We start from the raw sequence: 71,537 nt of genomic DNA, 5'->3' as shown, positions 1-71,537 counted from the left end.
CTCTTGGATTCCAACTATGGTTGTTATTTAAAGAAAAAGAAAATGTGTTATTAACATTGTGGTTAGGGTCCAGAACTGTAAAAGCACCAACAGCAATAACAGAATCAGTTTTAAATAATTTTTACCAAAAAAAACCCCCAAAAACACTTCATCACCTTTAACAAGTGTTTCTGTTTTATATAAATGGCAGATTATGAAGTTTTGACTGGACATCAGTAGTTAGTTGGTGGAAAAGTAAAGACAGTAAAGTAAAGGTACAGACCTCTGGGACTTTGGAGTGGAATATCGAATGTCCACAGCTCCATCTCTTCTCACCAGACAGACGGATGAACCTCCCAACAGGTGACCAGGTAAGAAAAAATTAGCTCGATAAACGACAATGACAAGTGAAGAAAAATTTGATGTGTGCATGAAAACATTAAAAGGCTGCAGAACACAAATGAAACCCCTCCAGATTTAAAGGTTGCTTTACAAAATATGTGAGAAGGTATCACTGGCTTGTCTAAGCAGGACTGAAGTCCTCTGCTCCACATTCTGCCTTTTCTAGAAAAAACAACTATCTAATGAGTGACCAGAAAACTTTAATTAGGCTGAGTTACATCAGAGCATCAGAATTAAAAATGTAACACACAAGAACACAAAGAATACCAAAGGGACTTGTTTTAGGTACCTTTGTGGGTTTAAATGCAAAAAGCACAGAAACATAATTATCCCTGTAGCCATGGTAACAAAAACCTGCTTCAAAACACTTGCTTAACCTTCTCATTATACAAACTGTTGCTTTAAGTGTGTGTGTGTTTATTCTCAATTTGTAGGGCAATGACTTTTTACATTTTTTCTTCACCTCAGCTCAAGGCTGAAATGGCCCCCTGTACTAGATTGCCAGAGCAATCAAAGCTGACCAAAAGTCTAATTCCATGGGTTCAACGACCTCCAGAGCTGCTCTAGTTGGCCTGCCAGTGTCTGTCCCACAGGCTAAACAAGGCTGTTAAGACTCCCCACCTGAGATTACCAACATGACAGGCATTAACAACCTTACAGCCACAGCTCTGTCCACACTAACACCCCCCCCCCCCCCAAAAAAAAACAAACAACAAAAACAAAACAAACAAACAAAAAAACAAATATTTAAATGAACAAAAAAGGGAACAACTCCCTTTTAACATGAAGAAACCTCTGGCAGAACCAGGCTCAGGGAGGGAACCCATCCGTCCATTCTTCTCTGCTTATCTCGGAGGCTAGAGGGGCTCGAGCCTTTCCCAGCTGTCATAGGGTGAGAGGACTATGGCAGAGGTGGGACAGACAGCTATATGCACTAACATTCACAGTTCATACTTATTGGCAATTTAGAATCATCAAGTAACCTCACATGTCTTTGGACTGTGGGAGGAAGTCAGAGTACCTGGAGAGAACCCACGCAAACACAATTATGCTAACACCACACAGAAAGGCCCTGGCCAGTTAGTGGATCTTAGGACTTAGGACATTCTTGCAGCGAGGAAACAGTGCTTGCCACCGAGCTGTCGTTCTATACTTAAAAAAAAAAAGTAGGAAAGCTATGGTTACAAGGTTTGATTTAAAAAATTTCTTTACACTTTTGTTAACAACAACAATGTTGATATTTGTAAATTAAAACATTTACATTTATTTATTTATTTGAGTCCAAGCAACTAACCATTTTTGCTGGATTATGTCACATCATTTTAACAGGAATTAATTTAGCAACTGTTAAGTTGTTGAATTTCATACAAATCGTAAATGATTTGATTACATATACCATAGAAACATCAAATTATTTTGTTCAAATTATAAGTAAGACTCATGTAAATGCAATAACCAGCCAATTTCACTTTTTTGAGTGCAGTAGCTTCAAAAAGTTACAAATGCCGCCTCTGCCAAATGCTTTCAGTCACCCTGACGATACATTATGCTAGACCTGTAAATCTAGGCTATGCTAGGCTGGCATCTTATCTTAATGACCTTGTAGTACCATATCACTTCACTCTCACACTGCAGGCCAACTTGTTGTAAAGAGTATTTAAAAGTAGAATGGGAGGCACAGCCTTCAGTTTTCAGGCCCCTCTTCTGTGGAACCAGCTTCCAGTTTGGATTCGAGAGACAGACACAATCTCTACTTTCAAGATTAGGCTTAGAGGTTTGGGGTCTTCACAAACCCCTGTTCTCTGCTGGCCATCGGGGCGGGGGGGCTGGGAGGTGTTGGCTGTCCGATTGGGATCTGGGATGTGGGGCCTCCCTGCTGCTGCGGAGCCTGGGGCGGTCCGCTTGCCTCTACCCCGTGGGAAAGGGTAACATCTCCTCGGCCTAGTTGCCGCTTCCCCCTCCAGGGGTGAGGGTACCTGGACCCGGGGTATAGAGTTTGTTTGGGGTGTGTGATTGTGTGTACAGTGTCCATGTATGTCTATCCCTACGTTGAGTGAGTGCTGAGTGTAAAGTGTAAAAGTAAGTGTAAAGTGAGCTTGTTAGTCCCCATAGGGAAATAGTTCCTCTGCATTTAACCCATTCACCCAGTGAAGCAGTGGGCAGCCACCAGTGCAGCGCCCGGGGAGCAGTGTGAAGGGACGGTACCTTGCTCAGGGGTACCTCAGGGTAGCCGTTCAGTGGAGTCGAACCCCCGACCTTCCGATCATGGGGCCACCACTCTACCTACTGAGCTATCCCTGCCCCCAGTGTTTGTATATGTGTGCATGAGGGTGGGAATGCATGTGTGTGTCTGTGTGTGCCTGTTTGTCTGTGTCTATATGTCAGGTCGGGTCTTAGACTCCACCTCTCTGGGAACTCCCAGGCCCTCCAAGGCCTATCTCCCCTCACCACACTCTCTGCCGGTGACTGATGCCCTCAGGGGTCGGTGCATTGGTGGTTCTTGGTGTCCGGGGCTGGGCGCTCAGGTATGTACCGGCTCACTCCCGGTGGCTACTTGGCGCCTGTTGCTCGGTCAGGCCTCCTCCGGGGTGCAGGGGGCCCTCGGGCCTCCGGCCTCTGGGCCTGCGGCTCGGTTCACTCTGGCACAGCTGGCTGCCGGCAGAGCCGGCGGGCACGCCAGTGCAGCCCCCTCTGGCTTCTGCTCGGTGGCTACTGGGTGACGCCTCGTCTGGGGATCCTCAGCCAGGAGGGTGGCCAGGAGGGTGGCACGGATGCCCCTCCGGTGGTCCTCCTTGGGCTCTTGCACTCTGGGGCCTCTGGATGTCTGGGGCCTGGATCTCCTCCATGCCTGCTTCATGCCCTGGGGGACGGGGCTATGGCTCGCTACATCCTCTTGCAGACCATTACATGTGGAAACCATTTGAATACAAGCGCGCTGATCCACACAGGTGTGCACACGGGTGTTCACTGCTCGTAGACTTAAATTACACCTTTCTTGGCTGCTACTTCAAAGCACATTGTGCGCTGTCTGTCCTGCGTGCTGCACAACAACATTGAATATTTAGTATTTACTGCTGTTTACACTTAGCTAGATTAATGCGATGGTGTTGTGTTTAGTATGTTGCTTTGTTTTTTTTTTGCTTGTTTTCTCTTCTTCTTCTCTCAACAGGTGATCCAGGAGATTTTTTTTCCTTTCTCACTGTCCCTCTCCCCTTCTGTTTTTCTTTTCCTTCCTCTTTCTTTCTCCCTTTCCTGTCCCTCACTCATGTCTGTCCCGTCTGTAACATCTGAAAATAAAATATAATAAATAATAAAAACAAAGGTCGATCAAATGGACCAATACGGCAACGCCACGATGATCCATTTGGCAAAATAAATCCATTGGGTCTCCTTGTTGGTCTTCAGACAACAATTCTGATGGCTAAAGAACCAAATGTATGGAAGCCCGTTTCCGCCACTAAATAAAAACAAAACAGCTAGTATCCATAACTCGAAATTTCGAGTTATTTTCTCAAAATTTCGACTTAATAACTCAAAATTTAAAGTTACTTTTCTCAGTTAGCTCTGCCAATCAAAAATATATGTGAATGAGGTCGCTTTCTTGTTACCCGGAAGCATATGGTGCAGAGGAACGCGCACTCAAAAACGGATCGCAACAAATTGGCGCTTTCGCGAGTACGTTTGCTGATAGTAACACCGTGTGATTCAGCTAATAACACAGGGATTTCATCATTTGTGAAGCCAGGCTGAAAACACTCAGCAATCTGTGCATTCACGACTGGATGTAATACCGGTAGCTTAGCAGAAAAATCTCCTTCATGTTTTATCCTCAGTTAATTTGACACAAAGGCATCTGCTGTTATGCTTTCACCTCTGATGAAGTCTCACAAGTGTCAGCTTTGTTTTCATAGATAGATATAAAAATATGGATTTGTACTGATAAATGAAGATAATTATAATCTTTCTGACTGTCTGAGTCAAAACGGGATCAAATCGAATCAAATCACCAGGTTGGGGCCTTGATAACCCTCTTGTCATGTTTACGCTGTGTGGCATAAAAACACAGTAGTCCAAATCCAAGAAGTTCAGGGGACTGACCTGGAGGTCAGCAGCACTGGTGTTCAACACACAGTTCAGGAGGCAAACCAAGGAGCCAACGGCTGTGACAGAGATGGAGCAGTTCTGGGGACTGACCTCATGAAAAGCGGCAGCGGCAACACAATTCAGGAGGCCGCTCATGGAAGCGAAGATCCTTGGTCAACAGATCTAGAGGGCAATGGTGGTGATGAAGGCTTTGGAACCAGAAGAGGGAGATGAAGGAATCAAAGGGCTTTGGTAGGCTTGGATGGTAACTGTCGTCGGTGCGGCTTGGCGGATGGATGTAGACGTGCAGGTTGCGCTGGAAGTGGATGTGACTGAACGCTCTTGGGTGGCTTGGCAGATGGCCGGTGTGCAGTACCAGACAAGGCAGGACAAGATGAGGCAGGCCAGATGCCGTGTAGCAGTTGCAGGTGGTTGAGCAGGTAGTTGCGGGATGGACTCTGCAGAGCGTCTGACGGGAACAGGTGGCTGAGCCTCCAGCAGGAACAGACGGTTGTGTGGGAGCTCTCCCGATTCTCCAGCAGAGACAGACAGCCTGGAGTGACCCTGACCTCAGTTCTGACAACATCCAAAATGGAATTATCATCTTCCACAATGCAGGGAGACTTACATCTTTATATCTTTATTCTTTTTCTGGCAGTCTGTTGCAGATTTTCTGCGGTGCTTGGGATCACTACTGTGTTTGGGACCCAGTTTGATCCAAGCTTGAGCTGTGGTAAAGATCGCCTCACATTTGACTCTAGAAATGTTTGGTATACAGAAAAGTTCATGATGAACTCGCCAATCACAAGGTGCCCGGGTCCTGTTGTTAGGAGGTGGTGGGTAGGTGTATAGTTGTTTTTGGGTTTTGTTTCCCTTTTTGGCATAGGTAGGCGAGGCGGGGCTTGATGGCATTCCGGCACACCTGCGGCGCATTGGACGTCATCAGTGAGCGCTTTTATGGAGCTGAGTCACGGACGTCTGGTGTTGGAGTATTGTCGCTGTCACAAGTGGTAATGTGTTGGTGCCAGCTGAATCTGTTGATCCCACGCTATTGAGCTGCATGTTTTTTAGGATCCATCTTCTGCCTGCTTCTCCTTTGTTCTAGCCTGTCCCGCTGCCTGCTCGCCTGCCTAGTTTTCTTTGTGTTGGCTTCTTTGGATCCGTGACGGAGAGTTACTTCATACCAGTCTGTGACCACCGCTACAGCTGTAGTTCTGTGTTTCAAGTAAGCTCTCCAACTCTCCCCGTCCACTTTAGTTTAACTCTCGGCTATTGACGTTACTCGGTAAACTTTGTTTGTCCCTCGTTTTCAGGTAGCTCCGGTGCATCATCTGCCCACCCGCATACCTCGGCTCCGTCTCATCTCTTCAGCTCTGCTCTCCTTGCACATTTTTACCTGTCACTGTATATAGCCCCTTCCCTTGTAAATATTTCCCCATCATTGTATATAAATCTGCATCACTACTATCTTGTGCCCGTATGTGTTTCTGCCACTAAATCCATCCGTATAAGTTCTAACACCTGTGGCTGCAAAGCAAGTGCAAACGATTGATCATCCCTCCACTACCATGCTGACAGTTGGTGTGAGGCATTTGTGCTGATATGTAGGATTTGGTTTTACTTAAACAAGGCAAATAAATCCAATTCGCTATGTGTACTAAATACAAAAAATATTTATACTATGTGAAAAAGTATTCACAGTAAATTGTAAAGAAACGACTTTTCCCCCCTAGATAATTTATACACTTACACTGTATTCCCAGTAAAAAAATATGTGAAATACAAGGAAGGAAAAAAGCCGCAACTACAGGATGGGCCATTTATATGGATACACCGTAATAACATGGGAATGGTTGGTGATATTAGTTACGTTGAAACCAAGCACACCATTGTTTTTCTTGTGACATTACCAATAAGTTTGATGTGTCACATGGCCCTCTTCCCATTTAAAAATCAAAAGTTGTATCCAAGATGGTCGACTTCTAAATGGCCACCATGGTCACCGCCCATCTTGAGGAGTTTGCCCCCTCACATATACTAATGTGCCACAAACAGGACTTTAATATCACCAACCATTCCCATTTTATTACGGTGTATCCATATAAATGGCCCACCCTTTACTGTTGTGTTTGGTAAGAAAACATACTATCACCAGGCTCAAAACTCTATTATAAATTGCATTGAAAATGTGGACTGTCATGGCTTTAATTGGAGAAGCAGATTTTTGTATGTCAGCCACTCATATAACAGAAGCCTTCATTATTAACAAACAGTGCTAAAAGGCTATCATTGAAAATGATAAAGACAACAGGAAACATGTAAAAGCAGGTGGAGGCTGTAGCTTAGGTCAAATTTTTACAAGTCATCTTATTCTCATCTGTACTTTTAATATCAGTAATGTATTGTAATAACACCATGTCAGTGACACTGGGTTTTTGTTACACACTTTAATACTCTCTAGGTCTAGGTTTGCTCAATGTTATTTTCTTTTTTTTTTTCCAATAAATTAACTAAATATTTGACAAAAATCATGTTGAAAAAAAAGGAACCACAAGGGTTTGCCTTTGAAAATAGTGTTGCATTTCTACAGTGCTGGTAATAAATTATTCTTAATTATCTTGTGTCATCCTGCACGATTACTAATGCATGTGCAAATAAAACTTATTTTAATGGCCCAGTTTTCTTCTGTAGTAACTTTGCAAATAATTTTTGCATCTCTTTGGACTGTACACCATAAATAATGGGGTTGAGGCTTCCAGGGATGATGTGAAACAAAATGGAACAAAGTTTTCTGTAATCTGAGTACTGTGGAAAGCGATGCAACATAATGACAATCATTCCGCTCAACAGCATAATCAAGTAAACAACCAGGTGGGTGCTGCAGGTCTTCAATGCTTTACTGTTCAAAGACTTGTTCTTACTGGTTAGACAGACAATTGTTATACTAGCATATGTGAGAACAATGCTGCCTATAGAACCTGTAAACAGGACCACAGTGAAGGTGAGCCCATAGACATTATTAATGAACACATTTTCACAGGAAAGCTTAAAAAGAGAGGCATTGTCACAGTAAGGGTTTGTAATCAAAGTCCTGCATCGACTCAGTCGTACAGTCAGTCCAAGCAGAATCCCGACCAAAACAAAGGCCACTCCCCAGGCAAAAACCGTCAGCTTGATCACCATTTTGTTGGTCATTATGGAAGCATATCGCAGAGGATTACAAATGGCCACATATCTGTCAAAGGCCATAATCATGAGCACAGTGTGACTCGTGGTACCAAACATATGTGTGGTAAAAGCTTGCACCACACATTCATAATAACTGATAAAGCGTTCAGATGGAGGCTTCAATATGTCTATCAACAATCGAGGTACCATGATAGAGTTTCCAAGAATATCATTAAAAGGCAGGTTGCAAAAAAGCATATACATAGGCTGGTGAAGGTTCTTGTCCATGAAAACTAAAACAACAATCCCTCCATTTGCTACTATTATAAACAGGTAGAAGAACAGCAGGAGAAGAAACAAAGCATATGTGGACTCTACTGAAATATTCAACCCTTCCAGCTGGAGTGTGAGGATGTTGTAGGTAGTGATGGGCAGATGAAGCTTCATGAAGCACTGAAGCTTTTCATCCAATTGGTTCACCCCAGCACAAAGCTTCTTGAAGCTTCATTTGCTCTAGCAGGACACCTACTGGACGTAAAAATAATAGCTGGCATGAATTTGAAGAGTGTGGCATTTTGCACACAGCCTGTAAATGTCAACAACAAAAGGAGTGTGTAAAACATGTATATTGTAGTGATGGCAGTATACTGTGTATATTTATAGTGGCAGTATGGGAAATGATTATTTGGAAATGCTTGAAATGGAAATGATCATTTACTGTGAGGTGAGGTGTGGTTGGGGTGTGGACAGTAGTTGTGCTTTTGTAACGTTGAGGTATGGACAGCTACACACTCCTGCCTGTTCACATTTTATTCTGTAAAAACTAAATTTTCACTGCTTTTATGACCTTTTTAGTGGGGAGAACATAGCTGGGATTTAATGATTTAACAAATCTTTTGAATCCTTTGTCCTCCACAATGCTAAATGGCTGGGAGTCCTCGATCACCATGGTAACCAGGTCTTCATCTATTTGAGATTGTTCTCCTGAGGAAAGACAATAAAGACAAAGCACAAATATAAATATCACACACGTAACTTATAACAGTTGTATAATATTGTTATATCATTTAGTAACATCACTGCATCCTATATTATCATTGCATTTGATGGCTCACCTGGTCTTGCTCCACAATCGGTGTTCCTCTTATTCTCATGCAAAGCTCTGTAGTGCCTAAGCATGGATGAGGTGTTGTTGTTATAGCCCAGCTCCCTGACACATAGCAAACACTCTCATAAACCTCCAAACGGTCTCCAAACTCTCTCTAACCGCAACTCTCCATCAAACACCCACATTTTGAATAAAGTCTGAGGGGTTTATATCTCTGTTGTATCTCGCGGCAAAGTTCGAACCACTTCATGAACCAGTCACGGTGTAGTTCTCCATCATCATGAAAGAACAAAATGGTAAGTAAGCCAATCAAGTTTGTGGTAGGAAAAACGTGTTTTGATTTCAGTTTTAAATGAGAGGTATCTACTCTGTCTTTTGTCTATTGTCTGCGCTTTCTTGTTCCTGGTAGTTCACAACTGGCAATGCCTACACAGAATGCGCTCTGCTGCAGTGTTATATGGGCATTATCTCAACCATGCAAACACTTAGCTTAAGCAATGTATGATGTCATACAATGAAGACAACAACAACTGTCAACAATCTGGGGAATAAAATTTGTGGGCAATGAAGTAATGTTTGTCTGCTCAAGCTTCACTTCTCACTGGTAGCACTTAGGCTACGTTCACACTGCAGGCAAAAGCGCATCAAATCCATTTTTTTTACCCTCTGTGACACATATCCCATCATGGTATGACAGTGTGAACGGCACAAATCCGATATTTTCAAATCTGACCTGGGTCACTTTCGTATGTGGTGCTGAATCGATACATATCTGTTTTAGAAAGCGACTGCTGTTTGATGGTCACGTCGCATTAAATCCGTCTTTTACGTCACTGACAGAAGACAGACGCCAATTATCAGCGCCGGAGAAGACATCGCGAACGCTTCCTGTCCATCCAGTGTAGATGTCAGTGAAACTGTTGGGAAGACAACGTTGGAGAAACGTGAACATTTTATTTGTTCTGTATAATCTGCAGATTCTGACATATGATATATAATATGTCACTTTAAACTGTTCAAATAACCCTGAAAATTGTCTTTAATATAATGGCAAAACCTTCTTTAACTTAACTTTTGATACAAATTTTTTTTTTATCTCTTTGGATTGCATACCATAAATGATGGGATTGAGGCTTCCAGGGATGATGTGATACAGGACAGCCACAATTTTTCTGCTCCCTGAGTACTCAGGAAAGCGATGCAGAGTGATTATGGACATACCACTGAACAAAAAAATCAGATATACAACCAGGTGAGTGCTGCAGGTCTTCAAGGCTTTATTGTTCAAGGACTTGTTCTTAGTGGTTAGACACACCACAGTAATCTTAGTATAGGTAAGAACCATGCTACCGATAGAACCTGTGAACAAAAGCACAGTGAAAGTGAAGCCATAGACATTGTTAATGAACACATCCTCACAGGACAGGTTAAACAGTGCAGCATTGTCACAATAGGGGCTTTTGATCAGAGTTCTGCATCGGCCCGGTCTCAAGGTCAGACCAAGCAGAATCCCAACCAAAACAAAGGCCACCCCCCAGGCAGAAACTGTCAGCTTCATCAACATCTTATTTGTCATTACTGCAGCATAACGCAGAGGATTACAGATGGCTACATATCCGTCAAAGGCCATTATCATAAGCACTGTGTGAGCTGTGGTACTAAACATTTGTGTGGTGAAAGCTTGGACCACACATTCATAATAACTGATGAGGCGCTCAGACGGAGGCCTCAACATGTCTACAAGCAAACGAGGGATCATGATAGAGTTTCCAAATAAATCATTAATGGACAGATTACAAAAAAGGATATACATGGGCTGGTGAAGACTCTTGTCAACAAAAACCAAAACAGCAATGCCCACATTTGCAACAATTAGAAACAAGTAGGAGAAAAAAGAAAAAGAAACATAGCATATGTGGCTTCCTGTGGGACATTTAAACCCTCCAGCTGTATTGTGAAGATGTTGTTTGTATTTTGCATGGACCTGAAAGAACAAGACAATTTCAAAGGCATTTCAAAAGCAATCCAGTAACTATCTAAAACATTAAATAAAGCTTTCACGCATGACATTCCCACATCTGTAAACAAGAGCTTATATCACAAAAAAAGACAGAGATCAGATACTTGTTAGTCCTGACAATCCTCAACTCCTGAAGTTGAAGTGTTGGACTGTTGTACATATAGTTCTCCATCTTGTCTGAAGTAAAAGCAGAAGGAGGGAAAAAGATTAACTAAAATTGAAATGTAATAAATTAAACATCAAATATTAGCAGTGAGGCAAACTTTTTTCAAAAGTCACACATTGTAAAATATTAATCTAGTATCCACCAGCAAATGGAGGACAAACACTATGATAAATATTTGTTCAAGGGAGAAAAATAAACTGAAAAGGACCCACAGAATAATGTTTTCTGAATGATCATACAAGATAATTTGTTATCATCTGAAGGCAAGAAGCAAACTGTTAATGATCACTTGAAATGCATCAGTTCATGTGCTTCTTGTTTCTCTGCACAGCTTTATCTTGTGCAGTGGTTGGACATGGGTGTCCACTGGGAAACTTTAATCCACCTCAGGATTAATGGTAAATAGTCATCAACACTCTATAAAAAAAATTAGGGGGAGAAAGCATATTTCATATACTTTGTATTGAAAAAACAAGATGGTGCCAGTGTGCACAGCAGGCCGTCCTCGTCTCTGTTTCCGATCTTTCTTTTTTGATTGTTGTGTATTATTCGTCCTTCTTTTGGTAATATTCCTCTCTGATGTCAATGCCCATGCTGGAACTTAAGAGATGCTACTTTGCTTCATATATACCCGTCCACTGGTGCACTGCCTCTACCTTCCCTGCCTAAGAGGCACTATAGAAAGCGAAGCAAACTGTTAGGATGCCTGGGTCGTTGACCCAGGACTTTTGAGTTTATTATATTATTTGATTTATTAATACTTTATTTATCCAGGTAAAAAAAAATCTCATTGAGATTAAAAATCTTATTTCCAAGAGAGACCTGGCATCATGGCAACAAAAGTCACATACCACATAGGTATATAACATTTAAAACAAATACAATATCCCATACCAACATGTGTAAAATATACAATAACAGATCAAATTAAGAGTACATTAAAAACAATCACACTGAGTAAAAGAGCTGTTCTCTTGTTCCTTTAAGACAGACTTAAACTCTCCCAAGGTAACCAATTCTGATAATTTCAGTTCCTTCTGCAGATTATTCCAGGAAGCAGGGGCAGCGTATTTAAAAGCCCTTTTCCCCAATTCTGTTCTGATTTTTGGGACAATCAATTGTATGATTTTGTTCGAATGAAGGCTGTATTGGTTGTGGTTTTTACACATATAAACACATAAATAAGATGGAATCAGCCCAAGGAGAGATTTATAGATAAAGATCAACCAATGGGAGAGTCTGCGAATATGCAAAGATGGACATTTAGCAGCAGCATACAAAGAACAATGATGTACATGATTTCCATAGCCAGTAATAAAATGTAAAGCACAATGGTACACAGTATCCAACCTCTTTAGGTAGTGGGCAGGTGCATTCATAAAAAGCAGGTCACCATAATCCAATAAAATAAAACAATTCCCCAACAGCTCGTATCAGAACAAATGACCAGACCAGACATCCTCCAGCTTCTGTCACCTGAGGGGCACCAGACAGGGATGCCCACTCTCCCCTTCACTTTTTGCAATTTTTATCGAACCTCTAGCAGCAGCATTTAGACAGGCTACAACAATTAAGGGCATAAAATGTAAGAGCATAGAACATAAAATCAGTCTCTATGCGGATGATGTGTTGCTTTTTCTGCAAAACACACAAACCAACCTCTCTGAGGTAATTACTCTAATAAACTGGTTTTCAAGAGTTTCAGATTATTCAATTAACTGGCCAAAATCTACAGTTCTCCCCATTAACTGCTCCTTCCATAATTCTTCCTCTGCCCCACTGCAATCTGGAAATATTAAATATTTAGGTATTAATGTTTCTCCTAAGCTTTCAGACTTAACTAAATTAAACCACATCCCACTTCTAAAGAAAGTAGAAGGCGATCTGACTAGATGGAAATCTTTACCCATATCACTCATGGGAAGGGTCGCCACTATAAAAATGATGATCTTGCCAAAAATGAATTACTTATTTTTGATGATCCCTAACAAACCATCACAAGATTGGTTCAGATCTCTGGATTCATATATTTCCAAATTCCTTTGGAAAGATAAACCCCCGCGTATCAGCTTAAAAACGCTACAAAGAACCAAGGATAGAGGAGGATTAGATCTGCCTAATTTTCACCAATACTTCTTAGCCAACAGGCTTCAGTTCATCTCAGAATGGTCAAAACATACCTTCTTAGATGAGCCCTGGCTAGATGTTGAACAGGCACTATGCAAGGATCTAGAGATTTCAAACCTACCATTTATTAGCTCAAACATCAAAAGACATGAATGCTTTAAAAGTATCAACATCAGCTTCTCTCTGACAGCATGGTGGGAGTCTTCATTAATCCCATGTAAACGTACACCTATCTGGAATAACCCTGACATATTACAAAACAATAATATGATTAATTTTCCAGAATGGAGTTGTAAAGGAATTAAATACTTAGAACATATATTAGAGGGAACAGAATTTATTCCATTTGACAGACTAGTTGCACAATATGGGATCAACAAGATAAGATTTTTAGAATATCAACAAATTAAATCCATAGTAAAAAAGAAATTTAACCTCAGTCAAGTTGAATTACAAACACCACCAAGTGCGGCACATTTCCTTACTCTTAAATCCCCCAAATTATTATCTAAAATATACAGAACACTTTCTAAATTAGATGAATCAATATCCCTTCCTATTGCAAAGTGGGAAGCAGATTTATCAGTCAGCTTAAACCAAAACTTCTGGTCTCAGGTTTGCTTAAAAACCTTTAAATTGATTAAAAATCCCAGTCTGCAATTAATACAATACAAAATACTACATAGAGTGCACTATACAGGTCATCGGATGTTCAAGATGGGCTTTACATCTTCCAACAACTGCTCACACTGTCAAGGCAATACACCAGACAGGCGACTAGAGGATCATCAGGGGGTCCTTTTGTCCCTCTGTGGGGGGTCACTCCCACTAGGTTTATATCTGGGACTCTCCACCATTTGACCTTAGAACTGAAGAAGCTTCTCGGATGAGAGGTGAAACGTCTTCAAGCAACTTAAAGAAGTCCAGACGCTTTTCTTTGCAAGCTCCTTTGAATACACCAGACAATTATATCCACGCTCTTTGGTTCTGTCCACCAGTTCAGAAGTTTTGGCGCGAGATATGTGAAGACTTCTCAAAGTGTCTGAAATGTAACATTCCAACTTCCCCCTTAGTGTGTTTGTTGGGCAGCTTAGATAATGTCACTTCAGAAAAGAATATCGCCCATATGATCTTCACTGCCCTATGCATAGCCAAGAAAACAGTCCTCATGAAGTGGAAAAATAAAAACAATCTTAATTCTAACCAATATAGAAATTATCTATTAGATTACATTAGTCTTGATACAGCCTCTGCCACCACATCAGATCAATTGCTCTGGGCTCCTTTGATCAGCTCCATCACCTAGTGGGGGTGGGGGGTCATAGTTTGGTCCCGCCTTCACTGTTGTGACTGGTGTGGGGGTAGGGACAGGCTTAGGGCGTCGGGGGGGTTCCCCGGAGGCATCTTCCTTGGGGGGCTCAACCCGGGGTAGCGGTCATGTCCGGGTGGGGGCTCTTTTGGCTCTTGGGTGACTGTTTCCTCGTGGCTGCGTGCAGCGGGGCTAGGGGAGGGTCTGTGCTGACAGACGTGGGTTACTGACCTGGTAGCCTGGCTGGCCCTGGGTGGGTCCGGGATGGGCGTGAGGTTCTGGGGGCGCTCCGTCTCTGGGCTGGGGCCCCGGCCGGGCCTCGGGGCCTTGGGTCCTGGTTTGTGTGTTGCCGGGGTTGTGGGCGGGTGGGTGCATGGGGGCCCATTCCTGGCGCAGGGTGCCGCCGGTGCGTCGAGCCGCCTGGGGGGCTCTTCAACTGGTGGGGGAGATTGTCACATCTTGCAGGAGCTTTCCTCTCCTCAGGAGCTCTCTCTGCAGGAGGGGGAGATACAGGAGAGGTGGAGGAAGATCTCAGCCTGGGCGTCTATTGTCTCATGTAGTCTGGAAGATGAATGGATGGTGGGGTGGGTGCAGTTTTCTCTGTGGTGGGGTTGGGTGGACTGTCCCGGGCTCTGTGGGGCCGGGGGGCGCTGCTGCGCTGGGCCCCGGTCTGGATGGGCCTGGGCCCCCTTTCCCTGGCGGGTCGCGGAGTATGGGAGTGCCTACTGGGGTCAGCGGGGGAGCTGACCCCAGGGAGGGGTCACCTGCCCCTCCCTTCCTTCCCTCCCCATCTCCAGCTGCCTCCCTCTTCCCGCTCCACCACAACCACCCACACATGCAGGGCCTTGGAGTAGGGGTATGTCACCAGGGTGCAGAGGAGGCTACCCCCCCCTCTGTCCCCTTCTGGCTGCCTCTGCCTCAATTTTATCCCACAACTTAGACATTCACATTACTCACACTCTCATTACACATACATATAGGATCTTGGGGGTGGGCACGATCCAAATTACCATCAGGGTGTACACTTCACCCCTGGCGTCGTTGCCCACCTCTCAATTTTAAATACACGTAGACATTGAGGGCTATCAGGAGGGACTATGCGCTTACCTGCTGCTCTCTGGCAGGTAGCTCCATGCCCTCCTGGGTTTTAATTGCACCTTAGAACACACATGCATCAACACTACAATGAGCAGGTGGAGGGAGGTTTGGAGTCTTCTCTCACCCCCGTTCTCTGCGGCCTGCTGGAGCGGGGCGGGCTAAGAGGAGTTGGCCGTCCGACTGCGGTCTGGAGTGTGGGGCCTTCCTGCTGCTGCGGAGTCGGGGTGGTCTGCCTCTCCCCACCGCAGGGAAAAGGGTAACACCACCTGGGTCTGGGTGCAGTTCCCCCCTCCAGGGGCAAGGGTTACCTAGACCCGGTTCGTAGAGTACGCCTGGGGAGTGTGATCGTGTGAACAGCGTCTCTTTATGTCTGTCTCCACGTTGGTTGAGTATGGAGTAAGTGCATATGAGAGCATGAGGGTGGGGATGGATGTTTGTGTCTGTGTGTGCCTGTATGTCTGTGTCTATATGTCAGGTTGGGTATCAGACGCCACCTCTCTGGGGACACCTCAGGCCCTCCAAGGTTTGGAGGCCTATCTCCACCCACCACCACTTCCCCTGCCAGTGGCGGACTCCCTCAGGTGTCGGTGCGTTGGTGGTTCTTTGTGTCTGGGGGTGGGCGTCCGGGTACACACCGGCTCACTCCTTGGCGGCCGCTTATCGGGGCCTGGAGCCTGGGGCTCGCTCGGGCCACTTCGGAGGTGGGGTGCCCCCGGCCTCTCGGCCTGGGGCTCGGTCACTCAGGCGCAGCTGGCTGCCGGCGGAGCTCACGGGCGCATCACTGCAACTCCCCCTGGCTTCTGCTCCGCGGCTGCTGAGTGAGCCCTCATCTGGGACTCTCCTCAGCTCTTACTGGGACAGTGGCGCGGCTGCCCCTCTGTTGGTCTTCCTTGGTCTCTTGTGTTCTGGGGGCCTCTGGATGTCTGGAGTTTTGATCTCCTCCATACCTGCTTCATGCCCTGGAGGACGGGGCTGTGGCTCCCCACACTCCCTAGCAGATCGTTACATGGAGAAACCTTTGGAATGCAAGCATGCTGATCCACACAGGTGTACACATGGGTATTCACAGACGCGGACTACAGCTTTCTTGGCTGATGCCTCAAAGCACATTGTGCGCTGTCTATCTTGCGTGCTGCACAATATCGTTTATTATTTAGTATCTAGTGATATCTACTGCTAGCTAGTTTATTGTGATGGTGCCGTTTTTTTTATTATGTTGCTCTTTGTTGTTTGCTTTCTCTTCTGTTTTTTTTCTCCATACAGGTGACCCAGGTGTTTTTGGTTTTTTTTCCTTTCTTCCCCCCCTTCTCACCGTCTCTTCTCCCCTTTGGTCTTCTTTCTCTCCCTCTCTTTCTTTCATTCTTTCTCCCTGTCCTATCCCCCAGTCATGTCTGTCCCGTTTGTAGCAACTGAAAATAAAATACATTCATAATTATAATAAAGGTCAATCAAATGGACCAATATGGCAAGGCCATGATGATCCATCCATCCATCCATCCATCCATTCGCTTCCGCTTATCCTTTTCAGGGTCGCGGGGGGCGCTGGAGCCTATCCCAGCTGTCATAGGGCGAGAGGCGGTGTACACCCTGGACAGGTCGCCAGTCTGTCGCAGGGCCAACACACAGGGACAGACAACCATTCGCACTCACATTCATTCGCACAGTCACACCTAGTGACAATTTGGATTATCCAATTAACCTATCCCCACAAGCTGCATGTCTTTGGACGGTGGGAGGAAGCCGGAGTACCCGGAGGGAACCCACACAAACACGGGGAGAACATGCAAACTCCACACAGAAAGACCCCGGCGTGATGTTGGAATGTTGGCAGCACGGTGGCACGGTGGTTAGCACTGTTGCCGCACAGCAAGAAGGTCCTGAGTTCAATTCCAACATCAGGCCATGATGATCCACTTGGTAAAATAAATCCGCTTGGCATCTTTCTTGGCCTTAAGACAACAATTCTGATGGCTAAAGATCCAAACGGGACACACAAAAAAAAAAAAATCCAATAAAGGTAAAAAGGTTGCACGAATCAAATGTTTTCTTACTTGGAGGGAGAAACAGGATTGGTTTCTAAAAAAGTAACCTAGTTTTAGTTTTAACTTCGACACAAGCCTTTGAATGTGAGTCTTAAATGACAAATTCTGATCTATAATGATCCCTAGATACTTGTAAGATGTGACCATTTCAATTTCAGATCCTTGAATTGTTTTAATCTTAGGAGACATAGCTAACAACTCTTTGCCATTTGAGAATAACATTAACTTGGATTTCTCTGGATTTAACACCAACTTAAGTTGAGTTAAATGGGACTGAACGACATCAAAGGCAGACTGCAGAAATTGCAGGGTTTGTGCTACTGAAGGGGATGAACAATAGATAATTGTATCATCTGCATAAAGATGAAATGCTGCATTTGACAAATTATCACAAAGGTTGTTTATGTAAAGAGAAAATAGCAATGGTCCTAATACGGAGCCCTGCGGAACTCCTTTGGATACTGGGAGAAAAGAGGAAGAAGACCCAGCAGCACGGACACACTGTTTTCTTCTGACAAGTAATTTGAAAACCAACTTACATCATTTACAGATAGACCAATATTGTTTAGTCTATTTAATAAAATAGCATGGTCAACTGTATCAAAAGCCTTTGACAAGTCAAGAAAAAGAGCAGCACAGTATTTTTTGCAGTCCATTGAATCAACAATGTCATTAACTACTTTAATAGCAGCAGTTATTGTGCTGTGTTGTTTTCTGAATCCTGACTGATGTTGGGAAAGAACTGAATTTTTGTCCAAAAAGTCTTTCAGTTGTTCACTAATGAACTTTTCTAGAACTTTTGCTAGAACACACAATTTAGTTAAACAACTCCTTGGTGGCAGAGCCCCTGGTGTTGATGAGGTCCGCCCCGAGTTCCTGAAGGCTCTGGAAGTTGTAGGGCTGTCCTGGTTGACACGCCTCTGCAATGTTGCGTGGAGATCAGGGGCAGTACCTGTGGACTGGCAGACCGGGGTGGTGGTCCCCATCTTTTTTTTTTTTTTTTTTTTTTTTTTTAATGGGAGGTTCTTTATTCATTTTTTTTTTTTTTTTTTTTTTTTGGCCTGTCCTGTTTGGCTCTTTTGCCATCAGAATTGTTGTCTAAACTTTACCAAACTGACCATCCCAGCCTTGCCGTAATGGTCCATTTGATTCACCTTTTATTGTTTATTTTATTTTCACTTACTGAATACGGGACAGACTTGACTGGGGGAAAGAAGGGGAGAAAGAAAGAGGGAAAGAGAAACAGCTGAGAAGAGGGACGGGGGAGAAGGGCAAAAGACAAAAACCAACAGAACGGGCAGAGAAAAAAAATGCATATATCAATCACCTGGATCACCTGCTGAGAAAGAAAAAAGAAAGCAAGCAGAAGAGAACAAGAGTAATAGAATAAACAACATCACAATGATATATGGGAATATGACAGTAAATACTAAATGTTAAACATTATTGTGCAGCACATAAGATCAACAGAACACAGTGTGCTTTGAGGTAGGAGCCAAAAAGGGTGTAGTTTGTGGGTGTGATCACCCGTGTGCACACCTGTGAGCATGGACGCGCTTGTTTTTTGTTTTTTTAAAAGGTTCCTTCATGTAATAATCTGCTAGAGGGTGTGGGGGGGCCACAGCCCCGTCCTCCAGGGCGTGAAGCAGGTGTGGAGGAGATCAAAACTCCAGACATCCAGAGGCCCCCAGAACACAAGAGACCAAGGAAGACCAACAGAGGGGCAGCTGCGCCACTGTCCCGGAAAGAGCTGAGGAGAGTCCCAGATGAGGGCTCACTCAGCAGCCGCGGAGCAGAAGCCAGGGGGAGTTGCAGTGACGCGCCCGTGAGCTCCGCCGGCAGCCAGCTGCGCCTGAGTGACCGAGCCCCAGGCCGAGAGGCCGGGGGCACCCCACCTCCGAAGTGGCCCGAGCGAGCCCCAGGCTCCAGGCCCCGATAAGCGGCCGCCAAGGAGTGAGCCGGTGTGTACCTGGACGCCCACCCCCGGACACAAAGAACCACCAACGCACCGATGTCTGAGGGGGTCCGCCACTGGCAGGGGAAGTGGTGGTAGGGGGAGATAGGCCTCCAAACCTTGGAGGGCCTGAGATGTCCCCAGAGAGGTGGCGCCTGACACCCAACCTGACATATAGACACAGACATACAGGCACACACAGATACAAACATCCATTCCCACCCTCATGCTCTCATATGCACTTACTCCACACTCAACCAACGTAGAGACAGACATAAAGAGACGTTGTACACACGATCACACTCCCCAAGCGTACTCTACAAACCGGGTCTAGGTGCCCTCGCCCCTGGAGGGGGGAACTGCACCCAGACCCAGGTGGTGTTTCCCTTTTCCCTGCGGTGGGGGGAGGCAGACCGCCCCGACTCCGCAGCAGCAGGAAGGCTCCACACTCCAGACCGCAGTCGGACGGCCAACTCCTCCTCCTAGCCCCCCTGCTCCAGCAGGTCGCAGAGAACGGGGGTGAGAGAAGACTCCAAACCTCCCTCCACCCGCTCATTGTAATGTTGATGCATGTGTGTTCTAAGGTGCATTTAAAACCCAGGAGGGCATGGAGCTACCTGCCAGAGAGCAGCAGGTAAGCGCATGGTCCCTCCTGATAGCCCTCAATGTCTACGTGTATTTAAAATTGAGAGGTGGGCAACTATGCCAGGGGTGGGGTGTACACCCTGATGGTACTTTGGACTCCGTGTATCGTGCCCACCCCCAAGACCCTATATGTATGTGTAATGAGAGTGTGAGTAATGTGAATGTCTAAGTTGTGGGATAAAATTGAGGCAGAGGCAGCCAGAAGGGGACAGAGGGGGGGGGGGGGGGGTAGCCTCCTCTGCACCCTGGTGACATACCCCTACTCCAAGGCCCTGCATGTGTGGGTGGTTGTGGTGGAGCGGGAAGAGGGAGGCAGCTGGAGATGGGGAGGGAAGGAAGGGAGGGGCAAGTGACCCCTCCCTGGGGCCAGCTCCCCCGCTGACCCCAGTAGGCACCCCCATACTCCGCGGCCAGGGAAAGGGGGCCCAGGCCCATCCAGACCGGGCCCAGTGCAGCAGCGCCGCCCAGCCCCACAGAGCCCAGGACAGTCCACCCAACCCCACCACAGAGAAAACTGCACCCACCCCACCATCCACTCATCTTCCAGACTACATAAGACAATAAACACCCAGGCTGAGATCTTCCTCCACCTCTCCTGTATCTCCCCCTCCTGCAGAGGGAGCTCCTGAGGAGAGGAAAAATTGCAAATAGTGAAGGGGAGAGTGGGCATCCCTGCCTGGTGCCCCTCAAGAGACAGAAGCTGGAGGATGTCTGGTCATTTGTTCTAACACAAGCTGTTGGGGAATTATATAATATTTTTAACCAGTTTATGAAAGAGGATCCAAAACCAAATTTGTGTAAAGTTGCAAATAGAAATTTCCAGTTAACTCTGTCAAATGCTTTTTCTGCGTCTAAAGAGAATATTGTAGTTTCTAGGTTTTTACTGTATGAGTAGTCTATCAAATTAAGTAATCTACGTGTATTTGTTGATGAGTGCCTACCTTTTATGAAACCAGTTTGGTCAGGATGAATTAAGAGGGGGGTTATTTTCTCCAGTCTCTTTGAGAGAGCTTTGCAGATTATTTTAAGGTCTACATTTATAAGGGATATTGGACGATAGCTTGAGGGATATACAGGGTCTTTGCCTGGTTTTAGCAGGAGAGTAATGTTTGCAGAATTCATATTTGATGGAAGTCTGCCCTTTTCTTTAATTTCCAACAACGTTCTGTAGAAAACTGGTGCTAGAATCGACCAGAATTCTTTGTAGAATTCTGCAGGAAAGCCGTCTGGACCTGGAGCCTTATTATTGTGCATACTTATCAGGGCTTCCTGGAGTTCACCTGGTGTCAGTGGTGAATCCAGTGCCATTGCTTGAGTGTCCAATAATTTTGGAAGAGTTATGTTGTCCAAAAACTGATCAATTTCTTTTTTAGATGGGTTTATTTGTGGTGAATACAACGTTTTATAGAAATCCCTGAAAATGTTGTTTATTTGTATCGGTTCATATAATGTGTTCCCAGATGAATCTTGAACAGCACATATAGTTGTTTTTTCTTTCTTTATTTTTAGCTGGTTTGCTAGAAATTGACCGGATTTATTACCATGTTCATAATTTTGTAGGCGTAGTCTTTGTACTAAGAATTTTGTTTTTTTATCAATTATCTCATTTAATTCTAGTTTTGTTTTGCGTATTTTGTTCAATGTTTCCTGATCTTGGTGGGACGCGTAGGCTTCTTCTAGTGATTTGATGTTTTTTTCTAATTCCTGAATATTTTTGTTTTCTTTTTTCTTTTTATGTGATGAGAAAGAAATTATTTTACCTCTCATCACAGCTTTCCCTGCTTCCCATAGAACAGAAGCTGATGTTTCGGGAGTGTCATTATAGTTCAAATATGAAGTCCACTCTTTTTTAAAATATTTAATAAAGTCTTCATCTTTAAGTAGTGATATATTAAATCTCCAGTTTTTTCTTGGCGTAGTATTATTCTTGTGCATTAGTGTTAAAGATACAGGACCATGATCGCTGACAGCTATAGGGTGAATCTCAGTGTCTGAAATGTCGTTCAGCAGTGAGCTGCTGACCAAAAAATAATCCAGACGAGAGTAGGAGTGATTGACATGTGAGAAAAAAGTATATTCCTTACTGGTGGGGTGAAGGGAGCGCCATGCATTGCAAAGACCAAAGTCGCTCATATATTTTTTGATTATATTTGTGGACTGCCAATTACGCTGAGTTCCCGCTGTATTGAGCCTATCCATGTCTTCATTTAGTGGTCCCCATCTTTAAGAAGGGGGACCGAGGGTGTGTTCCAACTACAGGGGGATCCCACTCCTCAGCCTTCCTGGGAAAGTCTATGCCAGGGTGCTGGAAAGGAGGGTTCGTCCGCTAGTCGAACCTCGGATACACGAGGAACAATGCGGTTTTCGTCCTGGTCGCGGAACACTGGACCAGCTCTTTATCCTCTCGAGGATACTTGAGGGTGCATGGGAGTTTGCCCAACCAGTCTACATGTGTAGACTGGTTGGGCAAACCAGGGCTGCCCTTTGTCTCCGGTTCTGTTCATAATTTTTATGGACAGGATTTCTAGGCGCAGCCAAGTGGCGGAGGGCTTTCGCTTTGGTGGCCTCAGACTCTCATCTCTGATTTTTGCGGATGATGTGGTTCTGTTGGCTTCATCGGGTGAGGGCCTCCAGCTCGCACTGGAACGGTTCGCAGCCTAGTGTGAAGCAGCGGGAATGAGGATCAGCACCTCCAAATCTGAGGCCATGGTTCTCAGCCGGAAAAGGGTGGAGTGCCCACTCCGGGTCAGGGATGAGTTCCTGCCCCAAGTGGAGTTCAAGTATCTCGGGGTCTTGTTCGCGAGTGATGGGAGAAGAGAGCCGGAGATCGACAGACGGATTGGGGCTGCAGCTGCAGTAATGCGGACGCTGCACCGGTCCGTTGTGGTGAAGAGGGAGCTGAGTGTAAAAGCGAAGCTCTCAATTTACCGGTCGATCTATGTCCCTACCCTCACCTATGGCCACGAGCTGTGGGTAGTGACCGAAAGAACAAGATCGCGGATACAAGCGGCAGAAATGAGCTTCCTCCGAAGGGTGGCTGGCCTCTCCCTTAGAGATAGGGTGAGAAGTTCGGCCATCCGGGAGGGGCTCAGAGTAGAGCAGCTGCTGCTCCACATCGAAAGGAGCCAGCTGAGGTGGTTCGGGCATCTGACAAGGATGCCCCCTGGGCGCCTCCTGTGTGAGGTGTTCCAGGCATGTCCCACCGGGAGGAGGCCCCGGGGCAGACCCAGGACACGCTGGAGAGATTATATCTCTCGGCTGGCCTGGGAACGCCTTGGTATTCCCCCGGATAAGCTGGAGGAGGTGGCTGGGGAGAGGGAGGTCTGGGCCTCTTTGCTTAGGCTGCTGGCCCCGCGACCCGGCCCCGGACAAAGCGGATGAAGATGGATGGATAGACCAAAATACTAAATTTAGCTCCACAAGGGACTGATATCCACTTACGAGAACATTACACTGCCTCTGTTTTATCAAAATTTAAAACGAATTTCTTCATATGTGGCTCTCATTTTTCTTAGAAACTAAAATCGGGTAAAAAAAAAAAAATCTGGTAATTCTTTGTTTTTACATTCATTGGGTTCCAATCAGCCCAAATATCAAAGAGAAATTAAAAATGCATGCCGTGGAAGAGTTCAGGTCTTAGGAAGTTAACCCAGTTAAGAATAAGAAAACATTTCCGAGCTAACAGCAATATTTTATCACATAATTTACGCTGTGAGTAAGTTAATGTTAATTCTTTTGAAGGTAAACCAAGAATAAAATATCCAGGGTTCTTTTGGATCCAATTCTTAAAGATATTACTCAGATCTTGAGATATAGAACTCCAAAATCTTTTAATTAGTTTGCATTGCCAAAAGTAATGGGAAAAGGTACAAGTTTCTTTTTGACATTTGATACAGACACATCAGGTGTAATCTTATGCAGGCATTAGGAGTTAGGCGGTGTCAAATTTTTTTATTGGGTATCTTGCAAACAGTTGCAAGTAAAAGTAGATCTAGCTATGTTTCCACTCCTCCTCCACATATTGATTATTAAGATCTCTCTCCCATTTATGAATAGCACTCAATGTGCTGCTACTATGAGTATAAAGTAAAGAATAAAAGGCAGAAATAAAATGAGTTCTGTCTTTTTGTTTAATAAGAAAAGTCTCCAAATCTTCATATATAGCTGTTTCTGCAGATTGTGAAATTTCAGAATTAACAAAATGACAAACATGGAGAAAGCCCAAAAAAAATTTTTCTCTAGGAATATTAAAATTTGAATCCAGTTGCTGAAAGTTCATCAGTGTGTTGTTTAAATACAAATCACCCTTAGCCTGTTGTTATGCCACATATCAAACAGACTGCGAGACATTCCTAGAACAAAGTCTTTGTTTCTCAATAAAGGAGTCAAAAAAATCTTCTCTGCCCAACCTTTTGTGCATTTCCCTCCAAAACCTTATTGTATTATAAATAACTGGGTTATTGTTAATCTCTGTTTGTAATTTATTTTTGTCACAGACAACTAGGCCCCAAAGTGAAGAAGGTGAAGCAGACCAAGAGTCAAAAAAAAAAGACTGAACTTTATACCCTTTGTGTTCTGAACATGCACGAAAGGTCTGACAGATGGCAGGGTCATTGTATTTTAGCATAAAAATCATACTCTTTAAAAACATTTTCCTTTTAGTTAACATGAGAGAATGAGTAACTATTGATGTACTTTATGCAGTAACTTTATGAATTTAAAGAAAACAATCTTAATGGGGGTTTTTTTACCTCACAAATGAAATGCATTTGGAAATCAACAACTCAAATTTTACTGTACAAGAATCTCACTTAAGATTATCACAATGACATGCCTAATGCCAAATTGCCTTATTATAATGGATTGGATTTATATAGCACTTTTCAAGGCACCCAAAGCGCTTTACAATTCCACAAATTTCCACTATTCATTCACTCTCGCATTCACACACTTATTATTATTCTTTCAGTTTAGGTTCAGTTTCTTACATATACAATACTGAACCAAAATGGTGATATGTGCTGATTTTGTGAACTGTTCCTAATTCACTGTTCCAGTCTGATTTGCCAACACATGCACAGTAGTAAGAACAAAATTGGCTAGTGTGCATGTGTCATAAATGTGAGGGATTTTTCATACAAGCTAATTTTTGCAAGAAAATAAACACATTTTTTTCATGGGGTAAGAAGCTTTTCATGCTGATATTAGTGAATTATTCCCAATGAGTCTTTTGTCACTGGATTAATTAAAGCTCTCTCTCTCCTTTGCAGTATTGTTTTAATTCAGCTGTATTTTAAACGGCCTGTTTAAGTTCATATAAACATCTCAATCACATTTAAGTCCAGAGATTGTCTTTTTTGGTTTTGAATGAAAGCTACGGTATAAGTAAGAATACTAAAAATTACTTCCATGCAAAGGTATTCTCTTGGCCTTTAAAATTCATTACATCGGTATAACCGGGTGTTATTGCTGGTTTCATACCATTATGTTCTTTCTTAAATACTAATTATGTATTTAGCTCCAATAAAACTGCACAGTCCTTGTGTCTGTGTTTAACAAAGGCTTACCAGCAGATAGCGAACATTTGCTTTTGTATTTAACGTCATCTAATGTAAATTAAACTTCATGAATGAGACAAAACCACAGATTGGCTTAAGCTTTTATTTTACACAAACATACACACATTTTGAAATGCTGACTAAAGTTTTATACATTAGTTTCTTACAGCAGCAAAAACATTAACTTCCGTCTAATTATGATTAAAATAGCTGTCAGAGATGATCTCCCTTTAGATGTTGAATTTCTATAAAAACAAACAGAAACACATTCTGTTTATGATGCCAAAACCTTCTTGGATACACAAAACTTCAAAAGGGCTTTTTGTAGGTCTTTGGACTGCACACCATAAATAATGGGGTTCAGACTGCCTGGAAATATACCAAACAGAATAGCAGAGATTTTTCTGTACTCTGTGTACTGAGGGAAGCGATGCAGAGTAACACGTGTCATTCCACTAAGTGTCATAATCAGATAAACAACCAGATGAGTGCTGCAGGTCTTCAACGCTTTACTGTTCAAAGACTTGTTCTTACTGGTCAGACAAACCACTGCAATGCTTGTATAGGAAATAACTATTGCCCCTATAGAGCCCACATAAACAGCCACTGTGAAAGTGATACCATAGATGTTGTTAATGACCACACTTTCACAGGAAAGTTTAAACAATGAGGCATTGTCACAGTAGGGGTTTGTGATCAAAGTCCTGCATCGACTCAGTCGTGTGGTCAGACCTAGAAGAATCCCGACCAAAACAAAGGCCACTCCCCAGGCACAAACTGTCAGCTTGATCATCATTTTGTTGGTCATTATGGAAACATAGTGAAAAGGATTACAAATGGCCACATATCTGTCATAGGCCATAATCATGAGAACAGTGTGACTTGTGGTTCCAACCAAATGCACAATGTAGGCCTGAACAACACACTGATAATAACTAATGAGGCGCTCAGATGGAGGTCTCATAAGGTCTATAAGCAAACGGGGCACCACGTTAGAGTTTACAAGAATATCATTCAATGGCAAGTTGCAAAAAAGGAGATACATGGGCTGGTGAAGATTCTTGTTCATGACAATCAAAATAGTAATGCCCACATTTATAATCATTATAAACAGGTAGGAGAAAAACAAGAAAAGAAAGGCGGGGTAGAGAGAATCCTTTGAAGTGTTTAAGCCCTCTAACTGGAGGATGTAGCTGTTGTAGGTGTAGTTCTCCATCATCCTGAAAGAACGTTATTTTACACTTACAGATCTTATGAGATAGAAAGTCCATATGATCTTATCAGAAACAATAAAAGTTACAGGAGGAACTTTATAGTAGTGAAAACAATGAGGCTGAGTTATAGAAAAGCTGATGTAAAGCTGTTGGTAGACTAATACATCAACGCACAGCTTGTTTGCCACTGTCCTCCTCTGTCTTATAGGCACAGACTCCCAGAGGGTGTCCACATTGCCTCAGATTTTGAATGATGTAATTGCAATGATAATAAGATCAAACGTGCTTTGTTCGTGAAAACTCAAGGCAATTCCTTTGTTATCAGGGCCCTTACCAAATAATCCTCCAATAGAAGGCACACAACACCCACAAATGACCAAAATAGTAGGAACAAGCATTTTACCATTTCAATTCATTCAGATATCTTTTATTTTGACAAGGAATTTCTTTCCATCTTTTCCTTATAATACACGCAGATAGTAGGGGTGCAACGCTACACAAAATTCACGGTTCGGTTCGATTCTTTGGTGTCACGGTTCGATATTTTTTCGACACAAAAAAAATGTTCATGCCTTTTTAATTTGTCATTTATTAAAATTATAAATATAAATTTTAACTCAAAAGTACAGTTTTTAAATTTAATTTTGCTGAAACAACAAAGTAACAAAATAATAAATCTATCTGATGGAGGAATCACTCATCTTTGGAAAAGAGAGTTTATTACAGAGAAATGGCTCTTTCCCAAATAAAAGCTATACTATATGCTTCTTCTGGGCTATACTCTCAGCAGCATATTAAACATATCAGGTCCCCATAAGGAGAATCATGTGCTAACGGCTGTCTAAACGACTCGGGTAAAGTTTGTAGCCTGCTTGTTGTTTTTGTCTGCTTCCACTTGTCTTTGCACTAGGATGCTGTCGGAGTAAATGTGCAGTCAAATTCGTTGTGTTCCCACTAGAGCTGTCAGCGTTAATCTGAAATGACGTTAACGCCACAACACGGCAAATCTCCGTTAACAAGCTAACACGGATCGCCCCGTGCATGGGGCTGGACGGCCAACACGTTAACGAGCTAACTGCGCTAACGCACTAGTTCACACCCATGTAATTGAGCATTACGTGGCACATCCGACATACTGTTTTACTTTAGTCCATGACGCGCTTACCTTCAGGGTCATACCGTCACATGGAAACCAAAATAGTTCCAAACGCCAGAATGAGGGTGAGGGAGGTTCAATTTGCCATGTTGCAACGAGAGCTTAACTTCTGTCTCGTTAGCTTGCCCTGCGCTCAGTGAATCTGCGTTCGACTACTCCGCCTAGGCTGCACTGTCGAGCGCAGATCCACTGAGCGCTCAACACAGACAGCATCGTCAGAAGGAAAGTTGATAAAATAAATTAAAAATTTTGTATTGTTCAATACATATGCGTACTGAACCGAAAGCACTGTATCGAATGGTTCAATATCGATACGAGTATTGTTGCACCCCTAGCAGATAGAGTGCAAAAAGCAGTGCTTCAGAAGCAGTTTCAGCAGTGTTGCATTACTCCCTTTTATTTTAGCAATCTGGTACTGACAGAAATGTAATGACTTTAATTCATATTAATAGAATTGGAGAAGTAAATTTGTAATAGTGACAACGGATCGAGTTGGCAAAGATCTCATTTATTAAGCCAGGTTTGTCACAGTGGTGGACGGACTCAGGCACAGACTGAGGTAGCATGGTTCAACAACACTTTATTAATCACTCCAGTGCGCTATGTACACGTGAAGGGGGGGTGGAGAGAAACACCAGGGTCCCGGGGATCAATAGGCTGGGGAAACACACTTCTTCACACTTGCTCCGCTCCTTGTCCAAACACTCCTCACACGAGCAACCCACTCACACTCACGGGGTCAAAACGGGCGGGTCCAAATAAACCTATAAACATAGACGAGGGTAAGTCGGCGGCAAGCACGGGAACAACTGATTCACAATGAAGCCAGGCAATAGTGATGAGGGTTACTCAATATTCGAGCAACGAATAGCTCAGAGCCCCAGCCTTAAGAAGAGCCAGGGATCAACTGCAATTCATTCGAGATCAGCTGCAGGTGCGTGGGCCAACGGCAGGAGCCCAATCAGAGCTCCGCCCAGGCAGACAGGTAGGAGAGAGAGAGGGAGAGAGAGAGAAACAACAAAAACTTGTGGCCACACTGGGCTGGCCGGGGAGGCACAGGGACCATGACAGTACCCCCCCCCCCCCTCCCCCTCAACGGGAGCCTCCCGGTGACCCACCAGGCTTACCTGGTGGGTTTGCGTTCCTTCATCCGGAGTAAAGCCGCCTGAGTGGCCCGCCAGGCCCTGCGACACATGCGGAGGTGATGTCGGACAGATGGAACAGTATGCTCACCTTCAACCATGGGAACCATGGGTTGGTATCCCAGAGACGCCTTGAAGGGTGACACGCCGGTAGCAGAGGATGTGTGACTGTTGTGAGCATACTCCATCACCTTGGCTCCTATGGCAGAGCAGAACTCCTTCCACACCCATGACGCGAACTGAGGGCCCCGTCCGAGACAATGTCCTCAGGGATGCCATGGAGCCGAAAAACATGTGTGGTGAGGAGTCGGGCAGTCTCCAAGGCTGTAGGGAGCTTAGGAAGCGCAATGAAATGAGCAGCTTTGGAGAAACGGTCAACAATGGTCAATATTGTAGTGTTACCTGCAGATGGTGGCAGACAAGTGACGAAATCCAGAGAGATGTGGGACCAGGGTCGGCTGGGTGTGGAGAGTGGCTGCAGACGTCCAGACGGGTGTTGATTGGAGTGCTTATTTTGAGCACAAGTGGTGCAGGCGGTTACGTACTCCCGTGAGTCTTTAACCCTTTAAGACCTACCATAGAACCAAGTCCACCAGAGCTTATATTATATTTTTACATGCTGTAGTGCCATTTTTGGGAGCATTTCAAGTTGCTATACATCAATACAACAATTATAGCCCAGATTTTAATGATATGTATTCATTAAGTGCATAGTAATTACATAAATTGCAAAAAAGTGCAATAAACTACAAAAAAATTGAAAATCGTTTTTGCTTTTTTAACATATATTTCTAGTTAGAGAAATTTAAGAGGCTTATCCCTCAAAACTGTAAATACAAAAAAGTTGCACAAAATAGTTTCCTACCACAGGAAATTTATTTTGAGTGTCTTCATAGTTTTATTTTTGAAATACACCAATTTTTATATACTGCAGGAAAAACTAAAATAAATATTATACTGCAAATTTGCAAAAACTATTTCCAGCAGTGCAATATGAGTCCTAAGCATCCCAGAAAAGACACAGAAAGTCACAAAGTCAAATATAACTTTTAAAAACACCAGTATAGGCCCTGAGTCCCTGATGGTAAAAACAAACTACATTTCCGCGAAAATGACGTCACTTCCGGTTTCGGGCAGGTAATGGCGGACATGCAAAAGTTCGCGCTGACGTCTATTCCAACGTAGGAAGTGTTATGAACAGCTGGAAGGATCGGCAAAAGCGTGTTTCTGGAATATTATGTTTTTGTTGCTGCAAGCGCTTTTTATGCAGTTTTTGCAAAGCTATATGTGGAAGGAAACTGTGACATAGGACAAGCTGATGGCATAAGATGTAAGTACAACTCCTCCGGTTTCATATGCAAAAAAAATTATTGCGCTAGCTTACGTGGTTGCAGAGCTACCAGGATTTAAAAATAGTTATGCAAAACAGAGCGTGCCCGCTCCGACCGGCTCATAAGGGTTAATGAGGGCGGGCCACCAGAAATACCTGCGCAGGAATGCAGTGGTGCGGTTAACTCCTGGATGGCAGGAAAAATGGGCTGTGTGAGCCCACTGGAGCATTTGGGACCGGACAGCCGCTAGAACGAAGAGTTGATCAGGGGGGCCCGTGCCAGGATCAGGGTCGGTTTCTTGTGCCTCCCGGACGAGCTCTTCGATCTCCCACGTAACGGCTCCAATAATACAGGAAGCAGGCAGAACAGATCCAGGGTCAGACTTCTCTCCGACTGGAGCGAATTGCCAGGAAAGAGCGTCTGGTTTAACGTTTCGGGAGCCTGGCCTGTAAGTGATGGTGAAATTAAACCAGGTGAAAAACAAAGCCCACCAGGCCTGCCATGTGTTGAGCCATTTCGCCGAGCGGATGTATTCAAGGTTTTTATGATCAGTCCATACAATAAACGGCTGTGCGGCCCCCTCCAGCCAGTGTCTCCACTGCTCCAGAGCCAGCTTCACGGCCAGAAGTTCGCGGTCTCCGATGTCATAATTCTTCTCGGCTAGGGAAAGACGACGGGAGAAAAAGGCACAGGGGTGGAGCTTACCTTCGAACTGTTGAGAGAGCACGGCCCCTACGCCAGTCTCTGATGCATCCACCTCCATGATGAACTGCAGGGAGAGGTCTGGCTGGCGAAGGATTGGGGCGGTGGCGAACTGTTCCTTGAGGCAAGAGAAGACTTCCTGAGCCAGCCGGTCCCATTGGAATGGCACCTTGGGTGACGTTAACCTAGTGAGAGGTAGAGCAACTTTACTAAAATCCCTGATGAAACGTCTGTAGAAGTTAGCAAACCCCAGAAGGCGCTGAAGCTGCCGGCGATCGGGTGGTTTGGGCCAGTCCAACACTGCCTGAACGTTTGCCGGGTCAGGTTTCAAATCCCCTCTGGTGATTATGTAGCCCACAAATGCCACTGAATCCATGTGGAAGTCGCATTTCTCTCCTTTAACAAAGAGCCTATTTTCCAGTAGGCGCTGCAGGATCTGCCTTACATGGACCTTATGTTCCGCTTTAGATTTGGAGAAGACGAGAATCTCATCTAAGTAGACAAAAGCACATCGGTTAATAAAGTCTCTGAGAACATCATTAACAAGAGCCTGGAACACGGCTGGGGCGTTGGTCAGGCCGAACGGCATCACAAGGTACTCGAAATGGCCCAGGTGAGTATTGAAGGCCGTTTTCCACTCATCCCCTTCACGGATTCTCACCAGATGGTAGGCGTTGCGCAAGTCCAACTTACTGAAGATCGTGGCGCCCTGGTTACAATCAGGTTACAATCTCTGCACACTGTCAGTTTAAAAAACATTAATATGTCACTTCAAACTGTTCAAATAACCCTGAAAATTGTCTTTAATATAATGGCAAAACCTTCTTTAACTTAACATTTGATATATCTCTTTGGATTGCATACCATAAATGATGGGATTGAGGCTTCCAGGGATGATGTGATACAGGACAGCAACAATTTTTCTGCTCCCTGAGTACTCAGGAAAGCAATGCAGAGTGATTATGGACATACCACTGAACAAAAAAATCAGATATACAACCAGGTGAGTGCAGCAGGTCTTCAAGGCTTTATTGTTCAAGGACTTGTTCTTAGTGGTTAGACACACCACAGTAATCTTAGTATAGGTAAGAACCATGCTACCGATAGAACCTGTGAACAAAAGCACAGTGAAAGTGAGGCCATAGACATTGTTAATGAACACATCCTCACAGGACAGGTTAAACAGTGCAGCATTGTCACAATAGGGGCTTTTGATCAGAGTTCTGCATCGGCCCGGTCTCAAGGTCAGACCGAGCAGAATCCCAACCAAAACAAAGGCCACCCCCCAGGCAGAAACTGTCAGCTTCATCAACATCTTATTTGTCATTACTGCAGCATAACGCAGAGGATTACAGATCGCTACATATCTGTCAAAGGCCATTATCATAAGCACTGTGTGAGCTGTGGTACTAAACATATGTGTGGTGAAAGCTTGGACCACACATTCATAATAACTGATGAGGCGCTCAGACGGAGGCCTCAACATGTCTACAAGCAAACGAGGGATCATGATAGAGTTTCCAAATAAATCATTAATGGACAGATTACAAAAAAGGATATACATGGGCTGGTGAAGACTCTTGTCAACAAAAACCAAAACAGCAATGCCCACATTTGCAACAATTAGAAACAAGTAGGAGAAAAAAGAAAAATAAACATAGCATATGTGGCTTCCTGTGGGACATTTAAACCCTCCAGCTGTATTGTGAAGATGTTGTTTGTATTTTGCATGGACCTGAAAGAACAAGACAATTTCAAAGGCATTTCAAAAGCAATCCAGTAACTATCTAAAATCACATTTTGGGTTGTCTAGACCAGAGATGGGCAGTAACGCTTTACTAGTAATGCTTTACTGGTAACGCGTTACTGTAATCTGATTACTTTTTTCAAGTAACGAGTAAAGTAAGGGATTACTATTGCAAAAACGGTAATTAGATTACTGTTACTTTCCCGTAGGAACGCTGCGTTACTGCGTTACTAAAACCGGGATTTTTTTGCGAGAATGTCTCACGACAGTGGCGTAAGCGAGTGCGCCGTTCTGACAACAGCTGTGTGCAGATCAACAATGGATCACATATCGATTGTGTATGAGCGTGCAGCGTTTAAAGCGTGGAAGTACTGACCTTACTTTGAGTTTGATTCCATAAAAAGTGACAAAAACATTAGCATCTATCGTGCGTGGGAAGAAAACTTCTTTTTACAGCGAAAAAAAACCCCTAAACTTCCAAGCAAGCACCGAGTAGCTACGACGTAATGCGCAACTGACCGCGGCACACCTGCACCAAGGTAAACCTCCGCCTACTGCAGTCCTGCTTTACAGGTGAAAATAGAGCAACAGGACCGCTGAGTCTTTGACTTTATTTATTTTCTGCTGTGTTTTACTTGCATCTATTTGAAAGACTGAGTGTAAACACAAAACAAATTTTATTTTATGTGCTGGAATGTGCAGAAAATAGGTTTAAATCTTAAACTAATTTATTCAAGTCAGAGAATGATGCATATAATTAAATTTTTGCTTGATGCATAAAGTTAAAAGATTAAAACTGATAAAAACAAGTTTTAAAAAGAGACTTTTCCATTTGATTACATTTTGTATGATGGATTATGCAGAAAAAGTAGAATTGGGCTGAAAGATCTATCACTTTATCACCTCTAAATCGTGTTTTTAAAAAGTAACTAAGTAACTAAGTAATTAATTACTTTTGAAAATAAGTAATCAGTAAAGTAACGGGATTACTTTTTTGGGGAACTGATTACTTTTTTCAAGTAACTTGACCAACACTGGTCTAGACCAAAATACTAAATTTAGCTCCACAAGGGACTGATATCCACTTACGAGAACATTACACTGCCTCTGTTTTATCAAAATTTAAAACAAATTTCTTCATATGTGGCTCTCGTTTTTCTTAGAAACAAAAATCGGGTAAAAAAAAATCTGGTAATTCTTTGTTTTTACATTCATTGGGTTCCAATCAGCCCAAATATCAAAGAGAAATTAAAAATGCATGCCGTGGAAGAGTTCAGGTCTTAGGAAGTTAACCCAGTTAAGAATAAGAAAACATTTCTGAGCTAACAACAATATTTTATCACATAATTTACGCTGTGAGTAAGTTAATGTTAATTCTTTTGAAGGTAAACCAAGAATAAAATATCCAGGGTCCTTTTGGATCCAAATCTTAAAGATATTACTCAGATCTTGAGATATAGAACTCCAAAATCTTTTAATTAGTTTGCATTGCCAAAAGTAATGGAAAAAGGTACAAGTTTCTTTTTGACATTTGATACAGACACATCAGGTGTAATCTTATGCAGGCATTAGGAGTTAGGCGGTGTCTAATTTTTTTATTGGGTATCTTGCAAACAGTTGCAAGTAAAAGTAGATCTAGCTATGTTTCCACTCCTCCTCCACATATTGATTATTAAGATCTCTCTCCCATTTATGAATAGCACTCAATGTGCTGCTACTATGAGTATATAGTAAAGAATAAAAGTGTCATGGTCCTGCGGCCATGACTCAGTGACTTTGTGTTTGTGTTCCTTATTGTTATTATTCTCTTTATTATTCTTGGGCTGTTTTGGGATGGTTTGTGTTTTGGGATTTTAGATACTGGGTTTTGGGTTTGTGCTCCCTCTATTGGTCCCTGGTGTTAGTGTTCCCCTGTCTCGTCAGGTTAATCAGGTCCAGCTGTGTCTCCCACCTGTGTGTGATTTCCCAGTGTCTCTCTGTGTACTTATAGTGTGTGTTTGCCTCTGTTCCTCGTCGCGTCGTCTGTGTTCGTACCCGGTGAATTTCCCTGCGTGCTCTCCCTGCTGTTCTCCCTTCATGTTCAGGTTTGCCACTCCTTTGTGTAGTTTCTCCCAGTTTAGTTCGTCCTTAGTTCTGTTTGCCATCTCCACTTTATGTTCAGTATTGTCAATAAATCACCCTTCACGTCTGAAATAGTGCTGCGTTTGAGTCCTCCTTCCACTCTTCACACGGCTGCTGCCCCGAGCCGTGACAGTACGACGCGACCACAAGATGGACCCAACAGCGCTTAATCCGTCCAGGGAGCTACGGGAGACGCTCATCGATGCCACACAGGAGCTGATCGACCTGTGGCTGGAAAGCCCGGGTGGCACGTCCCAGCGCGCTATAGAGAGGTGGCTACAGCGTCTGGTGACCGGTCTCCCATGGCTTCTGGACTCGCTCTGTTCGTGGGAGCGGGAGTTTCTCCTTTTGGACCTTGGACTTCACCCCCCGTCTGCATTTACTTTCGAGCAGCCCGAGGCGGTGAGTGAGCGGGATGCATTGGCTTCCCCAGATTCCGGGACTTTGTTTTCTGGGGCTATTCAGAGCGGGATGGGAGACTGTACGGGTCGCTTACCTACCTTCGTGGTAACAGATCCTTCGCAAGTGGGCGTGTACAAACCCTCTGTGAAACCGAGAGACTGTTTCTCTGCCGCCCCTTCTGAGCCAGGACTTTATCGCCATTCTCCGGCTCAGTTCTGTGTCCAGCCACAAGCCTCCCAGTCTGTAGCTCAACCGCTAGCCTCCCCAAGGACACAATTACCTGTTCTGCCGCCGCTCCAGTTAGCCACTCAGCCACCACCACCGCTTGCATCACCGCAACCCGTAGTTCACTAGCATCCCCAGGCTTCTACCTTTCTACCTATAAAACCCGGAGAGCAGTCAAATGGTGGAAGTGGAAGCTAAATTGGCTAGTCATTCATATGTATATTAAGATAAGATAAGATAAGATAAGATAAGATAGAACTTTATTAATCCCTCGGGTGGGTTCCTCTGGGAAATTCGACTTCCAAAAAGCACAGCAACGACCGAAGTTACAGTTACAGAATTGTTATATATATATATATATACACACACACACACACACACACACACACACACACACACACACACACACACACACATATATAAATACAGAGACAAATATAAATAAAATATACAAAGGGGATAAATAGAATAAATAGGAATAAAAAATAAAAATACAAGTGAATTGCACATTTCAAGTATTGAGTCTATTGCACTGTTGACTATTTACAAAAAGTATTGCACAAGGTATTGTACAGTGAGGTGAAGAGGCACTACAGCTTAGTTGTTCCCCCCTCCTTTGTCCTCCTGTTTCCCCTCCCTCTCCCCTCCAGAGAGGAGTTAAACAGTTTGATGGCGTGTGGGACAAAGGAGTTTTTAAGTCTGTTAGTTCTTGTCTTGGGGAGAAGCAACCTGTCACTGAACAGACTCTTCTGATTGTTTACCTGGGAATTCTGGAGGGAGGGGAGTGGGGGGGGGGGGGTGATTGAGGGGGGGGGGGAGCTGCTAAAAGCTGTGAACTTCCCTTTTGTGTTTCATCTTGATGCATTCTCAATCATCCAGGGAAATAAATCTCCAAAAGTCACCAACTTGGAGTGTTTCAGTTTGCCATCTTAGGGAGAAATCAACACACATGGGTGTATGTCCTTTGTTGCTGAGATTTATTGATAAAAACAGTACAAAAAACCAACCATTTGTACACATATTTACAAATAATAATAAAAAGCGAGTGAGTATATTACAACATCTTCAGCAATCACTCACAATCCTGGCACTGCCATGGTATCTGTAGTCTGCATTTACCACATGTGTATCTGTAGCAGTGAACACATCGCACAGTGGCCTGATTTTTCTTGCATTTGTGTTTGACCTGACACGTGGCTCTTTTTCTAGGGCTAGGTGTGGAGGGTTGTGCCCGAAGCAACTGTTCTTTTCTTGCCTTCTTCGCAGCTACATGAGAGCGAGCCAACTCTGTTGCAAGCGCCACCAGGAAGTCCACCCGTCTTTCCTTCGTCCCGGTGCATGCTTGATACAGCACATGTGCATTCAGTGCTGCCATGTCAATCATGTTATAAAACACGGCGACTGGCCAGTCGCCGTGTTCCTTTGCGGACAGTGTACTCCCGAACCATCTGGTCCATCACATCCACGCCACACTTTGTTTTGTTGTAAAGGGTGACAGTGTTTGGCTTCCTTTTGGTAGTGTTATCAGTCTGAACCACGCTGTGCATGCTGCTAAGAATATAGACTGTCTTCTTCCGTTTGGCCGCATACGCCGTCAGCGTGGCAGCAGAGGTTGAAAACACCTAAGAAATAAGATAAATTGTTATTTCCATAGCCCTTTTACACACAATGAAACACATAAACATAGAACCACAAAAGACCTGCAACATACCTGAGTGGTGAACTCATTGCGATCTGTCTGTCTAGTGGATTGAGGAATTTCCCTGCGAATCCTGTTGACTGTGCCGAGGATGGTGGTTTTCCGTCTAAGAAGTTTTTGCGCAAGTGAAAGCGATGTGAAAAAATTGTCCGTGGTAACATTTCTGCCCTTGTCTAGGAATGGTTCCATCAGCCTCATTACTACATTTTCAGAAAGTCTCTCCCCAGTGGGACGATTGGGGTCCTTGCCAAGATATGGGAAGACATTGCAAATGTACTTGGATTTTAGGTCGCAAGCCACCCAAAACTTGATCCCAAACTTGTCAGGTTTACTTGCAATATACTGCAGGAAACTGCACCGAGTCTTTGATGGGAAAAGCTGTTCATCAACGGTGATATGTAGACCAGGGTTGTAGCACGTGATGCAGTTGGTGACAAATGATCCCCACAGACTGGAAATTGCAGCGAACTTGTCAGTCTTTGCTCGATCACAGCGGGTGGACTTGTCATCAAAGCGTAGGTGTTGCATGATGTCTTGGAAGCGGTTTCGTGCCATAGTTCCAATTATCTGTGGGTTTCCCAGGTTTGCTGACCAGCAGTCATTTACAGATGGAACCCTGTAAACCCCCCGCAAGATGACAATTGCGATAAATGCCATTAGTTCAAGGAGGTCCATGAACCAATGAACATGCTCCGTTTGCTGTGCATGTTGAATAGTCCATTCTTGAATGCTACGAAGCATGTCAAGAGTGATGAAACACAGGAAGTTCTGAAGGCGACTCGAGATACTTCTCCTGGCCTTAGCCGTTGGCTCTCCATCTGCAGCGTACGCTTCTATTGGGGTGAAAGGGAGACGGGTCCCCACATGTTCTTCACGCCACACTGTGCCATCTTTCGCTGTCTCAGTCCCCAAACAAGCTCTCTTTTTCAGTGGAGAAGCAGTCTCCTCATCTGCAGTGTGAACAAATTCAAATTGTGAGCAATGGGAAGGTCAAACAAAATCACAAATGCATGCATAGATACTAATTATAATTCCAGTATCTCTTCCTCTGTATCAGAATAATGTCTGAAATATCTTACTTACTAACTACATCCACTTACTTGTTTGAAATGAAAAAGGAAATAACATGAAATGAAACTAACCGGAAGACTGATCAGACAGCTCTGAGTCCGAATCCGGCTGAACTTCTAGGTCTTCTCCATCCGAGTCACAAGGGTCGACTTCCCTCAGGATCATTTCCAAGGCCTGCTGAGTGGTGAGTCTTCTCTGCATTTTCTTTCCTTGGAGAGGAGGTCCGTACACCACAGAATTCTTCAGGGCAATGAAGGATTAGGCTAAGTGCAGTGAGATTGTATCATATATATACCCATATATCAGACCACTGGTACAATAAAAGCATAATCGCTTGCAGTGTCGCTAAGCGGGGTGTGACGGGTTGCCACAATGGACGGGTCTGATTGATGCCACAATGGACGACTGATCAATGGTCCATTGTGGCATCAATCAGACCACTGGTATAATAAAAGCATAATCACAACTGATAAGTTCGCTGCAATTTCCAGTGTGTGGGGATCATTTGTCACCAACTATGGTGGACTTGCATTTGTGTTTGACCTGACAGTCAAACACAAATGCAAGAAAAATCAGGCCACTGTGCGATGTGTTCACTGCTACAGATACACATGTGGTAAATGCAGACTACAGATACCATGGCAGTGCCAGGATTGTGAGTGATTGCTGAAGATGTTGTAATGTACTCACTCGCTTTTTATTATTATTTGTAAATATGTGTACAAATGGTTGGTTTTTTGTACTGTTTTTATCAATAAATCTCAGCAACAAAGGACATACACCCATGTGTGTTGATTTCTCCCTAAGATGGCAAACTGAAACACTCCAAGTTGGTGACTTTTGGAGATTTATTTCCCTGGATGATTGAGAATGCATCAAGATGAAACACAAAAGGGAAGTTCACAGCTTTTAGCAGCTCCCCCCCCCCCTCAATCACCCCCCCCCCCCCACTCCCCTCCCTCCAGAATTCCTAGGTAACAGCCTAATATACATATGAATGACTAGCCAATTTAGCTTCCTCCAGCATTTGACTGCTCTCCGGCTTTTAAAGGTAGAAACACAAAATGATGGCTCCGCGGGGGTAAAATGATGGCTCCGCGGGGGTTTAAGTGCATCACCACAACCCGTAGTTCAGTTAATGGCTGAGTCACAATATTCACACTGTTTTTCCACCGCTGTTTCTAAGCAGGGAGATGAACTGTTTTACAACGGACCTGTTCCTCAAAAGCTGGCAACAATAGAGACTATTGCTCACTCCGGGGCTTCCCCAGAGGCTGGGTTACTGCCCTCAGCTTACTCTGGACCCCTGGAGGCCAAGATGCCAGCTGTGAACTGCACCGGGCTGTCACTGCCTGAGCAGGGTCAGTGCTCTGCGCAGCTGCAGCCCTCTGTATGTGTGCCAGAGGCCCACGTGCCTGCTGGTTTTGTTTCGTGTGTGCCAGAGGCCCACGTGCCTCCTAGTTTTGTTTCGTGTGTGCCAGAGGCCCACGTGCCTCCTGGTTTTGTTTCGTGTGTGCCAGAGGCCCACGTGCCTGCTGTTTTTTTTTTCATGCGTGCCAGAGGCCCACGTGCCTACTGGTTCTTTTTCATGCGTGCCGGAGGCCCGCGTGCCTCCTAGTTTTGTTTCATGTGTGCCAAAGGCCCACGTGCCTCCTAGTTTTGTTTCGTGTGTGCCAGAGGCCCACGTGCCTCCTAGTTTTGTTTCGTGTGTGCCAGAGGCCCACGTGCCTCCTAGTTTTGTTTCGTGTGCGCCTGAGGCCCACGTGCCTCCTAGTTTTGTTTTGTGTGTGCCGGGGGCCCCGGTGCCCGCTGGTTCTGCGGCTGTTTTTGCTCGGGGGCCCGAGGAGCCCGTCCAGCCTCCTGCTTCCCCTGCTGGGGGGCCCGAGGAGCCCGTCCAGCCTCCTGTTTCGCCTGCTGGGGGGCCCGAGGAGCCCGTCCAGCCTCCTGCTTCGCTAGCTGGGGGGCCCGAGGAGCCCGTCCGGCCTCATGCCACACCGGCTGCCACGTCGGCTGGGGGGCCCGAGGAGCCCATCTCCACTTTATGTTCAGTATTGTCAATAAATCACCCTTCACGTCTGAAATAGTGCTGCGTTTGAGTCCTCCTTCCACTCTTCACATGGCTGCTGCCCCGAGCCGTGACAAAAAGGCAGAAATAAAATGAGTTCTGTCTTTTTGTTTAATAAGAAAAGTCTCCAAATCTTCATATATAGCTGTTTCTGCAGATTGTGAAATTTCAGAATCAACAAAATGACAAACATGGAGGAAGCCCAAAAAATTTTTCTCTAGGAATATTAAAATTTGAATCCAGTTGCTGAAAGTTCATCAGTGTGTTGTTTAAATACAAATCGCCCTTAGCCTGTTGTTATGCCACATATCAAACAGACTGCGAGATATTCCTAGAACAAAGTCTTTGTTTCTCAATAAAGGAGTCAAAAAAATCTCTGCCCAACCTTTTGTGCATTTCCCTCCAAAACCTTATTGTATTATAAATAACTGGGTTATTGTTAATCTCTGTTTGTAATTTATTTTTGTCACAGACAACTAGGCCCCAAAGTGAAGAAGGTGAAGCAGACCAAGAGTCAAAAAAAAAAGACTGAACTTTATACCCTTTGTGTTCTGAACATGCACGAAAGGTCTGACAGATGGCAGGGTCATTGTATTTTAGCATAAAAGTCATACTCTTTAAAAACATTTTCCTTTTAGTTAACATGAGAGAATGAGTAACTATTGATGTACTTTATGCAGTAACTTTATGAATTTAAAGAAAACAATCTTAATGGGGTTTTTTTTTACCTCACAAATGAAATGCATTTGGAAATCAACAACTCAAATTTTACTGTACAAGAATCTCACTTAAGATTATCACAATGACATGCCTAATGCCAAATTGCCTTATTATAATGGATTGGTTTTATATAGCACTTTTCAGGGCACCCAAAGCGCTTTACAATTCGACTAATTTCCACTATTCATTCACTCTCGCATTCACACACTTATTATTATTCTTTCAGTTTAGGTTCAGTTTCTTACATATACAATACTGAACCAAAATGGTGATATGTGCTGATTTTGTGAACTGTTCCAAATTCACTGTTCCAGTCTGATTTGCCAACATATGCACAGTAGTAAGAACAAAATTGGCTAGTGTGCATGTGTCATAAATGTGAGGGATTTGGAGTATTGTTTTAATTCAGCTGTATTTTAAACGGCCTGTTTAAGTTCATATAAACATCTCAATCAGATTTAAGTCCAGAGATTGTCTTTTTTGGTTTTAAATGAAAGCTACGGTATAAGTAAGAATACTAAAAATTACTTCCATGCAAAGGTATTCTCTTGGCCATTACTCTGATTCATTACATCGGTATAACCGGGTGTTATTGCTGGTTTCATACCATTATGTTCTTCTTAAATACTAATTATGTATTTAGCTCCAATAAAACTGCACAGTCCTTGTGTCTGTGTTTAACAAAGGCTTACCAGCAGATAGCGAACATTTGCTTTTGTCTTTAATGTCATCTAATTTAAATTAAACTTCATGAATGAGACAAAACCACAGATTGGCTTAAGCTTTTATTTTACACAAACATACACACATTTTGAAATGCTGACTAAAGTTTTATACATTCGTTTCTTACAGCAGTAAAAACATTAACTTCCATCTAATTATGATTAAAATAGCTGTCAGAGATGATCTCCCTTTAGATGTTGAATTTCTATAAAAACAAACAGAAACACATTCTGTTTATGATGCCAAAACCTTCTTGGATACACAAAACTTCAAAAGGGCTTTTTGTAGGTCTTTGGACTGCACACCATAAATAATGGGGTTCAGACTGCCTGGAACCATATAACACAGAAGAGCAGAGATTTTTCTGTACTCTGAGTACTGAGGGAAGCGATGCAGAGTAATAAGTGCCATTCCACTAAGTGTCAAAATCAGATAAACAACCAGATGAGTGCTGCAGGTCTTCAACGCTTTACTGTTCAAAGACTTGTTCTTACTGGTCAGACAAACCACTGCAATGCTTGTATAGGAAAGAACTATTGCCCCTATAGAGCCCACATAAAGAGCCACAGTGAAAGTGATACCATAGATGTTGTTAATGACCACACTTTCACAGGAAAGTTTAAACAATGAGGCATTGTCACAGTAGGGGTGTGTGATCAAAGTCCTGCATCGACTCAGTCGTGTGGTCAGACCTAGAAGAATCCCGACCAAAACAAAGGCCACTCCCCAGGCACAAACTGTCAGCTTGATCATCATTTTGTTGGTCATTATGGAAACATAGTGAAAAGGATTACAAATGGCCACATATCTGTCATAGGCCATAATCATGAGAACAGTGTGACTTGTGGTTCCAACCAAGTGCGCAATGTAGGCCTGAACAACACACTGATTATAACTAATGAGGCGCTCAGATGGAGGTCTCATAAGGTCTATAAGCAAACGGGGCACCACGTTAGAGTTTACAAGAATATCATTCAATGGCAAGTTGCAAAAAAGGAGATACATGGGCTGGTGAAGATTCTTGTTCATGACAATCAAAATAGTAATGCCCACATTTATAATCATTATAAACAGGTAGGAGAAAAACAAGAAAAGAAAGGCGGGGTAGAGAGAATCCTTTGAAGTGTTTAAGCCCTCTAACTGGAGGATGTAGCTGTTGTAGGTGTAGTTCTCCATCATCCTGAAAGAACGTTATTTTACACTTACAGATCTTATGAGATAGTAAGTCCATATGATCTTATCAGAAACAATAAAAGTTACAGGAGGAACTTTATAGTAGTGAAAACAATGAGGCTGAGTTATAGAAAAGCTGATGTAAAGCTGTTGGTAGACTAATACATCAACGCACAGCTTGTTTGTCACTGTTCTCCGCTGTCTTATAGGCACAGACTCCCAGAGGGTGTCCACATTGCCTCAGATTTTGAATGATGTAATTGAAATGATAATAAGATCAAAGGTGCTTTGTTCATGTAAACTCAAGGCAAATCCTTTGTTATCAGGGCCCTTACCAATAATAATCCTCCAATAGAAGGCACACAACACCCACAAATGACCAAAATAGCTATGATAAGAAAACCCTAATGGACATAATGCAACCTTTCCATTGCCCAGAGAAAGAGGTCATCCCCTCCTCCAGCGGATTGTCAACTCCCAAGAGCTCATACATGAGTTGAGACAAGGTCTTCAGGCCTTCCAGTGCTCTGGTCACAGTTTCATCAGGGGGAGTATTGTTGAGAAGAGAAGTGGGTCCTAATTGCTCTGCTAATCCTTCTACTGCATCACAAGTTAAGTTTGCGTACCTAAGCACATTGTAGTGGATGTAATTAATAAGGTCAACAATCTAATTTGGAGTAATTGGGATAATTGAAATAATCCCCACAACTACTGGCAACGTTTTAAACCCAGCCACAATTTGGTCAGCCAATTTATATTCGTTTGGAACCCCTCTAGGCAGCCCAATAGCCTCTATACACGTTGGTGAACCCACAGAAAGGTCAAATGAGCCTATCGAGCGCTTCCTCAAAACATGGCATCCACGCTTCGCTGTTAATTGGGCAATGCCGGGTTCACCCAGTCGCACCCCCTTTTCACCCACTAAAACTAAAGGCGCCCCGACACGTACCATGACACACAGGCCAGAAGTCCAGCTAGGGATTCTGACGAATAGCCTGTACTCACCGATTTGATTTACCTTTCCTCTGGACAGATACATCACAGCGGATCACCAGTCAGAGTCGACATCTCCAGCGTCGTGCTTGTGGCTTCCCTGATCGCTTACTGTAAAATTAAAACAAGTATAGTTAGCTTTTCTCGGGGTGAAATGTCCTGGACCTGTTTTGTCATAAATTTGTGGGGACAGCCTGGCCAAAGTGGAGTAGTTTCCTGTAGAAACAGCACTTCCAGTTAATTTAAACATACAACCAAGTCCCCCATGTATCAATGGGATACAGAGGACCAGGTTCAGTGAATACATGTGGGCGGGCGGCTGCGCACGCCACACAGTCTAACACCTTTTGCTCTTTTGTATTTTAAATTAGCCAATCTAGCCACAGATTGCTATCTTTATACTCACTAGGTGTCGGTTCTCTTAGTTGTTACGCTTCTTTTCTTTCTATGGGCCCTCTCTCCCCCTTTAACGGATGGACCACATGTGGGATGACCGCTGTATTCGGGCAATTGACATAGCTTTCGTAATAGTTTGTGATTTTATGCTAATACTCTCCCATTACTTTCCAGCTTCACCCAATTCTTGTTGTTTCCTGCTGCCACCTTTGTGCTCAAACAAGAACCTCTTTCTGAGGGGCTTGTGAGCTATGTGAGAATGCTCTTTCTGGACTTTAGCTCAGCATTCAATCATATCATCCCGGAGATCCTGGTCCAGAAACTGTCTCACCTGGGACTCTCCACCCCCATCTGCCTCTGGATCAAGGACTTCCTGACAAATAGACCACAGTCGGTCAGACTCGGCCCCCACCTGTCCAGCACCATCACACTCAGCACCGGGTCTCCACAAGGATGTGTTTTGAGTCCCCTCCTGTTTACGCTCTACACATCCGACTGCTCCCCTACCCATCTCTCAAACACCATCATAAAGTTCGCGGATGACACCACAGTGGTTGGACTCATCTCAAGGGGGGATGAGTCGGACTACAGAGATGAGGTCAACAGACTGACTGAGTGGTGTTCAGTTAACAACCTCCAACTGAACACCACAAAAACTAAAGAACTTATCTTGGACTTCAGGAAGGGCAGAGCAGACCCGGCCCCACTTTACATTCACGGGAACTGTGTGGAGAGGGTACACTCCATGAGGTTTCTGGGTGTGCAGATATCTGATGACCTCTCCTGGACTGCAAATACTACGGCGGTGGTTAAAAAGGCCCAGCAGCGTCTCCACTTTCTGAGAGTGCTCAGGAGGAACAACCTGGAGGAGAGGCTGCTGGTGACATTTTACAGAGCCACCATAGAGAGCATCCTAACGTACGGCATAACATCATGGTATGCAGGGTGCTCAGCTGCGGACAGGAAAGTACTGCAGAGGGGCATCAACACAGCCCAGAAGATCACTGGCTGCTCTCTGCCCAGCCTGGAGGTCACTGCAAACTCTCGGTACCTCAGCAGAGCTGGCAATATCATCAAGGACCACTCTCACCCCAGCAACCAACTGTTTGAACTATTACCGTCAGGCCGACAGTACAGGTCACATAAAACCAGGACAAACAGATTCAGGGATAGCTTCTTTCCCAGAGCTACCACCGTAGTAAATAAGCACAAAAACAATTGAACCTATTGTCAAAGGAGCTTGCAAAGAAAAGCGTCTGGACTTCTTTAAGTTGCTTGAAGACGTTTCACCTCTCATCCGAGAAGCTTCTTCAGTTCTAAGGTCAAATGGTGGAGAGTCCCAGATATAACCTAGTGGGAGTAACCCCCCACAGAGGGACAAAAGGACCCCCTGATGATCCTCTAATCGCCTGAGCCAAGGTGTGAAACTGGGTGTGGGTCCCAATCAGCCAGAGTTTCGGGTGTGTTCATTGTGAAACCTGGCCCCACCTTATCATGCGAATTCCTGAGGTCAGATGGCCCAGGATGTGAGTGGGCGTTAAGGCGTCTGGGAAGGATCTCAAAACTGGATTATAGATGGCAGAGAGTTGTCGTAAACCCCCGCCTCTGTTCAAAGATGGTCGCTCACAGTGGACATAGATGGCTTCTTTCACTCCTCTTTCAAACCATCTGTCTTCTCTGTCCAAAATGTGACCATTGGCATCCTCGAAAGAGTGACCTTTATCCTTAAGATGCAGATGGACTGCTGAGTCTTGTCCTGTGGAGGTGGCTCTTCTGTGTTGTGCCATGCGCTTGTGAAGTGGCTGTTTGGTCTCTCCAATGTAGAGGTCTGAGCATTCCTCGCTGTACTGTACAGCACACACCACATTGTTTAGTCTGTGTTTTGGCGTTTTGTCTTTCGGGTGAACCAGTTTTTGTCTGAGCGTGTTGCTGGGTCTGAAATGCACCGGGATGTCATGCTTGGAGAAAACTCTCCTGAGTTTTTCTGATACACCGGCTACATAGGGGATGACAATGTTGTTGCGTCTGTCCTTCTTATCCTCCCTCGCTGGTGTCTGGTCTTCTTTTCTGTGCCTCTTTGCTGACTTTAAGAACGCCCATTTAGGATAGCCGCACGTTTTGAGTGCTTCCTTTACATGTGTGTGTTCCTTCTTTTTTCCTTCAGGCTTAGAGGGAACATGTTCTGCCCGGTTGTGTAGGGTCCTGATTACTCCAAGTTTGTGTTCCAAAGGGTGATGGGAGTCAAAGAGGGAGTCAAAGGGTCAAAGTCCAGACGCTTTTCTTTGCAAACTCCTTTGACTACGATGACCTGGATGACTGAGAACCTTCACAGACAATTGAACCTATTCCATACCGTCACTGTCATTATATTATGCTGCTATTCATACTGTCATTATATTATGCTGCTATCCTGTATATATTGTACATACTATTGTTTGAGTACTTACGATTGTTTTTTTGTACTTTTTATATTTTACATTTATATTTATTATTGAAACTTGCACCAAGGGAGTGGCACTCCAATTTCGTTGTACTCTGTACAATGACAATAAAAGGCTATTCTATTCTATTCTTGTGACCTTTGTTAGGTTTGTAGCTTGAACCCATCCGCTGGAACGTTGAAGACAATATAATTACACTGCTAAGCAAGACACAAATAGGCAAAGTTCTTCATGTTACTCGTGCACGGGAGAGAACCGGACAACCGCTTGACTCCAGTTGGTCTCTCCGTCCTCCCGTAACACTGTCCTTTTATTGAGGTTACATGAATATGCATAGGTTCATTAACATACGACGTCTACATACAAACAAAGAGTACCTTGCCTGTGTGTGTGTGTGTGTGTGTGTGTGTGTGTGTGTGTGTGTGTGTGTGTGTGTGTGTGTGTGTGTGTGTGTGTGTGTGTGTGTGTTGCTGATCAAAGGGTCAAACATCCTTGGTCAGGAAGAGGGTAGACTGGACCCCCCCCGGTGAGGAAGTCCAGCAGTTCATCTAAACAGAAAAGCACTTAGACTAGAACAGACGTAGCTACGTTAATCCTACCATAAAACAATTAAGACAAGATGCGACCTCTTCCCGTGCTCCCAGGATGTAGGTGTGCATTCTAGTGTGGAATGCACACCAAGCCTCTGTAGCCTGTTAAAGATCACACAACTTATCACTACACAATTGATTATACACCTCTAAGCATCTATGGTTAAATATTTCTAAGCATAAATGACAATCAACAATACAAACTCTAACAACCTTCTTTACAGTTAAACAGCTAATCTTCCAGGACGGGTGATTCTCTCCGCTCTTTTCCTCTTCTTGCTTCAAACTCAGGGGTGGAATACCCTGAGGTCCGGGATTTTTTCTGACTCAGCCAAGTCAGGACCTCCGGCCTCTTTGGTGCAGTGCTTCTGTATTTCCACCAACCCCCTTCGTGATTATTGCTGTGGTTCTAGAATCCTCACGAGGTGACTAGCAGGAGCCCAAATGGCATGACCCTTGACCCCAATTGCTATCTTGGCAGTCTCGGCTTCTGCTACCAAGGATCCTCGTATCTCCGTGACCTCACCTAGTGTCTGCTCCTTTCTCTGTAAGAGACAGAAAACAAAAACACCTCTTTGCCTAGCCTTAATAATCTACTGTTATTATCCATTGTTCTTCTAGTGATTCAAAGTTGGTTTAGAATATCATATTCGGAGCTCTCTGACCCAGAGACTTATTCTAATCATAATCTATGTGTTTAAGTGTGTTTGCAATTACCCCTCTGCACTCTAAGTCATTTCAGTATACAATATATCAGTCCGGACAATCACGCGGAACAAAGCTTTTGGCCTTCAAAAGACTGAGTGCCAACTCTTATGAGCACATTCACAATGTGTGTATGAAAATAATTATAACTGCTTATTTTAGTAAAATAAATCAAACATTTTCAACCCTAACCTTCCCTCGTTTCACACATTTTAACATGTGAACAATAGAGCATGTGTTTTGTTCAGCCTGTCTCCTCATGAAAATGCACTAAATGAACACAGGCATTTTATCTTCTAAACACGATTCAGTTTCTTTTGATCGTTAAACCTGTGTATTAATAGCATTGGAAGTTTCAAGATGGCGCTGTCTTTCAAACTTTTTTTTCTCCACCTTCCTTTAGTTTGTGGAGAGCAGGGAACTTATTTTGCTGCTATTGTCAATAATCATCATCATTACCATTGCATTAATAATATAATCTACAGCATTGATATTGCATTCAGATGTTTAAACAGTGTGTGTCTTTCAGAAAGACTAAGTTGCAGGCTGACAGGAAATTGCATGTTTGCAGAGTGTGCCTTTTGCAGAAGTGAAACCGAAAGCAGAGTCTAAGTGCAGGTTTTTCTGAGGAGCTGTTTGGATGATGCTATTTGAATAACCAGGTTATTCATTGTTATCTTTTATTTCATTTATATCTGTTGATTAAGCTTTTAGTAGAGGTTCTTGATTAGGACATTTATTCAATATATTACACATATTGTTTCAGTTGTGTTAAAAGTCATTGTGGTTTTGATCTGACCTATGTATGAAATGTATCTGACGTTGAAGGGGCGTCATTAAATTCAAGCCCTGATGGTATAAAATATCTGCTTATGCTTTGATTAGTCGGAGATCAGCGCTGTCTGTGAACGGAGCTGGTCCCCCCACGCGTGTATTTCATTTAAATCAATTGTTTGACCAAGCTCTTCTGGACCATGGTGTTTTGTATTCTCCTTCCTCAATTTTTGAACCTTAACAAGTTACTTTACTTTCTACCTTTTAGATATAGTATGGATAACGCACTTTTTAAAACTTCTGGAACCAGCTCCTTCATCTACTCGAGAATGGAGCTGCTGGCACTAAACACAAAGACACAGACTGGCATGAGACACAACATCCCAGCCGAGCGAAACAGGAGCTACAGAGGCTGCAAGGCTGGAGTGAGGAAAGCGGATCACCAAAGGCGATATATGCCATCAATCCCGACAGTGATAATGGGCAACGTGAACTTGTTACAGAATACGATTGATGACCTGTGCGCTCTGAACAACCACCGACTCTACCGTGGGTGCAGTTTGTTTATCTTCACGGAGACATGGCTTACCAAGCTAACGCCGCAGGCTAACATAGATCTATGTGGATTCACATCCGTGAGAGCCGATAAGGGACACAGGCCAGCGGAAAAAGCGGAGGTGGGGGACTCACTGTCTACATTTTAACATTTTGTACATTTTGTAACCCTGGACACGTCTCCGTTAAAGTATCGGTATGCCGACCGGACCTGGAGCTGCTAGGCATTAGCTTGTGGCCGTATTATCTACCTCGGGAGTTCAGTCATGTGATCTGTGTGTGTGTTTACATCCCTCCAAGGGCCGACGCAACAGCTGTCTGTGAGAAAATACGCACAGTTACAGCAAGACTGCAGACACAACACCCCAAGGCTTTCATTATTATATCTGGAGACTTTAATCATGCCACACTGGATTCTACTCTGACTGCTTTTCACCAGTTTGTGAATTGTCCCACAAGGAGCAACAGGACAATTGACCTACTGTATGCTAATGTGTCCCCCCACTAGGGAAGTCAGACTACAATCTGGTTTACCTACAGCCACAATACACACCCTTTGTCCAAAGGCAGCCTGTGACAACACGCTCCATTAGAAGATGGACCCCAGAAAAGGAGGATGCTCTGAGGGACTGTTATGACACCACAGATTGGGATGTGCTTCTGAACCCACAGGGTGAGGAGATAGAGGGGGCGACACACTGTCTGACAGACTATCTCAACTTTTGTGAGGACGCGGTCGCCCCTGCTAAGATGGTTATCCTAATAGGGCTTTGGAGTTGATGTCACGCCGCAGTGCATTGTGGGATCATGGCGCCATGTCAGTAAGCCAGAAAGCAAAACAAGCGCACAGTACTGGAGTGTTGGATTCGGGACTGCCAGAACCATGCTCAAAATCAGCGCAAAAGACAAAGAGCTTTATCGTAACCGATTGTGCCCAGACGCCAAGAGACAGTACTTTGAAAAAATTGCGTGCATCTTTGTGACCTTGTTGTGTGGACACAGAGAGACCTTGCTGTGACTCGCGTCTTCCCTGCTGTGGATTTCTGGAAACCGCGCTTAAAGAAAGCACAAGACTTCTTTCGTAAAATGTGCCTTCCTGAACTTGTTGGGAAATACTTCTCGAAACAACGTGCTGCTCTAAATAGCCTGTAATGTTTCATGTTGTGGTTAAAGATTGATGACAGCTGTGTGGTGCGATGTAAATAGTTTGCATTTCATTTTTATGTGATTGCTGTGTACATGTGAATAGATCTATAATAAAGAAAAACAAACAAATATACTATTCTTTTTTGTTTTATTAAAACAACTTCACACAAAGTACAACTATTTACAATGTACAGTACATCCAAAAGAACAGCTTTAAGAATACTCAACAGGAGCAAGTGTCATTTGGCCCTGGTTTGACAACAACACTGGGGCACATATTAACAAAAACACAGCAAACCTTAACGATCTTATCAAGAAGTGTTGTGTCTTCAGCCTCACATGATAAGAGTAATCAGACTGGCATTGTAGTGTGTAACATTTTGAACTTGTTGCGCAAACTACCTATTACTCGCTCAACATGAATTCTCAGGTGGGCAATTGCTCTCGTTTGTTCAACGTCCCTTGCATCAAGTTGACAGTAGCCTTTTGTGAAAGCTGGAATCTTGACCTCCGCACACATCATTCCTACAGCATCTCTGATGTCAAAGCCTCTGTCAGCCAATACTACGTCCCCTGGTAACAGCTTTTGAAGAATGCCACATCTCTCTATGATGTGTTTATCTGATGCACGACCCCCCCATCCCCTGGAAATGAAAGAAATAGCTCCATGGGGTGTAATCCCGATGAGGTATTTTATGGTGTGTGTACCCTTGTAATGAGAGTATGTTTGTGCGCGTGCCTTTAAATTAGATGGTCTTTCTGTTCGAATCTCAAAACAGTCAACAATGATGGCTACTCGTTTTCCAAAAGTTTCAGTAAACTGTGGAGGCATTGTCGCCTGCAGACAGTGCCTCTCAGGCCAGTGCACCAGTGCTCCTAAGCGGGCATACAAAACATCAATGGTATCGGTGAAGACAGAAGACAGTGTTTTGTGGGACACATCGAATAGATGACAAAGATGCTGGACTGGAAGATCAAGTCTCAGACGCATCAGTGTGAGTAAGAGCATTTGGAAACCTGTCAGTGTCTTCGATATTGGCAGGAAATCTTTGACAGTGTTGAAGAGGGACATCAAGACAGCATAACAATGAAGTCCAGTGTAATAGCTTACTTTTTCGGTATTGTCCTTTAAGAAAGTTTCATTCAGCTCTGTCTTTTGCAACTGTGCTCGAAGCAGTCTGTTCTCCTCCAACAGCCGGTTTATTTCTGCTCTGCCCTGTTGACTGCACACACAGTCCTTCGTCTGCCCTTCAGCTTCCGTGACGCTGTCACTCCCATCACCACTGTCCACATTTGCAGCTGGTACGTCAACCTCCACTTGTCCAACTGCTGTCCACTGCCTGCATGTCATGGTTATTTTGTTGTTGTTCTTCTGTCAGACCTTCATCGATCATCAAGCCTGTAAGATAAAAAATAGTGCATAGACTTAAGGTTAATGTACACCAATATTCCAATGACAGGTGTGTGATTCATCTTTAAGTTATGTGGGGGTTACCTGCAATGGGTGCTCTTTTTCGCTTCCGTTGCGTATGCCTTGCGTGCCGGTCCGAGTCTGACACAGGTTTGTCGTCGTGCCCCATGTGCAGTGTTGGTGCCCAGTCTGGATTTGTTACATCCATTTCATATGCTGGTTTGCCTGCAATAATGCCAAATCAAAAGCTACTCAGTCGACATGACGTGGTTCTGCAGCATCACACGTTAGCATGTTTTATCTCATTATCTATGACCGCAGCGCATTGAGAAAAAACACTAAAAGCCTTTTAATAGTGATATGAATTAATTTAGAACTCACCGGAGAGAAAATGCCGCGAGCAAACCAACAAAAAGCTGGGGATTGCACGGAACTCGATATCCGCTCGTCTCACCGCTGCAATCCATGCCTGGCGTCTTTGTTTGGTGATATCGGATACATGGGATCCCTCACGTCGCCGCCAGGATGGAAAACGATGAAAAGATAGCCCATTATCCAGGTTCTTGCCTTCACGATCATGAGCTCTAACGTTGCAACCGACTACACACCACGTACGAACCATAGCTGAAGCTGTATCCTTTGTCTGGCCTACTGTCATGGCGGCGGGGGGCGTGGCCCGCCTCCTGTGACATCACGCTCCAAAGCCCTATAGCAAACAGTGGGTTTGTTATTAGGATAGGGAAAGCTGTCCTCAACATGAAGAAGAAGGCCTTCAGGAGCAAAGTGAAGGAGGAGATGAAAGCAGCACAGCGGGAGGTGAAACGCTGCCTGAGGGAAGCACACCTACAGGAGGAAGGTGGAGCAGAAGTTGGAGAGGAACAATATGAGGGGAGTCTGGAACGGCGTGAAAACCATCACAGGCCACAACATCAAGAACAGCACAGTGGGGGGGACTGTGGAGAAGGCAAACGAACTCAACAACTTCTTCAACAGGTTTGACCAGCCCACAACCCCCCCCCCCTCACCCTCACCTTTACTACAGAGCCCTCTCCCTACTCTCGTACCCTCCTCGCTCCCCCCCCCCCCTCCCTGACACTATGACACCCCTTCCTCCTCCTCCAACCCCTCTCTAAACAGCATGACAGCCCCCCCCCCCCCCCCTTTCCAATCCACTCCCAGTGTCATAGTTGACCAGGTCAGGAGACAACTGAGGAAGCTTCGCCCCAGGAAGGCAGCAGGCCCAGACAAGGTGTGTCCTAGGATGCTAAAGGTGTGTGCTGCTGAACTTGGGGAGCCGCTACAACGAGTCTTAAAAAAAATACATAAATACAATTTTTATTTATATAGCACCTTTCAAGACAGAATCACAAAGTGCTGCATATAAGATTACAAGTCACAAGATTACAAGATAGATTTAAAAAGACAAAATAAAACAGGCAAAAAATTAACCAAAAGCAGTTTTAAAAAGGCGAGTTTTGAGTTGTTTTTTAAAAAACAGCTACTGAGTCCACAGTTCTTAATGTTTGGGGGAGAGAGTTCCACAGTCTCGGTACCACAGTGGCAAAAGCTCTGTCACCCTTAGTTCTCCTCTTAGTACACTCAACAAAAATATAAACGCAACACCTTTGTTACTGCTCCCATTCCCCATGGGATGGACGTAGAGACCTAAAATTCATTCCAGATACACAATATAACCATCCCTCCCAAACAGCGGTCACAAATCAGTCCAAATGTGTGGTAGTGGGCACATCTGCTATATTGAGATAATCCATCCCACCTCACAGGTGTGCCACATCAGGATGCTGATCTGACATCATGAGTAGTGCACAGGTGTACCTCAGACTGCCCACAACAAAAGGCCACCCTGGAATGTGCAGTTTTGTCTCACAGCAAAATGCCACAGATGCCACAAGCAATGAGGGAGCGTGCAATTGGCATGCTGACAGCAGGAATGTCAACCAGATCTGTCGCCCGTGCATTGAATGTTCATTTCTCAACCATAAGCCGTCTCCACAGGCGTTTCAGAGAATATGGCAGCACATCCAACCGGCCTCACAACCGCAGACCTCGTGTAACCACACCAGCCCAGGACCTCCACATCCAGCAGGTTCACCTCCAAGATCGTCTGAGACCAGCCACCCAGACAGCTGCTGGAACAATTGGTTTGCACAACCAAACAATTTCTGCACAAACTGTCAGAAACCGTCTCAGGGACGCTCAACTGCATGCCCGTCGTCCTCATCGGGGTCTTGACCTGACTCCAGCTCGTCGCCGTAACAGACTTGTGTGGGCAAATGCTCACATTCGATGGCGTCTGGCACGTTGGAGAGGTGTGCGCTTCACGGATGAATCATGGTTCACATTGTTCAGGGCAGATGGCAGCTGAGAATGTCCCAGTTCTTGCATGGCCAGCATACTCACCGGACATGTCACCCATTGAGCATGTTCGGGATGTGCTTGACCGGCGTATACGACAGCGTGTACCAGTTCCCACGAATATCCAACAACCTCGCACAGCCATTGAAGTGGAGTGGACCAACATTCCACAGGCCACAATTGACAATCTGATAGACTCCATGCGACGATGTGTTGCACTGCATGAGGCAAATGGTGGTCACACCAGATACTGACCGGTTCTGGGTCCCCAGACCCCCAATAGCGCAAAAAAACTGCACATTCCAGGGTGGCCTTTTGTTGTGGGCAGTCTGAGGTACACCTGTGCACTACTCATGATGTCAGATCAGCATCCTGATGTGGCACACCTGTGAGGTGGGATGGATTATCTCAATATAGCAGATGTGCCCACTACCACACATTTGGACTGATTTGTGACCACTGTTTGGGAGGGATGGTTATATTGTGTATCTGGAATGAATTTTAGGTCTCTACGTCCATCCCATGGGGAATGGGAGCAGTAACAAAGGTGTTGCGTTTATATTTTTGTTGAGTGTATTTTGAGTGTATACAGCCAGTGTAACTGAGATAACAACGGTGTCACATGTGAGTACTTTGGCAAACCTCTTCAACCTCAGCCTGTGACTAGGGAGAGTGCCCGCCCTCTGGAAGACATCCTGCATCATCCTGGTCCCCAAAAGGAACCGGCCCAATGAGCTGAATGACTTCCGACCGGTGGCACTGACGTCACATCTTATGAAGACTCTAGAGTGGCTCCCCCCCTCTCATTAGAGTGCTGAAGTTTTTTTTCACTCACTGAGGAAATCATGCTGGACTTTTAATGACTCAATCCTCTTGATGTTAGTTGATGCCAAGTAACATCAGTCCAGATCCTTGCTCAGGTCAACTTCACTAGTGAAACGTTAACTTAATGCTGACTGACTTTTATTTTATTTTTTTTCCATTGCTAGGTCAGACATATTAGGTCAAGCATGATGAAAAAAATTGAAAAAAAGTTCAAAAAGAAACTCTCAAATAACTTAGGGTGGTTCAAAAGTGAATAAGTCAACACAGGTTTTCATCTCTTTGGCTAATTTTCCCCTTCAGGATTTCTGTAGAAGAGGATTTTAATGGAGTAACCTGACAAATAAGATCAATTCAAGTAGTTTGCACTCTTGCACACTAGAAGTATGGTGATTGAGGGGAATTACCACTTTGCTGAAGTCTCTTATGAATCGCTGGTAGAAATTCGCAAATCCCAGGAACCTCTGTAGTTCCTCCCAGTTCTTGGGCTTCTTAGGCCACAGTTCATAGGCCACTCCACCAAGGCCCTGACCTTAGCTTTGATCTGCCCGCAGCTGCCCCTGTTCAAAAATAAACCCCAGAAAGGACAGAGTCTGCACATAGAATTTGCATTTTTCTCCTTTCATGAACAGACGGTTCTCAAGAAGTCATTGCAGGATGAGTCGGATCTGTTTCACATGATCTACTTGATTCTTGGAGAAAAGGAGAATGTCATCCAGGTAGACAAGCACAACGTGGTTAATGAAATCTGAAAGTGCATTGTTCACTGATTGCCGGATAATGTTAACTGAATTTCCTGAGTGCGGTGAGTTATGTTGGCTAGCCAAATTCTTGCAACAGTTCAGGAAGGGGAACTAAAAGGAGACCCCGCTTCTGAGTTTGGTCTCACCCATGAAGTTTTGTACGGCCATTGAATTGATTAGCGTGCTTTACGAGTAAGTATGGGAGTAAGGTGTGAGCTTAGCAGGACATGACAGGTGGGGAAATACATTCTCAGTAGCAGCTGTCAGTATCCCTACCACTGCTGATGGGCAACATCTTTTAGCCGAGAAGGACATGCATCTTCAAAATGTGCCTTCTTCCCGTAAGCAAAACACTCCTGCCACGTGCCTTCTTCTCTGATCAGCCTGGCTGCATGGACTGTTCCTCATCGTCAGCTTGCTTGTATTCCACCATATGCCGTTCTGCGTACTAAAACCCTGTCTGAGAGCTTGAACCTCTGTCAGCCTAGCGAAGGCCACTGGTCGGTTTCCCATACTCGTACATATGGTCATCCAACCAAAAACATATATCAATAAGAGCAGCGGTCCGCAACCCCCAGCCCGTGGACCGGTATCGGTCCGCGAGTCGTTTGGTACCGGGTCGCGAGAGTTGAGGCTCGGATGTGAAATGTATGGTTTTCAGGGTTTTTTTATCGTTAACTCAGTTTCCCTGGGTCTTTTGCCGTGTTATAGATGTGTTTCTTATTTTGAAAGAAATATTTACTCGTTTCCATAGCAATCAGAGAGCATTAAGGGCATTAAGATGTTACTCTCAATGTTGTTGGCATATTTCAGAAGGACGCTGCTAATAAAGTTACACAATTACACAGTGAATTCACGTTTATTATTGTATTCACAAAATACCACAGTCTTGGTCCTATCATTTTATTTTGTTGTATTTATTCGCCACACCTTAAAGGCCGCTCTGTGAAAATATTGTCAGACATTAAACCAGTCTGTGGCGCAAAAAAGATTGAGGACTGCTGAATAAGAGCATCTAAAGTCTTTCGCAATTCTGTGGCCAACTTATGTTTTATTTTCTCATTCAGGCTGTTTGATAAATGCTCAATGGAGTGCTTTTTCCTCCCAGCTGGTGTCCTTGGCTAAAATTCTGAAATTCACTGAGAAATCTGCCACGCTTCTCCTGCCTTGCTTGAGGGTGAAGTCACGATGTGCCGCCGTGTCAGGGCAGGTACCTTTGTCAAATACACAGTGAAACTTAGACAGAAAATCATGTTAGAAACTTTTAGCATGAGTCTTTAATACCGCTTGTGCCCATTTCAGTGAGAGGTAGGGAGAGAGCAGGCAGCAGCAACACTTAGCCAAGGTAGAGAAGATGGAACAATTTCCAGGTCAGAGGGGAAGACCGTGAATATATTTACAGTGTAAAACAGTGATAAACAAAGTCTAAGTCCCAGTACTGTGGCTTCTGTGGCTCAGGGGGTTGGGAACGGACTGATCGCCGGTTCGATCCCCGGGCTCTCTGTCCTTGTCGTTGTGTCCTTGGGCAAGACACTTTACCCTACTGGTAGGGTAAAGTGTCCAGAGGGGCCGATGGTGCGATATGGCAGCCTCGCTTCTGTCAGTCTGCCCCAGGGCAGCTGTGGCTACAACTGTAGCTGTCTCCACCAGTGTGTGAATGTGAGAGTGAATGAATAGTGGCATTGTAAAGCGCTTTGGGTGCCTTGAAAAGCGCTATATAAAACCAATCCATTATTATTATTTCTCCCGAATCCCACACAGTGCTCGAGTCCATGGCGTGAATTGTGAAACAGCAACTCCAATTCCAAAGAATAGCATTGCTCCCATGAAAACAGCTCTGCTCCTGACTCCTAGTGAAGAAAATGTCACAGTAATGACTAGGCAATCTGGGCAACTCAGCCAGTGATGGCTGCTGGACCATGACATAACCAACCTAACTACTTCCAAGATTTACTTTAGATGGTTCCCGTAAGTTAATGTCACCTTCCATCTGCTGAAGGGCAGCCTGACCAATTTATTGTCAATATGGACATCTTAAATTCTGCAGCAGGTGTAGTCTCAGTGCTCTGGACTTGAAGGAAGCTGCACTCATGTGTATTCTTTTCTCGACATCTTATTTCCACAGAGCAGAACTGAGATGTCGGAAACTACAAGTTGTTAGCCATCAAACTGGCTTTAGAGGCGTCGTGGAATTTGAAGGAAGGGCCTGAAATCTTTCACTTCAGTTCAGCTGGTCAGAATCAACGCCTTCCGGTCCGAGGCAGAGCAGTTCCCGTACCAGACTGTTATACAGTTGGTCAGGATGCTCTCGATGGTGTGTCTGAGGACAGGTGGTTCTTCCTCAGAGTCCTCAAGAAGAAGAGGCGCTGGTGAGCCTTCTTGACCAGCTTGGAGCAGTTGGTCATCCAGGTGAGATCCTCGGAGATGTGGACTCCCAGGAACTTGAAGCTGCTCACACACTCCACAGCCGTCCCCTTAATGTGGATGGGTGGATGTGGGTCAGCATTCCTCCTGTAGTCCACGATGAGCTCCTTAGTCTTCTCGGTGTTAAGCAGCAGGTTGTTTCTGTCGCACCACTCAGCCAGACAATCCATTGTGATTGTAGATGAGCAGTGGTTATCCAGCCGGACATGTTGGGGGCGGTTGGTCAGGAAGTCCAGTAACCATTTGCAGATGAGGGAACTGATGCCCAGGTCTGTCAGTTTCCTGATGAGTTGTGAGGGATGGGTTGTATTGAATGCTGAACTGAAGTCTATAAACAGCATTCTGGCGTAGGTGTTGTTGTTGTCAAGGTGTGAGAGGACAGAGTGCAGTGCGATGTAGACTGCATCCTCTGTGCTCCTGTTCTGGCGGTATGCGAATTGGTGGGGGTCCAGGGTGGGGGGGAGACAGGATTTGAAGTGTGCTAGGACCAGCTGCTCTAAGCACTTAGTGATGATGGGGGTGAGTGCTACTGGGCGGTAGTCATTGAGGCTAGATGGGTTGGAGTTTTTGGGTATCGGGACGATGGAGGTGGATTTGAAGCAGGCCGGTACCACAGCGTGGGCCAAGGACAGATTGAATATGTCTGTCAGCACTCCTGCAAGCTCCCCAGAACACGCTCTGAGAACACGCCCGGGGATGCCATCAGGACCTGCAGCCTTGTGGACGTTGATCCTGCTCAGCACCGCTCCTACATCGGTGGGGGAGAAAGTCAGAGGTTGGTGGTCTGGCGTCATGTCTGTTTTGGCTGTGGTTGTGGGGATCCCTCGCTTGAAACGAGCATAAAAGTTGTTAGGTTAATGTGTTGTGGTTTTTCTCTTCATTTTGGTATTATAGCGGTGTTGCCTTCTCTTTGTGTTAAGAATAACGTTTACAATTGAACCACTTCTGCACTGTTTCACTTCTTTCTCTCGCAGCTTGATTCTTTGCTGCTCCATACACCCTCCCCTAGACTTCCATCTCGGCGACATAACAATCTACAGAGTCAGTGATGACTGGGGAGGCTGTTACCTGCATCTATGGCTATGTTCACACTGCAGGCGAAAGTGCATCAAATCCGACTTTTTTAACCCTATGCGACCCATATCCAATCATGGTGTGACAGTGTGAACGGCACAAATCTGATATTTTCAAATCCAATCTAGGTCACTTTCGTATGTGGTACTGAATCCGATACATATCCAATGTTTTAGAAAGCGAGTGCTGTTTGAACGGTCATGTCGCATTAAATCCGTCTTTTACGTCACTGACGCAAGACAGACGCCAATTATCAGCGCCGGAGAAGCACCCGAGAAGACATTCCGAACACTTCCTGGCCATCCGGTGAAACTGTTGGGAAGACAACCTTGGAGAAACGTGAACATTTTATTTGTACTGTATAATCTGCAGATTCTGACAGAAATCTGCAGCTATCCTTTGAAGCACCCATCCTCTCTAAAACAGCAATAATGATAATTATTAGGCCATATGTAAAGAACAAAATAACTTTATAAGCAAAATTGGGAAACATAAAGTCCGACACGAGTCTTTATATTAAGGGCCATCAGTCAAACAATACTGTTTGGTCTGGGTCTAAACAGCGCGTGTGAGTGAACTCACGCATGTGAGTGAACTCTTCTTTAGCAAGCTATTAGTGCCAAATATCGCCACTTTTCTAACACGTTTGGTTAAGAAATGGCGTAAAAAACGCTGTTTAGTTATTCAAAACGCTTTTTTTTTGTCTCTATCTGTCATTGTGCAATTAATCTCATGTAAACAATCATGTGGCGCACAGAAAGACGTGAAAAAGGCACATACCTTTGACGTTGTGTGACGAACTCTGTATTCCTCGTCCACATGTGTGGATGTAGCGTAACAGAATTAGTACTGCATTTTATTGCTGCCTGTAATTTATTGCAGTTTACTTGTATTTGCTTAATTGTTTATTAAATGTTTGAGGTGTGAAATAAACTGCAATGGAATTTGAAAACAAAATATGCATAGTGGGATTATAATACAAGTAAATACTGTGATAAACAGTGGTACCGCATAGGCAATCACTTAGCAGCAAGGTGAATCTGTGATGCATTAGCGTGGTCTGCACTTCTTCTTTTAAACGCCGTTACAGCTGACACAGAACGTCGTAAGAAACACAGTTTTTATGTATCTTTGAATGGCGTTTTCTGCTGAGTGACGTAAAAAGTGGCGTTCAAAGAGAGATAAAAACAGCATTCTGTCAGGATAAACAGCGTTTTTTACGCAATTTCTTAACCAAACGAGTTACAAAAGTGGCGATATTTGGCACTAATGGCTTGCCACAGTCGTCTTTTGTGCATGCAGGCTGTTTTGAGGGTTCACAGTAGAGCGTCACATGCTGTCACATTTTATTTATAGTGTGAACAAGCAGACAAAAAAAAATCAGATTTGATCAACATATCGGAATTGAGCTCTAAATGTTAAGACCTGCAGTGTGAATGTAGCCTATGTGTGTTGGAGTGGATTCAAATGAGACACTGGAGGCAAACTGATCACCAAAAGAGGAGCTGATTTATTTTAGCTGTTGCACAACGTGAAACATGAAGGTGATTGTTTTCTTGTTATTTCACAAGGATTTAAATAACTTGAGCAGAAAAACTGATTTTAAAACAACTGTACACTCTAGGACACTATGACATTATACATTTGCCTTTGTTATCTTTCAGGAGAATTTCAACTTTTCAGTACAGTAATGCATATAATGACTTTAACGTTTGATTAAACAACAAAACCTTCAGAAAATTGCTCATTTGAAACATATCAAATCAAAACAGATATGTACAAAAAAGTGCATAATGATCTAATTCCTAATGCAGAATTTCTTATATTTTGTAAATCCAAATGGAAATCCTTTGAGAGAAGATGCGGCCCTAACCTGTCCCATATTGTTCACCAGTGACTTGGTAGATATGAAGATGGTTAACCTAAACCTAACCACTGACTAAAAGTGAAATTGAGGGGGAAAAGTAAAACAAAGGGCAATGCACAAAGCTTCAAACAGGATTCACATCATCTCTTGACTAAAGGACCTTTTATCCTGCTTTGATAGCTTCAGCCTTAAACAATACATAAACTTCCCTACCCACACTAAGGGCCATACTTTGGACCTAGTCTGTTGTTCTGGACTTACCCCCTCCATCTGTACAGCTGACGAGCTGCTAATTTCGGATCATCTACTTCTCTCCTTTAATGTTCACATGACTTTCTCTGTAATTAACAATCCCCGTATTATTTCTTTCCGGAATGTCAAGAATATAAATCTTGATATCCTTTCTTCTGCCCTCTCTAGCTGCTTGTCTCTTAACAATTTGGCTATTCAAGAGGATCTAGTATTTTATTATAATCATAGCCTCAGTAGTATTTTGAATTCTCTTGCTCCACTAAAAACCAGAACTGTACTCTTTTCTCGCTCTGCACCCTGGTACACACCTGAACTCCGACTATTGAAAGCTAAAGGCCGACAGCTTGAACGTCTTTATAAGAAAACTGGCCTTACTATTCATAAGGGTATGTTTAATAACCATGTTCTGTTTTATCAGGAATGTATCAGTCAAACCAAATCTGCCTATTATTCTACCATTGTCTGTTCAAGTGAGAACTCCACCAAGACCCTATTCTCATTATTCAACTCCTTTAACAGGCCACCTGATTCTCTGCCCGCTCATCTCTATTCATCTAACTTCTGCGATGCTCTAATGCTATTCTTCACTGAAAAAATTCATAAAATACACTTAGACTTGGACCCTAATGCTCAATGTAGCTCCTCTGTCTTAACTCCACCCCCTTCTCACTTCCTCTCTGTTTTTCAACTTCCGTCTTTAACTGATATTGCTGATCTCATCCACAAATTAAAGCCTTCTACCTGCCAGCTTGATCCTATCCCCACTGTCCTTGTCAAAGCCTGTTTACCCCCTCTCCTTCCCCTCATATCTGCTATTATTCACTCACCACTGGAACTGTTCCTGCTTCCTTCAAAGTTGCTGCTATTACCCCAATCCTGAAAAAAACAGGTCTAGATCCCAACAACTTTAACAATTTCCGTCCTATCTCCAATCTACCATTCCTCTCAAAAATTCTTAAAAAAATAGTTGCTTCACAAGTCCATCTACAGTACACCTAACTGATAATAACCTTTACGAACAGTTCCAGTCTGGCTTCCGTCCTCTGCATAGCACCGAAACTGCTCTTATAAAAATGACAAACGACCTTCTTATGGCAGCTGATTCTGGTCTCCTCTCCATCCTTATTCTCCTTGATCTGAGTGCAGCCTTTGACACCATCTCCCATCCCATTCTTCTTAGCAGATTAGCTTCTATTTGTCTCTCTCATACTCCATTAGCCTGGTTTAAATCATACCTGTCTGACTGCACTCAGTTCATTCAATTAAAATCCTTCACTTCTCAGCCTTCTCCTCTATCTACTGGGGTGCCGCAGGGATCTGTCCTCGGGCCCCTTCTTTTCATCCTTTACCTTCTTCAACTCGGACATATTTTTCGTAAATATAATATTCAGTTCCACTGCTACGCCGATGACACCCAGCTCTATCTCTCTACCAAACCCGATTCTACTCTTCCTCCACCCTCCCTTATCCTCTGCTTAGCTGAACTCAATTCCTGGTTCTCCTCCAACTTCCTTAAACTCAACAGCAAAAAATCAGAACTTCTCCTGGTCGGCACTAAAAGACTGCTATCCAGAATTAACAATTTCTCTCTCACCATCAATAATTGGCTGGTCCCTGTCTCTCCCTCTGTGAAAAGCTTGGGTGTCATTCTCGATAGCACATTATCCTTTAATTCACATATCAGTAATGTCACACGTGCAGCATATTTTCAACTCCGTAATATCAATCGCCTCCGCCCTTTCTTCACTCCTCATGCCACTGCCATTCTCGCCCATAATCTTGTTATCTCTCGAATTGATTACTGTAACTCACTATTATTTGGCCTTACACAAAAATCTATTAACAAGCTGCAACGTGTCCAGAACTCTGCTGCCCGTATTATTACTAGGACTTCCTCTACCCACCACATCTCCCCCATCCTGAAGCAGCTTCACTGGCTCCCGGTTAAATTTCGCATCCATTTTAAAGTAATCCTTTATACATTTAAGGCTATTCATTCTCTCACTCCACCATACCTCTCCGATTTAGTACAGATGAACTTCCCATCCCGGTGCCTCAGATCTTCATCTTCTCTTTCTCTCTCTGTTCCTTCCGCTCGTCTGATTGCAATGGGGGGCGGGGCTTTTAGTTGCTCTGCCCCTCGACTTTGGAATTCCTTACCCCCTGACCTCAGAAATATTATAATAATATAATATTATAACAATATTATCATTCCCTCTTTTTAAGTGCACCCTCAAAACTCATCTGTTTAAAATTGCTTATGTTTAAACCTCTGTATGCTCTAACTTTTATCTGTTATTCTTATTATTGTGTATATTTCCAGTTTCTGTGTTTTTATCTGTTGTACAGTGTCCTTGGGTACTTTGAAAGGCGCTATTTTTAAATAAAATGTATTATTATTATTATTATTAAAGGAGGCATGAAAGCCAAAAGACTGCATGATGGAGAAACACGAATGGCATTTCACCCAATAGTTACCACTTTTTTGATTGCCTTGGATGTTCCTCATTGAATAAACTTTTTTGACCTCATTTAAACAGAAAATGACATTTAATCCTCTGCTTGTTATCTCAACTACCCTCGTGTTCGTCATATGTTGCACTTTTTTAAGTTAAACATTCTGCTCTGCTTGTTTACTGAAAGCTACGTTCTAACTAGATACTTCTCAATCATCATGTCATCATAAAACTTTTGTGTAGTTAATTAGCATGAACCAAAATTCTAATTCTTCCAGCTGCTCCTTTTACAGTTCATCACAGCAGATCCTCTGCCTCCATCTTACACCACCTTAAGCATCCTCCTCTGTCACACCCTCTGCTTGTCCTCACCTGCTATATACACAAATCTTATAGCATTTTAAGTCTGTTCTGACTATTGTCAATTTTGTACATTTTTTGTTCAGCATGGTGGTTAGTGTGCTGACCCTTTAAGAGAAAGGCATGGCCCATGCGGACAGGAGACGTGTCAGAAAAACTCAGACAATCGACTTAACATGTGTTGTGAAAGGTTCATAAAAAGACATTCCCTGTGAGTATGCATTATTGCTTGGCACTTTATGTCAATTAATGGCAGTTACTTACATGCTGTATTACGCAGGCTAATTTATGGTTTAGGTATTTAGGTATTTATTTATTTATTGTCATTGTCAAGAACAATGAAATTGCGTTTGGGGCTTCCATACAACCCAAAAAAAAAGAAGAAAATAATAAATACCCCTTTGTAGGCAGTTATTGGCTGTCAGCATAAGCACATGGTCATGCCGCTTGTTAAGTAACTATTTTAGTTTGTCACTCATATACACTGTATTTTGTTGTTACAGTTTCACACCTGCCATATAAAGCGAAGTCTAAACCCACACTAGCGTCAGTGACTTTTGTGTGGAGGTGTTTAACTCCTGGAAAGTAGAAAGTGGTTCCACGAGGCCAGTACGAAGTCAACCAGAAAACCCAGGTTGACCTCTCTGACACAATCCCAGCAAAACCTGTTGAAAATTACACAAGTGATTCATTGTAGATTCTCAGTTTCCATTTATTTTAATTCTGTGTGTACGCAGTGTGTCTGTATGGTATGCAGGGGACACTAATGGGAACAGGAAGGCTGCGCAGAGGGTAACTAACACAACCCAAAAAATGATTGTCTGGTCTCTGCCACCCTGGAGGCCATTGCCAGATCCTCCTGTCTCAGGTAAACCAGGGCCCTCACAGGTGAACCCGCCCACCACCTGTTTGACCCGCTGCTCTCTGGTCTGTGCCTCAGGTCAATCAGGTCCTACACCTCCAGACTCACTAACAGCTTCTTCCCCTTGGTCATTCAGACTGTTAACAAACACTATTCCCCCACACCCCAGCCCTGCCCACCCACGTTAATCTGAGCCATGGTCAGATTAACCCTACATGACTCTATTCAGACCAAGTCTTGTCTTTGCACTACTTCCAAGCACTTTGCTCTCCACTGTGTGCCTTTCTATGTTTTGTATATGTATTCCTCTAGACTCTATATGTCTTTTCTGTTTGCTATTTATTCCTATTTATGTATTTTTTTATACTCCTGCAGAGTGTAGCACCCATAATTTCACTGTACATGTACAATGACAATAAAGGGCTATTCTATTCTAAAGTAATTAACTTCCTTGAGGCATTAAGACATTCACTTTTTTTCATAGATGTAGAAAGGAAGACAAATCAGGTCATTCATTCTGAAATTACAGGAGTTTGGGTCCATTCATCTTGACATTAATACAATTTGGTATCATTTATATATAAATCACAACAACAATTAATAAATAAATATTAATTAATAATATCAATAATATTAAAAAACTTTGTTGGGCTTTGTTCTGCCTCTTGTATGAGTATCCAGTATTTTTGGAACATTTACACTGCACTAGATTGTGAAGTGTTTAATGATGCTGCTGCGTAACTCTTTACTGACCAGTCCGTAGATAATGGGGTTGATGGCTGGTGGAACGATGATGAACAGAATGCTAAAGAATTTCTTTAGGTTTTCAGACACTGAAGGAAACCTGTAACTCACAATTATGATCACTGAGGCTATTTGGTAGAGCACGTACACGACGAGGTGAGAAGCACAGGTTTGAAAGGCCTTGCTGCGGATGCTGGTGTCGATTCTGCTGTGTTTTAGAGATACTTGCAGGATCCTGATGTAGGAAAAAGCAATGATAAGGAAGATCCCTGTACTCACAGTCCAGGTCATGGCCAGACCTACCGAATAAAAAGAGACAACTGTCCTTTCAATCAAGTATTACATGTCCCCATACCCATGTGGTTTAATTGTTCCCTCAGTTAAAATCTGTTTATATCTGGAAAAAACAGCTAATAAATGCTTGAGATCTCACTGTGGGGACAAGCTTTTCTTTAAAAAAAAAAAACCATGACAACACAATCAGTTTAATTCCTTTCTCTAAAAATCCAACAAAACACAGAAGTTGCTTGTACAACAGTATAAAGTGGAGACAATGGTTTGCAATACTGCACTCATCATTTTAACTATTGAGGGAGAGAAAAAAAATTAAACTGTGAAACTAAGGCTATGAATCAAGCTGATTTGAAGCTGATAAAATGTTCAACCATCTACTGCATACACTTAGGACTGACCATAGATGTCACTGGCAGGTGTGGGAATGCAGGCCAGGCCTAGGATACCCCGGTTGCTGCAGTAAACATGCAGAATGACTCTGCCACACAATGGGACATTCATGTGGAAGCTGAAGAGCACAGCAATAGGCAGCAGAGCAAGCAACCAGGCCAGGGCGCAGCAGGAGTGCAGCCAAGCCGAGGTCATGATAGCGTGATACCTGAGAGGCTCACAGACTGCAATGTACCTGCACAGAGAAATAGAAGGGGCATTTATACTAAAAGATATGTAGTAGGTTTTAATTTAGAAGTTTTGTTAATGAAAAAAAAACAATTTAAGTCTTTTCAAAATCCTGTACTTTCTCATTTCTTTGGAAAAAAAAACTTTTTCTTACAATTCTACAAACAAAAAGAAGATAAAAACAGAAGAAGAACAGACGAAAAGAACACAATGCTGACATACAGCTAAAGGTTGGAGACATAATCCATTATCAATTCAAACAGCAGCATCAAAAAGGAAAGTTCGATTTTCTTTTTTCTTTGATTTTTACGTTGAGCTGATAGTTTTATTACCTGTCGTAGGCCATCGCACCCAGAATAGCCTGCACTGCTAGCCCATATGTGTGCACAGAAAAGGCCTGGGCAATGGCTGGGATGTATGCAATCCTCTTCTGCCCCATCAAGAAGTGCATCATGAGACCAGGCAGCACAGCTGTGGACCCCAAAAGATCACAGACTAGCAGGTGGCACACCATTACAAACATGGGTCTGTGCAGGTTCTTGTCAATAACAATCACAGATACTATGACACCATTGCCCAGCAACACCAACATGTAGGTAAACAGAGCCAGGAAGAACAGTAAAGGGCCAAACCCTGGAGGTATATAGAAGCCTTCAAGTTCAAACACAATCGGCTGTTTGAGAGGAGTCGCCATTGTTAGGTTCTCCATCCACAACAGCTCGTTTCTGCAAAACACATCAAAACCCAAGAAACAGGTAACACAAACCAGACAAAGCTTTTAGATTCATAGATACATGTTTTAGTAAAATGTAATAAAAGATTTTTTAAAAAGCTTTGAATTAATACACCACAAGATCTGGAATCAAAGAAGAGAATGACAGACAATGTCTAATGATCAAAAACTCGAAAAGCTTGAATTATACTTTTTTATCTTCTTATCCTTCTGCCTTCTCGTCTGCGTGCTGAAGTTGCTCTGACTGTTTGAGGAAACTGTGCTGTGCTTTTATTAATTTGCAGATCGTTTCTCATTCATGTTTACCACTGAAACATCAGCCTCCATCCTGGATACAACCAATAAGCTCTGTGCCTGAAGTGCCACAAACTGCAGTTCCTTGCATGGCCATTTGATTCTGGCTCCAGAATCAGTCACTCAAAGCTTCCATGTTAAAATGTCCATCTATGCAATAGAAAGCAACATGTAATGAACCAGAGATTCATATAAAGTTTTTGGACCCAAATGCAGACTCATAACATGCAAATGACTATTTACAATAATTTATTTACTCACAAACTTGAGCTCAGAATCACAACACAACTTCAGATGACAAGCATCGCCAGGGCAAGGGATCATCAGAGATTGCTGCTGGAGAATGATTAGTGACGTGCAACAGAGGGAATGATGGAGCAGCAACTCTGCAACAAAGGAAAGAGGGGTTACTGGACAAGAAGGCAAGGAAATGGCTAAAGATGAGTACTGATTGTCGTGGAGTTGGTGGGAGTGTGTTATGTACAGATTGGACGCAGGTCCTGTTCCAGAGATTCCAGAGGGGGTCCAGGGGAGGCACGATGGGCAGGAGGGCAGACAGATAAGCGGGATGAAGTCATTTGAGAGCCTAGTTCTCTCCCATCTCAAGACCCTCACGGCCCCCCTCCTGGACCCCCTGCAGTTTGCATACAGAGCCAACAGGTCTGTAGATGACGCCATCAACATGGCCCTACACTTCATCCTGCAGCATCTGGACTCCCCAGGAACCTACGCCAGGATCCTGTTTGTGGACTTCAGCTCTGCCTTCAACACCATCCTTCCAGACCATCTCCGAGGCAAGCTTTCCCAGATGAATGTGCCTGATCCCATCTGCCGGTGGATCACTGACTTCCTGATGGACAGGAAACAGCATGTGAGGCTGGGAAAGAATGTCTCGGACTCCCGGACCATCAGCACCGGCTCCCCTCAGGGCTGTGTTCTTTCTCCTCTGCTCTTCTCCCTGTACACCAACTGCTGCACCTCCACCCACCAGTCTGTCAAGCTAATCAAGTTTGCAGATGACACCACCGTCATTGGGCTCATCTCGGACGGGGACGAGTCTGCCTACAGGAGGGAGGTTGAACGTCTGGTGTCTTGGTGCAGCCACAACAACCTGGTGCTGAATGCCCAGAAGACAGTGGAGATTATTGTGGACTTCAGGAAGCACACAGCCCCACTCCCCCCCATCATCCTGACTGACACCCCCATCACCTCTGTGGACTCATTCCGCTTCCTGGGTACCACCATCACCCAGGACCTGAAGTGGGAGCCCACCATCACCTCCGTCATCAAGAAAGCCCAGCAGAGGATGTACTTCCTGAGGCAGCTGAAGAAATTCAACCTGCCAACACGGACGATGATGCAATTCTACACTGCAATCATCGAGTCCATCCTCACCTCCTCCATCACCATGTGGTACGCTGGAGCCACTATCAGGGACAAACAGAGACTGCAGCGTGTTGTGCGCTCTGCTGAGAAGGTGATTGGCTGCAGACTCCCATCTCTGCAGGACCTGTACACCTCCAGGACACTGCGGCGTGCAGCCCGGATCTCAGCTGACCCTTCTCACCCTGGACACAGTCTGTTTGACCTGCTCCCCTCAGGCAGGAGGCTCCGGTCCATTCGCACCAGAACCTCTCGCCATAAGAACAGTTTCTTCCCCTCTGCTGTTGGACACATGAACAATAACCACATGACTGTCCCCGCCACTAACACATGACCCTACGCTGTGTCACTGCATCATTCCATGTTTGGCACTGATCACCACCTGCACTCATGTATATATCATGTATATATCTTTCTACGTAGCACTCATAATTCTTATTCTCATGTATATCTCATGCACATATCTTTCTTTCTACATAGCACTTTAATTCTTATTGTCTGCACTGAAGCACCGCAGCAATTTCCTAATGTTGTAAACCTCAACATCTGGCAATAAACCCATTCTGATCCTGATTCTGATTCTGATTCTGATGAATATTGAAACCTCTGCTGTAGACAGACCTTAGAAGTGGAAGCAACCTGAACCAGCACTGGAGAGTAACAGGGCAGGAGGAGAAGACACAAAGAGGCAACGGTAGACACGGGTGAAATGAGCATATCAAATCAAATCACTTTTATTGTCACATCACATGTGCAGGTACATTGGTACAGCACATGTGAGTGAAATTCTTGTGTGCGAGTTTCACAAGCAACAGAGTTGTGCAAAATACAATAATGTAAACAAGCAAAATACAAGAATGGCTACATCTGAAACTAATAAATATATGTACAATATATAATAGTATATGCTGAGAACAAAAGAGTTACTACCAAATGTAGCAGGATGAACTGGCAAAGAGTAGGAGGCAGCACTGATTTAACCCTCTGGGGTCGACGGTTGCAATTCACATGACCAATTTAAGACAACACTGCAACAAGATGCAGTGACCCAGAGTCTCCATTTCACTTTGTGTTAAAGTGCAGACTTCAAACTACATACCGGTTTCAAATTGTGTTGATAGGCCATGTAACACCAGAGCAGTTATGAAAAATGTAAGCTGTGTTTCTTCCTAAATACTATTGTCGCATTTCCTGCAGGAAAAAAAATGCATTTTCTAGCATACACTCTCTGCTATGCGTGTTAAAATGTATCATGTCAACCAATCAAAAAATTATATGGCAACATGCATAGCTGGACTGTGATTTCTCTTTTTTATGGACCGATGTTTTTTTTGTTTGTTTGTTTGTTGTTTTGTTTTTTTGTGTGGTATAAACAATGAAAGGTGGTGGATTGGCCAGATGCTGGCCGATGTGTAAAAATAACTCAGTTGTTTGCAGCGATGGGAATAACGGCGTTACTTTTTTCAGTAACGAGTAATCTAACTAATTACTATTCCTATCGTTACAAAGCCGTTACTGTTACCAACAAGAAATTGCGCTCCGTTACTATTTTTCAACAAACAGACGGTTGAAGCTGTGTTCAGCTTACCGCATCTTATATCAGTTGCACGGAAGTAGCTGTAAGTAATCTGGACACTACGGCTTTAAGCAGCTGCGCTCCCGCGGTAATCATGATCACTGTCTGGCACAACACCTGGATCTCAGGGGGCAAAACAATCACATGAGTGCTGCTGTTTGACTGAGGAAGAATAAAGTAGTCGTGGTCAATCACATGACCACTTAAAGACAAAGCAACAAGGTGACATATACCAGTTTATAAACTGTGTGGCCACGTAAAACCAGAGTCATGATAAACAATATATACGCTGCGTTTTTTCCTCAATAGTTTCGTCACGTTTACTGTCTAAGGACAGCGCAGCGAGCACGCTCTGCTTATGAGCAAGAAATAAAAAAACAAAACATAAAACAGCCCGTTTGTGTTGGTGGAAAAATGTAACATGTCGACCAATCAAAAAATGATTTGGCAACATGACGTTTGGTTGTTTAGGAAGAGGCGGAAGATTTAGGAGTGACG

The 71,537-nt window shown here is 43.9% G+C and overlaps 5 protein-coding genes and 2 pseudogenes across 6 annotated transcripts in view; all 7 read right to left on the bottom strand.

Moving 5' to 3' along the window:
• or6at1 (odorant receptor, family 6, subfamily AT, member 1) overlaps positions 1-305 on the bottom strand; it is an 8,141-nt gene extending 7,836 nt beyond the window's left edge. The window contains exon 1 of the mRNA XM_026181289.1: positions 263-305. Within this exon, the coding sequence (XP_026037074.1) occupies positions 263-305 (43 nt within the window). The remainder of the gene's footprint in view (positions 1-262) is intronic.
• A 6,820-nt stretch (positions 306-7,125) lies between these two features.
• LOC113030173 (olfactory receptor 146-like) lies at positions 7,126-9,424 on the bottom strand. Its single transcript, XM_026181345.1, has 2 exons — positions 9,404-9,424; positions 7,126-8,073 (listed from the first exon to the last, which is right to left on the bottom strand). The coding sequence occupies exons 1-2, from the start codon at positions 9,422-9,424 to the stop codon at positions 7,126-7,128; spliced, it is 969 nt and encodes a 322-aa protein (XP_026037130.1).
• Positions 9,425-9,779: 355 nt separating this feature from the next.
• On the bottom strand, positions 9,780-10,732 carry LOC113030151 (olfactory receptor 5B12-like; annotated as a pseudogene).
• A 15,201-nt stretch (positions 10,733-25,933) lies between these two features.
• On the bottom strand, positions 25,934-26,878 carry LOC113030135 (olfactory receptor 146-like). Its single transcript, XM_026181298.1, has one exon. It carries the CDS (start codon positions 26,876-26,878, stop codon positions 25,934-25,936), a length of 945 nt encoding a protein of 314 aa, XP_026037083.1.
• A 5,152-nt stretch (positions 26,879-32,030) lies between these two features.
• On the bottom strand, positions 32,031-32,947 carry LOC113030153 (olfactory receptor 5B12-like; annotated as a pseudogene).
• Positions 32,948-41,855: 8,908 nt separating this feature from the next.
• LOC113030136 (olfactory receptor 52N2-like) lies at positions 41,856-43,156 on the bottom strand. Of its 2 annotated transcripts, XM_026181300.1 has the most exons (2): positions 42,241-43,156; positions 41,856-41,881 (listed from the first exon to the last, which is right to left on the bottom strand). In XM_026181300.1, the coding sequence occupies exons 1-2, from the start codon at positions 43,154-43,156 to the stop codon at positions 41,856-41,858; spliced, it is 942 nt and encodes a 313-aa protein (XP_026037085.1). The 2 variants fall into 2 exon arrangements, with proteins under 2 accessions (XP_026037085.1, XP_026037084.1); XM_026181299.1 differs by lacking the exon at positions 41,856-41,881 and having other exon boundaries at positions 42,212-43,156.
• A 22,907-nt stretch (positions 43,157-66,063) lies between these two features.
• On the bottom strand, positions 66,064-68,671 carry LOC113030137 (olfactory receptor 10G6-like). Its single transcript, XM_026181302.1, has 6 exons — positions 68,565-68,671; positions 68,342-68,466; positions 68,093-68,230; positions 67,386-67,778; positions 66,834-67,060; positions 66,064-66,440 (listed from the first exon to the last, which is right to left on the bottom strand). Exons 4-6 carry the CDS (start codon positions 67,760-67,762, stop codon positions 66,103-66,105), a joined length of 942 nt encoding a protein of 313 aa, XP_026037087.1. The 5' UTR covers positions 67,763-67,778; positions 68,093-68,230; positions 68,342-68,466; positions 68,565-68,671; the 3' UTR covers positions 66,064-66,102.
• Positions 68,672-71,537: the final 2,866 nt, after the last annotated feature.

The sequence above is a fragment of the Astatotilapia calliptera genome, chromosome 10, assembly GCF_900246225.1.
Source record: "Astatotilapia calliptera chromosome 10, fAstCal1.2, whole genome shotgun sequence".
NCBI lineage: Eukaryota > Metazoa > Chordata > Actinopteri > Cichliformes > Cichlidae > Astatotilapia > Astatotilapia calliptera.
This window is presented reverse-complemented; position numbering and strand designations above follow the sequence as displayed.

Excerpts from the sequence above, each read along its gene's own strand:
- LOC113030173 (XM_026181345.1), bottom strand. The coding sequence starts at position 9,424 with ATGGGATATGTGTCACAGAGG. Across the intron at positions 8,074-9,403 it reads TGGGATATGTGTCACAGAGG|CTTCATCTGCCCATCACTAC; the intron begins GTAAAAAAAATG and ends TGCTTCATGAAG.
- LOC113030135 (XM_026181298.1), bottom strand. The coding sequence starts at position 26,878 with ATGATGGAGAACTACACCTACAACAGCTACATCCTCCAGTTAGAGGGC.
- LOC113030136 (XM_026181299.1), bottom strand. The coding sequence starts at position 43,156 with ATGATGGAGAACTACACCTACAACAGCTACATCCTCCAGTTAGAGGGC.
- LOC113030137 (XM_026181302.1), bottom strand. The coding sequence starts at position 67,762 with ATGGAGAACCTAACAATGGCGACTCCTCTCAAACAGCCGATTGTGTTT. Across the intron at positions 67,061-67,385 it reads GGTGCGATGGCCTACGACAG|GTACATTGCAGTCTGTGAGC; the intron begins GTAATAAAACTA and ends TTCTCTGTGCAG. Across the intron at positions 66,441-66,833 it reads ACCTGCCAGTGACATCTATG|GTCTGGCCATGACCTGGACT; the intron begins GTCAGTCCTAAG and ends TTTATTCGGTAG.